This window comes from Callorhinus ursinus, unplaced genomic scaffold (assembly GCF_003265705.2).
Source record: "Callorhinus ursinus isolate GAN/ISIS: 27379988/994484 unplaced genomic scaffold, GSC_fseal_2.0 scaffold16, whole genome shotgun sequence".
Classification (NCBI taxonomy): Eukaryota; Metazoa; Chordata; class Mammalia; order Carnivora; family Otariidae; genus Callorhinus; species Callorhinus ursinus.
The window spans coordinates 4,236,535-4,308,623 of NW_027397078.1; the positions used below are offsets into that span (position 1 = coordinate 4,236,535).

Here is a 72,089-nt window from a genome sequence, read left to right on the forward strand (position 1 = left end):
CCAACTGAGGCACCCAGGTGTCCCTCCAGAGCTGCATGTAGAGTCTGGAAATCTGGAAAGAAACTGAGTCTCCACAAGGGGCCTGGGGGCTGCAGCAGAGGATGGGGGAGGGCTTCAACTTCGGACTGCCTTTCAGGTACAGCAATGGCTTTTATGACCCAGGACAGACACAGGGAGTGCCCTTCTCAAGATGCATGTCTAAGGAAGACTCTCATTCCCCAGGATAAGAGAGGGTGCAATTCTCCAGAGAGCATCACAGGAATGGGGCTAGCTCAGGATCAGAAACTTTCCAGGGAACTTTCCTGGGAGGTTTCTCCCGGATAAAATTCCCACAATAGTGCTTTCATGTTCCCTATTCTCCAGAGAGAAGGGCATGGGTGGAAGATGTTTGACACGCGTTTGAATTTTGTGTGTGTCACTGTTGAGTTCTATTGATGTGATAATAAATTTCCATTTAGCAATATTCTTGTTTAGCTTCGGTTCAAATCTACTGTGAATGATGATGAGTAATAACACTTCAAATTATATCAATTTTCTATACGAGGAAAATATGCCATTTTTGTGACATTTTTGTTTTTGAAAAGGGGAAATCAAAAGGTGATTCATGACTCCAGCTTTTAACTTATGTATGAGTCGAAAAATTTTCTAAAGAATGTTGTCATGATGATTTCATCCAGGATAAGCTGAAAATGTTTGAGTGAGGGTTTTGAGTTATTGAATTACAGATAAGTTTGTATGCAGGTGTCAATCGCAATGGTAAGAATCTTTTGGCTTTAGCGGTTCCCAGAGCTAAAGTGAGGTTTCATTTATTTTATTTTATTTTTTTAAGATTTTATTTATTTATTTGACAGACACATCGAGAGAGGGAACACAAGCAGGGGGAGTGGGAGAGGGAGAAGCAGGCTTCCCGCGGAGCAAGGAGCCCGATGCGGTGCTGGATCCCAGGACCCTGAGATCGTGACCTGAGCCGCAGGCAGGCGCTTAAGGACTGAGCCACCCAGGCGCCCCTAGAATGCGGGTTTATAATCCTAAATGCATATAACAAATATTTAGGGACTTTTTAAAAAAGATTTTATTTATTTATTTGACAGAGACACAGCGAGAGAGGAAACACAAGCCGAGGGAGCGGCAGACAGAGGCAGAGGGAGAAGCAGGCTCCCTGCTGAGCAGGGAGCCCGATGAGGGGCTCCATTCCAGAACCCTGGGACCATGACCTGAGCCAAAGGCGGAAGCTTCACCGACTGAGCCACCCAGGCGCCCCTCTGCCTATCATTCTTAAACATTCTACAAGGAAACATTTACGCTTAACGACTGAGACACCCAGGCGCCCCTTAGGGAGCTTTTAAATGCCCCAGGGCCTACACCCCACTCAAGAATGAAATCTGGATTTTGAGAGTGGAGTCCGGGCGGTGGGCTTCATGGGCCCGCGATGGGTGGCAGTTTCACGGGGCCCTACACGGACGAGGGCCCTGCGTTGGGTTTAATGCTCTGCCACCGTCTTGAAAACTCTTAAGTAATTTTTGAACGAGGGGCCCTGCAAATTATGTAGCAAGCCCTGGGTCCGGGCATTAGCATCTTTTTAAAAGCTTCCCAGGCGGTTTCAGCGTAGGAAGCACTGAATAAAGTGCACTAATAAAGAAGCCTTGGATCAGCTTGCCAGCAAACAGTGGACTCTCTGCTGATGAAAGAACCCGGAGCCAAAGCTTCTCAAAAAGACTGGCGGTTGCCCCGCCCCGGGGCTGCTGTGCTGGGCCCTTCCCGAGGCTTCTGACCCCGCCCACCTACCCTGGAGACTGAGCCAGGAGACTTGCTAGGGGCCAAGCGGTGTGAACCTTGTGGGAAGCGTCTACCACATCTCCTACATCCAGCCCGAGAACCTAGGGTGAGACAAACAAGGATGGGCGATGCCTTTCTCCTGGTCCACTCCTTTGGAAATGAACAGGCGGAGAGGGCTGGGTTTACCCTGTACCCTCTGCCAAGGTGAGGTGGGGAGAGCAACCCTTAGGTTTCCCTTTGAGCCAGGTACCCGGAGAGGTCTTGAAACCCTGTGAGAGACTTTGCGAGTCTTCTCCTGCTAGAAATCTCGGACCCCTCGGCACCAGAAGGAGTGACCTGACCGTTGGCAGGACAGAGACTAGAGAGAAAAGAAGGCAGAAAACCCCAAAGCCCTGAGTGCCTTTCCTTATTGTCCTAGCTCTCTGGAGGGGGACTGAACCTGAATCTTGTGTTCTTTGAGTGAGAGACACCCTTCGTCATCTCTGTGGTTGGAACACTTGGACTTCTGCACAGAAAGCAAGGCGAGACCAAATTATGCAAAAGAACGGTCTCGAATGGACAAGTCCTATGGTTCAAAAATTGTCAGGTAGATCTATGTTAATACATTCAGAAATAAAAATTGAGCTGATGAAGAGGAGGGACACAAAGTGCTCATCATGAATCTTGTTTACTTTGTACACTATCTCATTATTATCAAGTCTTTGCTACAACAAAATAAAATTAGACGAAAAAAATGAACTGGCTTATCCTCTTCAATAGGTAAGCACGTTGAACATTCTTCAGTCCTATTCCGGAAATATATGAAGTTTTAACACATATTTATCGAGCACCTACAATGTGGCAGATACTGTTGCAGGGGCTTGGGCCTCAACAGTTAACACAATAGACAAAAAAATAAAAAAATAAAAAATCCCAGCCCTCAGGGAACATGTTATTCTAGTGGGGAGAGTTGGACAATAAAAATAAATGAGTAAAATATAAAGGATGTTGATGGGAACAGATGCTACAGAGAAATAGAAAGCAGGAAATGGAGCTGCTGGAGGTTGGAGGTCCGTGGGGGTTGGGGATTCAGGGAATATTTAGATGATCACTTTGGCCTTGGGCAGTGGGGAAGTTTTGTCCTCACTTCTGGCTGGGATTGGCTACCGTTACCCTGCTACCCCCCCCCCCCCCCCCCCCCCCGCACCCCAGAAGGCTTAGTGCCCTGAGACCCACCTGCTGGGTAGCATCTCCAGACACGAAATCAGCCACCCTAATGAGACCATCGAGTAGGTCTAGCAGTTGATGGAGTTCATGTGCCTTGTAAAGAAGAGCGACCCTTTACTGCGAATATCCTAACAAAAATACCACGAGTAGACCACTAACATTTTGGGTTGTCAATTTTTCTTCAGGGGCCCGATTTCAGATTACAAAAAAAAAGATCGGATATAAAATTGGTTTGCATTCTACTGTGACACTTTGATTCAATCTGTGGGCTACCGTTGAGCTCCGCCCGCATATTTTCATGAGGGAATACATCTAGTGAGGTCTCAAAGCAACTCCTGACTGCTTCACACATTTTCAGAAGTTTTTAGAGTCTAGGTATCGAGATCCAACAAGAGACACACAGGGAGAATTATTCCAGTTTTCCTTTCTTCAGAGAATCGACGCTTTGCTTTTTTTTTTTTTTTAATATTTTATTTATTTATTTGACAGAGAGAGACACAGCGAGAGAGGTAACACAAGCAGGGGGAGTGGGAGAGGGAGAAGCAGGCTTCCCACGGAGCAGGGAGCCCGATGTGGGGCTCGATCCCAGGACCCTGGGATCATGACCTGAGCCGAAGGCAGATGCTTAACGACTGAGCCACCCAGGCGCCCCATGACGATGCTTTCCTTTTTATTTCTCCTGGCACTTCTGGCTAAAGCACCGCTCTATTTATGTTCAAGTTGGTGCGGACTTCTCTCAAAAGTATTTGGTTCTGATGGTGACCGTGGGTCTATCTCGGGGTCTGTCCCCGGCATACATCGCAAAATGAGTTCTTCTCTAGGCAGGGGCAGCTCCAGCATTTCCATTAAGGAAGGACACGGGGGCCCGCTTCTAATTGGAATTTGGAGGTGGGGGCGGGCATAGGGAGTCCTGCTGGGGCCTGCTTGAGGTTGCATTTGCATTGCAAATACATTATTTTTCTTCGGTTTAGGTATTTTAGGGGAAATGGCTGGAGAGGGGTTGAGAGCTGGTGGAGGGTGTTAGAGAGGCTCAAAGCCTCCCGCCCTGCCTCCACACTACCCTTTAGGGTCACAAATGCTTCCCGGTCTGGGAGGAGCAAAGAGAATAAAGCTCCTAGCTGACCTGTCACTCCTATGTTCCAGTCCCGTGTCACGATCGGAGTCAAGTCTAGGAGTTCTATATAGAGCTCTGAGATTAAGTTTGCCTTGGGCTCTCCTTCCTCTTCTCTGCTTTAACCTTCACCGAGCTCCTCCTAATCTCTGCTTCTCACTTCAGCTTGGCAAATATTTATGGAGGATACTCTATGAGCTCAGCATTCTACTAGGCATGGGGGGGGATAGAATGATGAACTGATAAACATACAAGTTGGGAACCGACATGAGTTCAGGCTGGGAAGTCTTCCAGACTCATTTACATTTTAATTTGGGATTACTGAAGACCAAACGCTCTAACACAAAGGGAGGAAGCTATTATAACCCAACAACTGGAGGTAGGATTGAATCAGTGGGGCCTGTGGGGTGTTGGGGGTGCAATGTGTGCAGAGGACCCCATCCTGCACATTTTTAAGTCATGCCACCTAGGTATCACGTAATCTCAGAGGAAGGAGAAAAATCTCCAAACGTCTTTAGACACGTTAAGATTCTGTGACTATGATTCTTATTTGTGGCCAAGTCCCATTTTGGGGGAGTCATGAGATTAGATAAATGCTCAAGATTCCTTCCAATTCCTGGATGATTCCACCCTGCTGTTGTCCTTCATGTACAGAGATGACTCCGCCTATCATTTTTTTTAAAAGATTTTATTTATTTGACCAAGAGACAGCCAGAGAGAGAACACAAGCAGGGGGAGGGGCAGAGGGAGAAGCAGGCTTCCCGCCGAGCAGGGAGCCCGATGTGGGCCTCGATCCCAGGACCCTGGGATCATGACCTGAGCCAAAGGTCAATGCTTCATCGACTGAGCCACCCGGGAGCCCCTCTGCCTATCATACTTAAACATTCTACAAATAAACATTTACTCTGTGCTGGATATGAGAGATTATGGGCTGGCATCTCCCGGAGTTGATGATTCCCTGGTATATTGGTTTCCTAGGGCTGTGGTAAAAAAGTACCACACAATGGATGGCTGAAACAGCCGAAATTTATTGTTTCATGGTCAAGGGGGGCTAAAAGTCCACAATCAAAGCATTGGCCGGGTCTCTAAGGAAGGATCCTTTCTCTTGTCTCTTTCCATTTTGGGTAGTCCCAGGTGTTGCTCGGCTTGTGTCTCTTCTCTTCCAGCAAAAACACCAGTCATATTAGAATAAGGGCGCACCCTACTTCAGTATGACTTCATCTCAATTTACATCTTAAATACATCTGTAAAGACCTTATTTTCAAATAAGGTCACATTCACGGGTATCATGGGTTAGGACTTCAACATATCTTTTTTGGGGACACAATTCCACCCACAACATCTAGTGGCCAACAATGTTTGTCTATGTCGAGGAATAAGGTTTCGATCGGCAGCCATGAAACAGACCAAAACAAAATGGTCCTCGGGGGAGGAAACCATGATCTGACTAATCTGATGTGCTTCTCAGTTGTGCTAATGAGTCATACATGTATTTACCAGATCTATCACACTGGCTTAACCCTTCCTTCCTTCCATCATGGAATGATATGGTTAAATATTTGGTGCTCGGAAATTTATGGGAAGATCTGGACAGAAAAAGTCACTCTAGGGGTAACCTGGTTGGCTCAGTCAGAAGTGCATGGGACTCTTGATCTTGGGGTCATGAGTTTGAGCCCCATGTTGGGTGTAGAGATTACTTAAAATAAATAAATAAAATTTCAAAAAAATGGTATTTTCCTGTGAGTAAGGGAAATATTGAAGTACTCCTTCGTTTATCACATACCCCAAAACCATAAGAGAGCTTACCAAGAGTTTCATAACTGAAGGATCTGTCGTAAGTATTCAGGTTTATATTTAGCTTTGAATTATACATATACACTCCCCCCCACACACACATTCTAAGTAATTTAGCTTAGAGCATCAACATTTCAATCTGAGCATTATATGGGTACTATTGTCTCTGTCATTGTCTTGTGTGATAACTGGTGACATAGTTTCCTAGCACTAGGAGACCAATTATAGTCTGGTATTCTGCAAATTCGCATCAATGATGTTGCTCACTAATCCCAATCAACCAAAGTGAAGAAACTCAGTTCATGCTTTTCCTAGAGCCAGAAAAGGAGGCTCTGGCAAAATGGCCATCCTATCATTTTACCCTTACCCCCATAAATGATCTCCAATCCTCAGTTATCACAGAAAAGAGAGGAGAGAAGACTATGCATAATATGTTCGGGCTCCCTGTGAGTTATAACACAGCCCAAAGAGTAAATGACCAAAAAAATTGTTAAAATAATTATCAGGAGAAAATTGCTCAAGAAGGGTAAGCTGGTGTGTTCCAGAACTCTGTGCCGGGGTGAGGATCAGAAAGGATTAAGCTGTTACAACAAACTCGTGTTTTGTTTCAAGCTCACTGTTTTGAATTTGGACTGGTCATCGGAACTCTCTCTCCATGGGTCCACATGGGATGTTCAGATCTGTCCCTATCAATGGCATGGACATTTCAAAAAAAACTTTTGAAAACAAATGGAGGGTGACACAGGATGCCTTGGAGACTGCAGGAGTGTCTGGTTGCACTTTCTTATTTAAAGATTAGTGAAAAATTCTCAATAGCACGGGAACTAAAAGGGAAACGTGAAATGTAATGGTATTTGGTCAGTGGAGCAAGGGATTTGCAGTGGTGAAAGAAAATACAGATGAAGTTATTTGGATTGTGCTTTTTATATATCTCTTAGCATAATTCAGGCTTAGAAAGGATCCGGAATGTGATTTTGTTGGCTTAGTTTTTGACCTGAACAAAACGGATTTGCCAGTTTTGTTTCTTCTTATTATTCAAATGGGACACACCCTCCTGGTTTTGAGAAATCTGATTGTCATCTCTTAGTCAGAACCGTGCTTGACGAAGTACTCTTTCCAATTTTGGATGGTTAATCATGCTGGATTTTTACCAAAGACCTCAAGGGAAACTTCACTTGAAGGACAAAGATGCTTGTCAAGTGAGCTATGGATTAGGATCTGATTCTTGGGTGGAAGTTCAATGAACATAGTTTAGGCCAAGGTAGATTCAGTAAGGCAGACACAAAGAAATAAAATACGCTTCTGGGGAATGGGCAAGGCAGAGCAAACACACTGGAACTCATTAAACAAGTAGCTGATGAGCAATTCATAACCAATATCTGATAAATCATTGAAGACCCAAAGGTCACGTAATATCAACTCTATTGCAACACACATGCACCAAAAGAGTCTGGCTGGCCATTGTTCTTGAGCTAGCCTTAGCTTTTTTTATTTAACAAAAAGTTTTTCGGAGGGAACAAAAAAAAAAAAAAAAAAAAAAAAAAAGATGTAAGAGTAAAATCGGATTTATCGGAGGCATTTACTTGGATTAATTAGGTAATAAAAGCATTTTCAAATTGCTAATTTACTAAGCAATGTCACCGGAATGCTGAATTACTTTACTTTTATTATGATGATCAAAAGAGATAAATGCAGGCCCAGCCACAAAACCAAAGCAGAGAGAAGAGAGGCAGCAGTCCTTCTTTGCATAATTACTGGTATTTGTTATCCTTGCCTTGAAAAGGGGATCATCAGTTTTTCTAAAGACTGTTTTCTTTGCTTCAGAGCCTCTTCTTCAGAATGCTGTTTATCATCCACGTTGTCCTCATTTACCCAGCAACAAATGCACTACGAATATGCTTTTCATTAGTCAATTTAATTTTGGTTCAGAATGTTAATTAAAAAGTGTGCATTTCATTCTTCTAGGGATGGAAATAAAAAAAAAACCACACTCTTGGTTCTCAAGTGTTAGGTTAAATTGCCAAGAGCAGAGTCGAAAACCAGGGTTAATCAGTGTGAAACTTAGTTATCAGGAGCCTGGAGTTGACTTTGATAATCGATTATAATTCATTTCCCTATCCCTTCAGGAAAACAAAGGCTCAAAAATCATGGAGTCTATAGCTTTATTTATATTTAGGGGAAAAATTTTGAACAAAACAAATATAAGAGGAAGCAGAAAGGAACTTTGCCTCAAAGAGAAAAACACTAAAGAAAAAGCTGCTAAACCAGACATCCCATCCCTAGAAAATGAATGAGAATTTTATCATTTCTTCGTTAAAAAAAAAAAAAATCCGTCCTTTGCCAAATCCAAGAATGTTGCCAACTCGGGAGAAAAAGAATCCATTTTTCTACATAACCACATTTAATAATTTCCATGAAATTGACATTTTAGAATAATGGCAAAAAGCCAAATTATAAATTATGGATTCCTAATCCCTAAATTCTGAGCTCATTTTCTTAAGAAATACCTAAAATACACTTTAAAACGAACCCAATTAATATAATTACAGAGGGCTTAAATAACACATACAAACTGGATCTGTTACTGTAAAACACAGCTGTTCTGTTATTTATATTTTGCTATTACTTAAATTAGAAATGTGGCCACATATATTAAGTAACTTTTTAAAAAGAGTGAATCGGTTGTCTTCTGCATCATTAAATTTTTAAAAAGCCCCTACAACCAATTAGCTTGGAAATCTGATATTCATGCCTCCTCTGAATATTGCTGCGGTCGTAACGAGGAAAACAGCACATCCAGGTATTTAATGTAACAGAAACAAGGCACAGGCAGCAACTTGTATCCCCTGGCAGTTGACATGCTAATTTCTTTGCCTTCTCTCTTTTGCTTACTCCACCCCGCTTCACCAACCCCCTTCCCCCCCAAGAAACGAGGCACCCTTCGGGCCCGTGGAAGGTGCCTTGCGGGGAGTGGAGCCGCCGGAAGAGCGAGGGCAGAGCGCGCGCGGTGCCCACACCCTTGACCGCGGGGTGAGCGCGGGTGGCCGCTGCTGGCGCGGGAGAGGGGAGCGGGTCAGGAGCGCGGGGTCTAGGCGGAACCCTTCCACCCCCCACCGCCCGGGTGTGGGGAGCTGCGACACGAGGCCCGGGGCCCGCAGCCCCCGGCTGGGCCCGGGCGGGGAGGGGCGGGCGGGGGGCGGAGCGCGGCGCTGCGCGGGGCGGCGGGAAAGGGGCGGGGAGCACAGTTCAGGCTCCGGCGAGCAGAGGGACGGTGGCAGAACCTGCGGGCTAAGGTGGGAGGCTCACCCTCAGGGAGGAAAGGAAGCGAGGACCGCACGGCTGGGCAGCGAGGAGACGCTTGGAGTCCGGGGCTCAGGCCGCCTACACCTCCTCCTGCAGCGGACACGGCGCAGCGGGCGGCGCACCGGCCGCCTCGGCTACCCTGCGCGCAGGTGGGCAGCCCCGAGCGCGGCGCTCTTGCTTCCTCCAGGGCCGCCGCAGGCCGGACGCCCTGGCGTCCAGGCCACCAAGCTCGGGGACGAGGACCGGGCAGGTCCGGGGGCAGCGGGAAGGTGCACGGCCCCTTGGTGTGCCCGCTTGTGCGCGCGCGCTGTGTTAGGTGGGGAGGAGGTGCGGAGAAGCTGCCTCCCTGGGGATTCTCCCCCTCGGGTCTCACAGTCCCCACCCCCACCCCCTCCTCAAGAGCCGAGCCCCGGAGTGGCTTCGGAGGACTGCGACCGCCCGCCCCCCCCCCATCTCGGTGGTGCGTGCAGGTCGCTCCTCTCTTCGCAGTCTACACCCAACAACCATCCGGAGGCCTCCTGCTCGGGGCTCTCGGGACTGTAGAAACCTGGGGAAACGAGAGAGTGGTGGCAGGACCAGCCGGTGCGTGTGCGGGGAAGGCAGGAGTTGCTGGAGTATTGTCTGCCGGGCGGGTGCCTGAGCCCGCGCGCTCGCTCGCGCTTTCGGGGGCCGGAGTGGGGTGGGGGGGAGGGTGGGATGGGGTTTGCCGAACTTATCTCCGAAGGCGGACGGTGCACATGCACTTGGCGCCTTGTGCACGTTTGGACGAGGGTTTAATGGAGGCACGTGGGAGCAGGACTGGTCGCTGGCGCGCCCCCAACGAGCCTCTTGGGATGGCCCAGCGCGTGTTCAGGGTCGGGAAGGAAGGGAGTGTAGTGTGTGTGAATGTCCGTCCTAGGGAGGAGGAGGAGAGTGGCTCCAGGAGACTTGATTTTCTTGGATTGGCTGCAGTTCTTTCAACCAAGCCAGACTTTCGGGGCGTTAGAGTAAATTGCAGGTAAGTGGGGAACGGATCTCTGATGGGGCCAAAAAAAAAAAAAAAAGCCCGCAGGGTTTGCGGGTTCGGCGGGCGGGCTGGCTGGGTGGCTCCTGGAGCTAGCTCGCCTAGCGGCTGGGGGGTGGGGCTGGGGGTGGGGGTGGTGCTTGCGTCTTTGGCTTAAGGTGCCGGTGCTGGGGCACTTGTTCTCGGTGGACTGTGGGACTCCGAGGAGGTAAAGAGCTGCGCGGCGCGGTGTGTTATTCTCATTTAACTCTAGAATCTGTATCTCTCTCTGTCTCTCTCTCTCTTACACACACACACACACACACACAGAGGTTTGGTCTGTTAGTCTCAATTAACCCGAGATAATCTTTGTCTCTCTGTTCTCTCTTACACAAAACACACCCTGGTTTGGTCTGTTATTCTCAATTAACTGTAGAATCCGTGTCTCTGTCTCTGCCTCTCTTCACAGGCGCGGGCACACACATATCCCTTACATCTCATGGCTCCTTTCACTAACTGATAGTTGTTTGTGGATTTTTATTTATTGCTTGTTCTACTCATAGATTTTGATTCATCTGACTTTTTTTTTCTTAAAGAAAAAAAGACGTACCTGTATGAAAATCTGTGGGGTGTCGGAAAGACCTTTCAGCACTCTACATTCACATTCAAAACGGGAGTAGGGCATTAGATGAAAATAACCCCACCTAACTGCTGTTTAGAATGGAAAAAGCACCAGTTCATTTTAGAATTGATATTATTATTCTAAAGAGACATTTTACATTTTATGACCGTGTGAGAAAGTACCCTTTGCCTGGATCTCTCCCTCATTTTTTTTCTTCTTTGTGGTAATTTACGGAATTCTTAATTACCCAATTAACAGAGTGATTAAGTTGTCTTCTGATTTGAAATGGCAGATCTTGAAATGGTTGTAGGTTGGCATGTGGATGAGTTCTGTGACTCCATCTCGTTCTTTAATGAACTGATCAGAGAGAGTGGTGTTGATCTGAGACTAATGCATGTTTCGATATCTGAGTAATTTACCAAACCATTGGGGGAGAGGGACTCCTTAGAAATTTTCCACAGAGGAGAAAGAACACTTTTATCTCTTGGAGCAAATATTTTGCTACTTGTTTCCCAATTGTCCCTGTTAGTTGCCTAGAAAAGATGCGTGGTTGATGAATAATACATAAAGCTTATTTCTTTTTTATGTCTACAGGTGGCAGTGTGGAAGCCCAAAACGGGAGCTTTCCAAAGTGGCTTCTGAAAAATAAGAGTGAATATACATGAGTAAGCTAGTACAGGAATCAGAAAAACCACAGGTATGTAGAACAATTAATACACCTAGCCGGCTTTATAATTATTGCATTCCAATATCTTGACATTTATATAGACTTTTATGAAGTGAAACCTATTTTGAGGTATTCTCCAAGGAGAAAACGGCTTATTCTATTCTAGACAATGTATTTAAATAAAATCCCGCATGTCGTTCTATTGCATTACTTTTTACTCTCCTAAAAAAAGCATTGCTTTTCTGTTGTAACCGTGTGGCTTTGCATTTAACCAGTTGTTGTTTGATACTTGCTTTGAAAAACACTTAATGAAACTGTATAAAATGGCCAGTTTGGGGGAATACTTTCATTTGGGACACTTTTAACAAGTCACCCTGTTGAGCTGACATAACTGCATCTGCTTTTTAGAAAAACTACCTCTCACTGTTGACTTGGCGTACCACGTATCAGAATATGGATGCATTAGGCTGCTTCTTTTAAATCAGCCTTTTTTTTTTTTTTTAACCATCTTCTCCGTTTTCTTCTACCAAGCTGAAAGCTGAACATACACGACGTACCTTCATAATTCACCCATTTCACTCAATTAACGGCAGGTTGCATATGGGATCAAAGACAATCATTGAGACCATTTTTCATTTTGACGCAGTTTAAAAGAATTTGCCTTTGAGGATCATTGAAATACAAAGTTTTGCGTATTAAGGCCGTTTTCCAATAGCTGGGTAGCACAGTGTTACGAATGGTAGAAGAAGGGGGGGGTTTCATCTCTGGATTTTTATCTTAGAATGGTGGGCCATGGCTCATGATACTCTCAGAAGGAAGCTAAAGTTATTACTATATTGGCTGTTAAGGGACAGGCATCAAAATGGCTGTTAAAGAGAATGAAGCCTTCTCTTTCCTAGGGGTGTATGCATTCATCACAATGCCGGAATGTGGTGATATCTTGTTTTTTTTGACATTCTGCCTTTATGGCTGAAGAGGGATTTAATTAGCCCCTGCCAGTGAGGGTGTAAAACAAAGTCAGATGCTGTTCCTGAAGCTTAAAAAGGCCAAATTGGACACTTACCAGTAGAAGGCAAATTGGGAGCTCTGACTCAGAAAGTATAGGCTACACTAAGGACTGAGTAGCTTCAGGAAAGCTCGTGGACATTTAGGAGCACGTAAGTTTGCACTGCGAGGGACTCCGCCGCCTGGAAAGTAACTAATCATCTCTCTAACGCTTCTAATAGGAATAGGGTCTAATCTTCTAGGGCAGAAAGGAAGAGAGCAACAAGTTGAGGTTTTATTCCGTTTTTGAATCCTACCAATCTCATTGTAGAGACATGAGGTGCTGTAGAGATACTTTGTTTTATGAGGTATGGCATCCATACAATAAAGTGTAAAATGCATTATTCCAACGTGTCCTGCTCAGTGAATTTTGACACGTGCGCACACCCATGTCAAGATAGAGAACACATCCACAACCCCCAATTTTCTCCTTTTTCCCCTTCTGGTCCGTTTTTACCCTGCTTCTAACCTGATTGAAGGTAGCCATATTAAGATTTTTTTTTTCACATTGTGATTTTAAAAAACTCCATCCATTAGTTTTGTCTCCTGTTAAGTTCCATATAAATAGTATGCTACAGAAGGGATCCTTGTGTATGTCTTTCACATTAACATATCTAGGAGATTCACCCATGTTGTTGTGTGTAGTAGTAATTCATTCTAGTTTATTGTTGATTTGCAGGTTCAGTGTATGGACATAGTACATTTGTTTATCCATTCTGTTGGAGTTTTGGGTTGTTTTCAGTGTGTGGCTAATATGAATAAAGCAGCTATGAACATTTTTTTTTATTTTTATAAAGATTTTATTTATTTGAGAGAGAGAGCATGCGGGGCGGGGGAGAGGAGCAGAGGGAGGGGAGGAGGAAGGGGGAAGGAATCTCCAGCCGCCGACTAGGAGGCTGAACAACAAGAGGACGACGCGGGGCTCGATCTCATGACCCTGAGATCAGACCTGAGCTGAAACCCAGGAGTCGGAGGCTCAACCGCCTGAGCCATGCAGGTGACCCTGAACATTCTTGCTACGAACATTCTTGCTATGAACATTCTTGCTTGCGTTTTTTGGTGCACATGCCCACTTATTTCTCTTGAGCACATAACCTAGGAATGGAGTTGCAGGGTAATAGAGGAGGCTTCTATTTAGCTTTAGTAGATAATTGGGCCAAATAGCCTGCCAAAGTGATTGTATCAATTTAAATTCCACAGTGGTGTAAGGAGTTCCATTTGATCTGTACTTTCGCTAACACTTGGTTTTGGGGCTCTTTTTAGCTTCAGCCGTTTGTGGTGGGGGGCAAATGGGTATCTCCCTGTGGGTTTTAAAATTTGAAAAAAATTTAGTTGTGGTAAAATACACATAACATAAGATTTACCACGGTAATCACTTTTGCATGTGCAGTTCGTCGCATTAAGCACATTCACCGTGTTGGGTAACCACCATTAGCACCATCCATCTCCAGAACGGTTTTCATCTTGCAGAACTGAAACTGTGCCCATGAAACAGTAAGTCCCTGGTCTCTCTTCCCCCAGTCCCTGGCAACCACCATTCTGTTTTCTGTCTCTGAATTTTTTTTTTTTTTAAGATTTTATTTATTTGACAGGGAGAGACACAACACAGCGAGAGAGGGAACACAAGCAGGGGGAGTGGGAGAGGGAGAAGCAGGCTTCCCGCCGAGCAGGGAGCCCAATGCGGAGCTCGATCCCAGGACCCTGGGACCATGACCTGGGCCGAAGGCAGACGCTTAACCACTGAGCCACCCGGGTGCCCCGTCTCTGAATTTGACCACTTTAAGTACCTCATATGGGTAGAATCCCAGAGTACTTGTTCCTTTGTAATCAGCTTATTGTACTTAGCACAATGTCCTTAAGATTCACTCGTGTTGTGTTACGTGTCAGAATTTTTTTCAGGCTGAATGATCTTACACTGTATGCATATACCAAATTTTGCATATCTTTCTCTCGGTGGACACTTAGGTTGCTGCCACCTTTTGCCTGTTGTGAATAGTGCTGCTCTGAACAGGGGTGTACAGATATTTCGAGACCCTGCTTTCAGTGTTCTGGGGCACATACCTGGAAGTGGAACTGCTGGGTCATACGGTAATTCTATTTAAATTTCTTGAGAAACCACCACACTGTTTTCCATAGCTACGGCACCCTGTTTCATTCTCAAAAGTGTGGAGGGGGTTCCGGTTTTTCCACATCCTTGCCAACACTTGTTCTGCTTTTCCCTTTTTTTTTTTTTTTAAGAGAAACTGCGTGTACATGCACGGGAGGGGGTTGGGGGGGGGGGGAGGGGGGGGAGAGAGAGAGAACCCCAGGCCCCAGGCAGCCTGCACCCCCAACCCAGCACAGAGTCGGGGCTCAATCCCACAACCCTGAGATCACGACCAAGGCTGAAATTGAGTCGGACATTCAACCAATTGAGTCACCGAGGCGCCCCTGTTCTGTTTTTTCTTTTTTTTCTCTTTTCTTTCCTTTTCGGTGTTCTCTCCACTCCCTTTTGATAGTAGTCATCCTAATGGGTGTGAGGTGGTCCTTATGGTTTTATGTTTCCTAGTGACTAATGTTAAATGCCATTTCATATACCTCCTGGCATTTCGATATCTTTTCGTGAAATTTTTGTTAAAATGTTTTGTCCGATTTTGAATTGGCTTTTTTTTCCTGTTCGAGTTCTTTTCTATTCTGTAGAGAAGTCCTTTGTCAGATACACGTATTATTACAAATATTTTCTCCCAGTGTGTGGCTTGCCTTTTCACTATCTTCGTGTAATCTTTTGATGATTTTTAATGAAGTCCAATGATGGATTTTCCTTTCCTTTTATGGCTCTTGCTTTTTGTGTTCTGTTTATAAAGCTTTTGCCTACTTCGGGGTTATTTTTTTAAAACCTCTCTTTTAGTTATTGAAAATATGTAAAGGCAATCTGTTTGGAAAATGCAGTATATTAATTATAAGCTCGTTTCAAATAAGTGCCCTAAGAATGAAAGTTGGGAGTGTTCTTTGCTGCAGCAGGTGCCAGAGAAGGGGTTTGAAAAAGCGTGTTTTTCAATATGATACGTGGGCACAGGTGCTGTTACTCAAAGTGGCCCCTGTTTTGGTCTCCCCCTAACACTGATAATGTCCTCAGGGCCCCTCTGGAGTGGGAAGAACCCTAGGGAAGAGCCTGGTGATGACTTGGCTAGAGGAAAGAATGTGGCAAAATGGATGAGTATCCATTTTTCCTTAATTCATAATCCATACTTGCTGAATGATCCTTCCCCTCTTCCGTTCCCAAGGAGGGTTGCCACTGGTCGATGCTCCTTCTTTCCTTTGCCTCTGAAATATCAATGCCCCTTGGTATTCTGCCATTTATTAGCCTTTTCTCTTCTCCACCTAATATTTTTTCCCCTCGGTGCCCTGCATTCATGTTCACTCTTGGGTCTTGAGTTGTCCCTCTCCCTCTGCCCTGTGTTCAAAAGGCTCCCCATGTCTTTATCTCCTGCTCTTACCATCTGTCTTTCAACAGAAGGAAGGTCTAGATCTGTATCCTTACCTGCCTCCTGGACATCGCCCACTGGATATCCCATAGGCGCCTTTATAAAACACACGTGTGTTGTTCCTTTTCAGTCTGCTCCTCTGCTTTCCTGCCTTAAGTAATGTATTTACCATTGATCCAGGATCCCAAAGTAGAAATCTTGGCACTGTCTCCATCCTCCCACACGGCCCCTGTTCCGCTCAGAAGCTATATTTAGTTTGGTTCAGGTCCCCTTTGGGATTTGTAGTAATAGCCTTCCAACCGATCTCCCTGAGTCTTCCCCTTGCCTCTAATCCCCCACTTGTCATCAGCTTGCCTTTCCTAAAACACAGATTTAATCATGTCATTTCCTACTCAAAAGTGATTTGTAGCTCTCTACAGCCTACAAGAGGCATTCAGATTCCTTAGCATGATTTACAGTGTGACATCCTTCGTTATTTGCCTTCAACCTGCTTTTCCTGTTCCGTCATCTGCCATGTCCTCCCCACACTCCATCTGTCCTAAACTATTTGCCATTCCTAGAACATTCCTTGAGTTCTTCCCTGCATCTGTGCTTTTTGCACATGGCTCTTTCTCGTCTGCTTCTGATGTCCATTCCTATCTACCGGTGACTTCCTATTTTTTCCTCTAAAAACCAACTCCATTGTGACCTCTTTGAGTGAGCCTTCCTATCCTCTGAGTAGATCTTGTTATTCACCCTTCTTTTAATGTCATTAAAGAAGATGCCTAAATGTCGGCATGATTGCATGTTAATCTCTGTGCTCCCAGTAATGACTGAGAGCACTACTTCACATATGAGGGCATTAACTACATGTTCACTGAGTGAATCCATTCCTTTTGTAGCAGTTAGCTTTTTGCTGCTTAACAAAACACCACAATATCATTTTATCAGTGGTTTATTTTTATTTATTATTTAGTTATTTGAGAGAGAGCGCAAGCAGCAGGGAGGGACAGAGGGAGAGGGAGAAACAGACTCCCTGCCAAGCAGGACCCCGGGATCATGACGTGAACTGAAGGCAATGCCACGCAGGCTCCCCTAGTCAGTGGTTTAAAACAACCAGCACTTAGTTTAGCTCTTGATTCTGTGAGTTGGCAATTTGGACAGCACTCAGCTGGGCAGTTCTTTAGATCTGGGCAGGTTGTCTGCTGGGTGGGTTGTGGGGGGTGGGGCTGGCTCTTCTGGGATGGCCTCAGCTCTTCTCCACATACAGTTTTTAAAAATTTTCTTTTTAAAAGTAATCCCTATGCCCAACGTGGGGCTCAAACTGAAAACCCTGAGATCCAAAAGTCACATGCTCTACCGACTGAGCCAGCCAGGTGCCCCAACATTTTTTTTTTTTTTTTTTTACTCTTTACCCAGGCTTGCCCTGGGTTCTTCACACTGTGGGTGGCAGGGTCCTAAGAGTGTGGGGCGCACACAAAGCCTCCTGAGGCCGTGGCTTGCAACTGCCACAAGGTTACTTCCTCTGAATTCTGTTAGCCCAAACAAGTCACAAAGCCAGCCCTGATCCAGGAGGTGGCAAAATAGATTTCCATCTCTTGAAGGGAGGGAGCTGTGTCAGGTTGGAAAGGAGCAGAGATAGGGGAGGATAATTGCAGCCATTTTTTTTTAAAGCAATATACTGCATTTACCTGGGAGCAGGGATATGTGATTAGTGACTTGGGTCACCAGCAGGGAGGGCAGTTTTGACCCCAGATGCATCTAACTGTATCTAAGATGAGTCCAGCTAAGATGGTCCCATGTTTCCTAGCATCCTCCTTTGATTCTCCTGCCGAGTCCTCTGTCTTGATCCTTTTATCCAAAGCATATTTAAGACAGCCCCAGTTTCTTTTTGGCCTTGATGAGATACCATTGATGCTGTAGGATGGGGAAGCTGCTCCAGTGTGCTGGAGAACGGGGAAACCTCTCTTTCCTTCTCATTCTGGAAACTGCCGTGGATACCCTTGAGCACTGGGGACCTTCTTGTTATGATGCACGCTTTAGTATTTGCCATTGATTTGTCCCTAGCATCCAATTTAAAAGGCATTTTGGGGGAAGGAGAATGTCAGGAAATGAAAAGAGATCCGATTGATGGGGGTTGTTCATCTGTGTTCTTCCTCGCCATGGGTGAAAATTGAAGATCTCGTACTGAGAAACAGTAGTAGTTTACCCAGTCTTAATGTGTGTGTGCTTTTGCAGCTGTTACAAACTGTTCAGAGTGGAAACCTGAATTTAAATATTGGGTTTTTTTAAAAGATTTTATTTATTTGACAGCGCACAAGCAGGGGGAGCGGCAGGCAGAGGGAGAAGCAGGCTCCCCACTGAGCAGGGAGCCCGATGTGGGCCTCGATCCCAGGACCCTGGGATCCTGACCTGAGCTGAAGGCAGACGCTCAACCGACTGAGCCACCCAGGAGCTTCTGAATTTAAATATTTCTGATGACTACCTATTCAAGGATTCTTTTTAAGGACTAGTGTACATTAAGAGGAAGTATGGTTACAATATATGTGCAGGAGCTTGGTTGAAATATACATGAAGTGTATACTGGTAAATATTCTTAGAAAAACATACACGAAGTGACCCTGACTTCCAGAGGTAGTAGAGTAACTTTGGATCAGTTTGAGTTTTTCCAGAACTTTTAGTACAAATTTATATGTGTTAATAGAGCTGTTGGAAGTAAAGAACACAGATCTAAATTTTTCCTGCTTCAAGCCCATTTCTACTGATCCTAGAAATAAAGGTGAACTGTGAAGTGACCAAAACGCATGAAATAGGAGGCACTTGAAGGGCCTAAAGACCCCTTATCACTCTCACATGTTTGCCTCCTGCCTTGTGCCATTCCTAGATTGGCCACTGACAGAGGCGTGAAACATCCACAACGCGACTAATCCTCTGTCAAAATAACAGATGTGTTACTATTTATGGGTGAAAAGAGAACTTTCACTTACGTTAACAAATATCTTAACATTTTTTCTTACGGCATGCTTTTATTTTGTAGAGAATGAACGATGTAGATCATATCTCACTGTATTCTATTTATAGATCAGTTTCTTACTGAATCTCTGTATTGTCTTTGCTGCTGGCTTTAAATAACGTAAATTCAAATGGCCGTAGTCCAGTATTTTTAGAAGGCCATGACTAGTTTGAGTTAGAAAAATCAATATTTTTGTATGGTGACTAACATACAATAAAATAAAATTAAAAGAAAGAAAAATCAATATTTTTAACTATTCCCAATTGAGCAAATCAAGGCATTTTAACAGATTGAAATAGGATACTAATTGAGATAATATTGGCAGGTATTCATGTTTTGTTTTTCCAAGAGCTAGTTTGATAGCCTAGACAATAGTGTAAAATGTTTTATATACTATATTCCTGGCATGTTGCATAATGTGAATTCTCACTGATGTATAAATACATAGCCTATACGTACTATAATATCTGGGGAAGGAGCGAGGGAGGGAGACGGAGAGAGACAGAGGGAGAGAGAACACACATCCTCCTGTGTAAGGTTAAAATACTAGCAAAAGCTGTACGGAAATCATGGGTAAGCATAGAGCTGAGTTATTGAAACAGCCACATAGAACAGTGATTTGGGTTTTACCAGGGCAGCCCAGCTGTATGTGTGTAGGGGGAGGGTCTTGGACTGTGTTTTGATAATGAAAATAAACAAAAACATGACATGTATTTGACCAGGAAAAGGTAATGGAGGAAAACAATGGAGTCTTAATGAATTTCCTGAAGAGGAAGAGGTATGGCTATTTTAGCTAATCACAATGTCTCAGATTTGACGGGTGATATTTTTCCCCAAAACATCTGTGGGAAATTAAAAGGCCACGTGTACTGAGGGGACACCAGGTGCTTTGGTGATAAAGAATCAATGCAGAGGGTCAGCCGTTGTCTTTTTCTTTACCTCTAGGGAGGGCACTGTGGGATATTTTCCTTTATTCACCATGCGTGTTCTTACCCATGTTACGGAGAAAGGCCTTTAGACACACAGAAATAGCCTGACTGCTGGGGTTTAAGTGATAGCCCCTGGCCATACCTTTCTCTACCTCTCTGACATGTTTTTCTGCTCTGCCTGTGAACATCAGGTTCACAGAGTGACCAGAGTCAGTGTGTGCGTGTGCGTGTGCGTGTGTGTAGGAGCTCTTCCCAGTGATGATGTTGGGTCTCCATATCTACGTGGTCAGTGAATGAGCACCTGGTGTGTGGTATTTTGCATCACCAGCAGTGATTTTCCATCACTATCAGTGAAAACATATATTCGTTAAAATCAAAGCATTACACCCAAGAGTTTTCACATTTTATTAGATTTGACCTTGGACTGGTCTGGTGTGAGCATCACAAGGCTGGACTAGAAGTTAGAAGGATGCTGTTCAGGTTTCTAGTCAGCTTCTAAATAGCTGTGGGTGCTGGGTACATCTTTCTTAATGCTATGGGCTTCAGTTTTGGCCTCTCTAATGGGAAGGTTGGACTGTTCACCTCTAGCGTCCCATCTTATTCGGCTACTCCATCAGTCTTAATGCCACGATTGTGGCTTTTCCCCCTGATTTCAGTAAACTCCACGATAAAACTATTACTGGTATTAAAAACATTTTTTTAAAAGATTTTATTTATTTTAGAGAGAGAGCACGAACAAGGGGGAGGAACAGAGGGAGAGGGAGATTCAGACTCCCTGCTGAGCAGGGAGCCGCATGCCAGGCTGCATCCCAGGACCCTGAGATCATGACCTGAGCCGACGGCGGACACTTAACTGACTGAACCACCCAGGGTTGATGTCTTTCATCAGTATTGGAAAATTTTCGGGGCACCTGGGTGGCTCAGTTGGTTAAGCAACGGACTCTTGATTTCGGCTCAGGTGATGATCGGAGGGTCATGAGACTGAGCCCTGAGTCAGGCTCCACGCTCAGTGGGGAGTCTGCTGGAGATTCTCCCTTTCCCTCTGCCCCTCTCCCCACTTGCATGCTCTCTCTCTCTAAAAATAAATAAATCTTTCTTAAAAATTCTGAGCCATTATCTCTTCAAATACTGCTATTGCCCTGTTCTGTTTCTTACTTTCTTCTGGCTCTCCAATTACATGGGCAGGACACCTCTTCATGTTCCTTATGATATGTTTTTTTTTTTTTCTTTCCTCTTTTTTAAAAAAATTTTTATTCTTCATTTATTTTTAAGTAATCTCTACACCCAACATGGGGCTCGAACTCACAACCCTGAGATGGAGTTGTTCACTCTATGGACTGAGCCAACCAGGTGCCCCTCCCCTTTTCTTTTTGGGCTTTACTAGGGGTGTTTTCCATTAACTTATATTCCAAGTTTACTATGTCTAGTCTGCTATAAAACCCAACCCTGCTAATTGACCCATCTGAGTTATTTCAGACCTATTTTTCTTAAATTAAGGTATTTTAGTTTTCTATGATGTCCATTTGATTTTTTTGCATAGATTCTGATTCCTTTTTGAAATTCTCCACCTTTCCTTCCGTTTCCTCTTTTCCTCTCATTTCCTTTGACCAATTAATCAATTATTTCAAAGGTTTTGTCTACTGAATCCCATTATCTGGATCATCTATGAGTCTGCATCTGTTGTCTTTGTTTTCTCTTGAATATTGGTTACATTTTCTTGCAATTTCTCTCATGCCATAACATTATCATAATATTTAATTTTATAACAAGCAATTTTGTGTGAAAGAATCTTACTAGTTCTACACCACATCTTCCTCCAGAGAGGATTTCCTCCTTTTCCTCTGTTAGGTAAATATAGTGAGGAGCTGATCACCTTCGCGCCATCCGGAGTTGAGCTAAGTCAAGGCCAGGTTGCAGTTTTAGGAAGACTCAGCCCAGCAATAGCTGCCTGTGCTCCTCAGGCCTGGTTCTTCCAGGCTTTTGATTGAAACCCTAAAGGATCTTTTGTCTTTTTGGCCCTGAAACACTGTGGGAGATTAAACTTTGCCCTTTGGGGGTCTTGACCTTAGCTTCGTGTCCCCTTGATTTTAAATTCGTGTGACTGTTTTGGGGCGCCTGGGTGGCTCAGTTGGTTAAGCGACTGCCTTCAGCTCAGGTCATGGTCCCAGGGTCCTGGGATCGAGCCCCGCATCGGGCTCCCTGCTCCGCGGGAGGCCTGCTTCTCCCTCTGACCCTCCCCCTGCTTGTGTTCCCTCTCTCACTGTGTCTCTCTCTCTGTCAATTAAATAAATAAATAAAATCTTTAAAAAAAAATGCTTAAATTCGTGTGACTGTTTTGAGAAGAAACCTGGCTATGTACTTGGGGGAGCATTCCTCTTTTAGTAAAAACTTCATCCCTGAAATGTTGTGAAACTGGAGACCTCACTCTGCCTTTTAATAAATAGCCTTTGGCCTTAATATCTCAGTCTTTATCTTAACAGCTCTAGAACTGGACAAATGTGGGTATTTCCCATTTGTCACATTAGCCTCCATTAACGTGTTCACCAAAAAGTTTTGCTCACTTATTTTCCTCAGTAGAAATCCTTTCTCTTGGCAAGTCTTACCATGATGCTCCCAAGGGCCCTGAAGGAAGGAAATATTTTCTGCTCACCTCAGAAGGACTCCCCTTCCTTTGACATACTTGTCCTTGAATCCTTTATCGTCTAACGGAAGCCTCCTACTGTTTTTTTCTGCATAAAACGTATAAGGTGGGATCTGCAGTTTCATAATATACATCATTTTCATGTCATCTATTCTCGTGGAGTCTTCGTTGAAACATTCAGTAGTTTTTTTTTTAAGATTTTATTTATTTATTAGAGAGAGGAAGAGAGAGCGAGAGAGAGCAAGAGAGGGAACACAAATAGGGAGAGTGGGAGAGGGAGAAGCAGGCTTCCCGCGGAGCAGGGAGCCCGATGCGGGGCTCGATCCCAGGACCCCGGGATCATGACCTGAGCCGAAGGCAGACGCTCAACGACTGAGCCACTCAGGCATCCCGAAACATTCAGTATTTTTCAGCTTTGTGATAAAAGTAATTTTGGTAGTGAAGCACCTGCTGACTCATTACAATATTGCCAAAGGAGGAAAATGGGACTTCTTAGACAATATGGTCCTCTTCAAAATATTTGCATTTCATTTTTTTTTTTTTTTTTTTTAGTTTTTCAATTTTAATTTGTCTAGAAAACACTTTTTAGGTAGAAGATGGTAATGGAGGCACTTTCAGTTGATTTAAAGTTCTCTCAGATGGGTTCCTTACTGGACACATTTACTTCTCTTTTGTACTAAAAGGAGGCACGACTCATTACAAACCCTCCCATTTGTGAGGAGAATTTGCTCCAGAGAAATCTAGGACATTAATAGGCAGCATCCATATGGTTTGCACGTGTAAAAAGGAGAGAATGAGCCCCTCGTATTATTTAAATTGGAACCATTTCAGTGTTAAGGAGCAGTTCTGTTGTTAACTTTTCTTAGAAGCTGCGTAAGACCTGGCCAGTGCCAAGAGCCCTAGGCCTGGTGGGAGCTCTGAGTTCTAGTGTTGGCTTGGCCTCTCACAAGCCCTTTGTCCCAGGGGAGGCCTCTGTTTTCTCATCCTGAGAATGTTAGGACATTGGAACAGTTGAATTCTAGTCCTTGACCATCTCTGCCCTTTGGATTCCTGTCATTTATCATGTGGAAATTAACGTTGTACTTGCATTTCAATGAACTATCGGCCAGGCTCAATTGAAAGAATAAATCCCTGCAAATTTCTTTTGACCCCTGCATTCTCTACGCTTGTGACACCAAGTGGGAAATCTTAGATCCTGTGTCTCAGCGTCTAAGAAGCAATTTTTGTTTTGTTAAATCGTGTGTCTTGAGTCCTGAGTCCCTGGATTCGAGTCCTGGGTTTGTTACTTGTCTGCTCTGGGGCCTTGGGCATTTCACCAACCTTGGGCATTTCCTTAACTGGAAAATGGATAGAAGAATACTACAGCCATGCCGGTTTCACCGAAGAACGCAAATGATTCATATGTGAAGGCGCTTTATAAACAGTCAAGAGCTGTAAAAACATCAGTTATCATTAGGACTGTAATGACACATCCCTTGTCAGCAGTAACCATCTGTTTGTTGTGGCTGTCACTATTAAAAGTGAGATGTGAAATCAGCCCAAGGGTATTTAAATTATATACACCTTGACTTTTGTTCCCACTTCGTTGTTTTTTTTTTCCTTTTTTTTTTTTTCTGGGGGCTGGGGTGGGTAAGCTGACACTGCAAAGGATAAACTCTCTGCTTGAAACCATTAAAATGTAGAGCTGGAAGGGACAGTGGGATTATTTTAGCAAATCCCCTTCTTTGAAAGATGCCGTTTTAAGAAGTTTAACTGACTTAGCAAAGGTAACAGAGCCGCTTCGAGATAAAACCGCAGCTAAGACAAACTGTTCTCTGTTTAAACCTTGACTTGTGCAATGACTTCTACTGTTTTGGTCAGGGACCCGGATAAAGAGATTTCTTTCGCTTTTAAACATTGGGGTTCTCCATTTCTCTTCTCCCTAACCTTCTGACATCCTTGACTTCTCTCCTGCCTCACAGCCAGCCCTCCCTTTCTAACCCTTTCTGGTGGTGGTGCCTCACCCCACCCACCCCACTCTGGAGAAGAGAGTCCCCCACCCCTTACCCAAAGCTGCTCCCCCCGCCCACGTGTTCTCTGGATTCTGACTCCGCTTGCCTCTTCTGGCATTTATTTATTCTAAAAGTTATACTGTCTCTGTCCCATGTTGTCTTTCTTTCCCTTACAGTTGGTTCTTCTTGGCCTACGAAGGTGCCCAAGCTTCCTGTAGGTTTTTTTTTTTTTTTTTTTTTTTTTTTTTTTTACTTACAACACCACTTCTCAATATTTGGCTACTAGAAGGAGAAATTGGTAAGCAGAGTCACTCCTTTCTCAAGTTCCATCCATTCCTTTTCTTTTTCTTCAATTTAAAAAAAATTGTGACACGCCCATAATGTAGAGTTGACCATGTTAACCATTTTTATGTATGTAATTCAGGAGTACTGAGTACCCTCACGTTGTTGGGCACGTTGTTGGTCCTCTCCAGGAGCCTTTTCGGCTTCCAAACTGGAACTCTGTCCCCATGAAGCACTGACTTCCCACAGCCCCCTCCTCCCAGCCCCTGGCAACCACCGTCATTCTTGGTCTTTATGGGTTTTCCATGCATTCCTTCTATAGTCTTGCACAGATGCAGTGACTGGCGCTTGGTGGTGGCCAGAAAAGTTCTCTGCCTCCTTCCCCTGCCTCTGTCTCATCCTCTGCTCCCCCGGGCCCCCATTTGTTGCAATGCGTTTTCTGGTTTCTCCTGGGAACGATTCGCTGCCCAGCTTCTGGGCACTTTTACTTCCTTCTTTGGCCTCGGATCCCTTGTCAGAATCTAGGCTGGCTTCCTCCTCTCCTGATTCTGTAAATGGTGCTCTTCTGCACTGCCCATCAGAAGCAGCTCATAGGCACCTGCCCGCTCTGCCCCTTTCTGTGCTCACCAGCCAAGGGGGGCTGTTTCCTTACACCCTTGGCACACCATGCTGAGCCTCCATGCCTTCAGCCCCTTGCTTCTCTTTTCTTCATACACATTTAACCCAAATGCCTTTTTCAGTAAAGCCTTCACCCACAACCTTAGCTTCTGCTCCACAGAACTTCAGAAGTCTGATTTCAGTGTTACTGGGATTTCACTTCGTCCCCCCTCTCCCTCGAGTTGGTGAGTGATTCATGGGTAGAGACTGTGGCTGATTCTCCATCAGACTTGGCCCTCACACTAGGCCCTTTGGCAGGGCTGAATAGATGGAGAGCATTCATTCATTCAAGGACACTTCTTATAGAAATGTGCTTTTCTGATTTAAGAGACTGAATGTTGATCAACCACAGGGAACATCAGAGTATAAGACCAGAAGAGAGCGACTCACCTTGTACTCTGTTGGGGGAATCTATGATATCAGCCAGTTGGTTAAATATGGAGTCATTGTACGTGAAATCCCACAGTGTGCTGGGTAAAATAATGGTCCTCCAAAGATGTCTATGTCCTAATTCCTGGAACCTGTGAACACGTTCGATAGGAAAGGGGAATTAAAGTTGCCCATGGAATTCGGTTGCTACTCAGGTGACTTTAAAATAGATCATCCTGGGGGCGCCTGGCTGGCTCAGTCTGTAGAGCATGTGATCTCAGGGCCGTGAGCTCATGAGTTCAAGCCCCATGTTGGGTGTGGAACCTACTTATTTAAAAAAAAAAAGAAGAAGAAGAAGAAAAGATTATCCTGGATTACCTGGGTGGGCTCAGTGTAATCAAGGGTCCCTAAAAGGGGTGTGTGCTGTAGAATCAGCTTGTAGCTAATAAGTTCCTGGACTGCTGAGGGTCTTAAATTGCCTTGAACATTATCTTTGGTTAATGCTTCATTGATAAATTCCTTTCTATAACAGATCTACTTAACATCCGTTTTCTGTGTTATTAGCTGTAGTGAAAGAAAGGTATTTCATTGAATGCTTGTATAAATCAGGTGCTTTATATATATATATATATATATTACCCTATTTAATGTGCTAAATAACCCAAGAAGTTGATATTATTAAGTCCATTTATGGATGAGGACACAGGCAGGGTGGTTAACTTACACAAGGTCACATTGCGAGTAACTTGGCGACCCTGAGTTTTTATTGCACATAAAAAGAAAAAATTCTTGAGGTGTGGCATTCTCACTTTTGCAAGGCATGCTCACGGCTTCTACAGTCTGATGGTATATTGTACAAAGTCTTGCCTTGAAATCGGAAAGGTGATTAAAAGTTAAGCAGGAGTCCAACAAAATCTGGATTATATTTTGATATATTTCCCTTTTGTCCTCGCCCCCCCCCGCCGTGCGTATGTATGTTGCAGTTTCCCAAAGCTGCAATCCTAGTTTTGTTTTTTTTTTAATTTTACATTGTCTGTTCTTCCATATCCTGTGTCTTTATAATTATTATCTTTAATAGACAATAGGTGGTGTCCAATTTTTTATTGTTAAAAGGAATGCTGAAGGAACAGTTTCCAGCTGGGACATGCTGTTCTCTGGAGAGCAGGAGCCCAATCCAAACCACGCAACGCAGTTAAAACCTCGGCTTGGAGGTGGTCGGCACCGTATCTGCTCACATTTCCATTAGTCAGTGTGTGTCCTAGGGCCAAACCCAAAGTCAAGTAAGTGGGGGCCATGTACTTCTCCCCCATGATGATCAAAAGGATGAGTAATCCTGTTACACAAAAGAAGAACTAGTTGGGGATAGCAATCCCATCTACCACCTGGAGGGGAATAAGATGATTAGAGCTAGAACATAAAAATAGAAATAAATAAAAGTAGCAGATAGAGACAGGCAGGTGGATTGTGATTCTGACCTTGAGCAGAGGCTCTGTCTTCAGGCGCCTCCTCTGTGATGTGGAAAAATGAAAAGAAATGATGTCTCCAAAGCATGCTGTGCTCGCCTGACAGGTGAAAGGCTGCCAGCAAATACGAATTCCCTTTGACGGTGTAATTTTGCCATGGTACTGGATGTGCTATTTTAGTGTCTGTTTGGATGGAACTTGACTTTCTTGGGTTTTAACTCAAATACACACGAGTGCTGTGGATTTTCTCGTCATTAAAGAAAAGATGGGCCTAATTTCTGGATAATTCTCCTTAAGTCCCTTTAAAAAGTACACAACCACCGGGAAGCTAATGTCAAATTCCTGACCCCATTTCCCAAGCAGCCAAAATCAACATTTCCAAGGTGGGAGCTTGTTAGAATTGCACATCTTGGGCCCCACCTCTGACTTAACTGAATTGGATTCTGTATTTCAACAACATCCCCAGGGGATTCATATCTACATTAAAATCTGAACAGCGCTGATCTAGATTGTCCTTAGAAATGCTGTTCTGTTTTTATTTATTTTTTTTAGAGAGGGATGGAGGAGGGGCAGAGGGAGAGGGAGAGAATCTTAAGCAGGCTCCGAGCCCCAGAGATGCTGTTTTATTTATTTATTTATTTTAAAGCTTTATGGCTCTTTTTTTTTTTTTTTAAAGATTTTATTTATTTATTTGACAGAGAGAGACACAGCGAGAGAGGGAACACAAGCAGGGGGAGTGGGAGAGGGAGAAGCAGGCTTCTGTGGAGCAGAGAGCCTGATGTGGGGCTTGATCCCAGGACCATGGGATCATGACCTGAGCCAAAGGCAGATGCTTAATGACTTGACCCACCCAGGTGCCCCAGAAATGCTGTTTTAAAAGAAAAGTTTTCTTGGGGCGCCTGGGTCGCCTCCCCTCCCTCTAAAAAAAAGAAAGAGAAAGAAAAGTTTTTGAATTATTATTTGCCTTTCAGTTTGATCATAATACAATCAAAAATATTTAGGTAAGATTTTTTAAAAGCCTTCTTTTAGGGTATCTAGTATTTAAAATGGGCGTAGTTAGAACAGTAAGAATTTAGAATTGTTTTTCTCTTTCCCATCTTCTAAGAAAAACATTTATTATTACCTAGAAGGTTTAATTTTGATTATGAGCTTTTGGCCCATGACCCTTTGTTTGGCTTATTTGAATTTTAGAAATCTTAGATTTTAAGGGATCAAATGCCCAACAGTATTAGAAATAATCTAACATGTAATGTTTAGAGTCTTTGGAAGAAAATGATAATTCTTAAATTAAAGAATCTTTTGTTATCTGGCGCCGTTATTTGATAGTAATCTTGTTCTTGAATTTTTTAAGTGTAGATTGTATGTCTAAGGAGTCTAACTCACTGGAGGGAGGGTGCAGACACTGAATGAAGTGGTGTTTGTTCGTTTAAAAATCCTTTACAAACTCTCAGATGCCCAACCAGTGTAAGGTGTTCACCTAGGTTTAGGGCAAACCACAGCCTGTGGGGCCATATCTGTACCTGTGTTTATAAATAAAGCTTTATTGGAACACAGCCATACCCATTAATTTACTTCATCGTCTATGGCTGACCTGACGAAACGACGACAGAGTCACAAGAGACCATGTATGGCCTGCAGAGCCTATAAACTATTTACTCTCTGGCCCTCTGCAGAAAGTTTGTTGACCTCTGGTATCAATTAGTGAAGGATAGCTTTTTGTATGTGTGTGAAATTCTTGTGTCTGAAGATTCTTGATTGTTTTTTTCTTTTTAAATAGAAAAAAAGGAGTCAGCCTAACATTTAATAGGGTTTTCTTTTTCTTCTTCCAAATTGTATGTTGTTTTTTTTTTTTTTTTAAAGATTTTATGTATTTATTTGACAGAGAGAGACACAGCGAGAGAGGGAACACAAGCAAGGGGAGTGGGTGAGGGAGAGGCAGGCTTCCTGCGGAGCAGGGAGCCTGATGTGTGGGGCTCGATCCCAGGACCCCGGGATCATGACCTGAGCCGAGGGCAGACGCTTAACCACTGAGCCACCCGGGCGCCCCCAAATTATGTTAATATTAGGGCCCTGACCACAGGTTAAATTGTGGGATTTAACCTGTGGTTAAATACAATCCTGTGATTGTACCCTGTTTCTTTTTTTAGGTCTTTCAACCAGTCCTTCGCAAAGTGCTGGAGATAATGCTTTTATCAGCTGATGACTACGCAGATGGCAATAGTTCATCAGTGAGCTGTGTTATTTTGTGTTTCGTGGCTCTGTGCTACTTCCCTCATGCAGCCCAAAGAATCTTTTTCTCTTGGAACCCACTAACCTTAGGCTCTTCCTTCCCTGGGGTGCCGCCTTGTGGTGACAAACTCACTGACAAACTCCCGCACTGGTTAGTCACGGAGGAAAGTGAGTCAGCCAGTGTGTGACTCATCGCAAACTCAGCTCAGAGTAACAAACCCCATCATACACCTCAGAGATCATGAGTCATTAGACTGAGACAACCTGCTGGTGGATACGATTTGGAAAAACTCCCCTATTGTGATCTTTCAACCCTTTCCCCTCCTACTATAAATGGGCTTAGAGTAAACATTAACAAAAGAAGAAAGACATTACTCATTAGTGTCTTTTGGGGATTCAGTCTTGATTTTAGCTAATTCAGTATTATTCACACTTTACTTTGTTCTGTATGGTTATGGGTATATATTTTAAAATTAAATATTTTAAAATTATATATATATATATATACACACATGCACACATTTATATCTATCAATCTGTTTATATCTCCATGTATTTTGAGTGTGTGTACATGTATATGTATAACTAATTCTCATTTCTGGTAAGCCTTGTTACCTAAAGTTAAGAGAAGAGGCTGTGATTGTACCCTGCACGGGCCCTTTTGGTATCTGGGCCCCCTCCTGTGAAAATTTTACTCAGGTAGGTGTTAATCCATCACTCATTTATGAGTCCACAAACAGGAGAACCTTTATGTAAAGAATCACATCCATTTTCTTTCCACTTAAGTTATTTCTAGGGAAAATATGTTGACAAAGCATAGCAGTCCACTAATATTCCATCAATTCAAATAGCTACCATAGTAACTGCTAAGTTCTTCTCTGAAGAGTAGGACCAATTTTTGAAATCTGCATAAAGATACCATTTATTTGCAACTATTGTCAGGGGAGAAAAATACGTGTGTCCTAAATAATCAATTGTTTAGCTATACATGCTGGGAGTTAATGTCTTCAACTCCAAACTACGTTGATAATGAGCAAACATATGAGCCAGCTTATTCTGCTGTAGCTTTTCACTCGTCCACCTGCATGAAGATAAAGAGAGATACGTTACAAGAATTGACAGATCTGGGGTGGATTCAGTGCAAATAGCACTTCAGAGACATTTGAAACTATGGTATTCAGCTAAGTGTTCCCATAGTTTAAAGCTATATTCGTTTCTGAGTGTTGCCAAGGATCCGAGTGCTATGAGCAGCTTGCAGCAGAGATTTGTGTGGTTGCTATGTGCAAAAGCCCTAGAATAAGCAAATGGGAACTGATACCAGGGTGGGTAAATATTACTATAGTAACGACTCATTTCTATAGGAGAAATTTGGAAAATAAACCTAGAATCCCTGGAACATGGGTAGAAATGCATGTTGCACAAAATGGACAGTACAGAAAAGCAAAAGTCAGGCTTCCACTTCCGTTAAGAATAAAGAAATTTAAAAAAAGTACAAAAAATATATAATTTAGTGGCCTCAAATAAAAATTTCAGCAATATATCAAAAAGATAATAAAAAAAAGAAAGACCTCAAATGAACAATTTTCTACTTTTTCTAGTTCTTTCAGGAGTGAGCCAATCCTAATGTTAGCAGAAGGAAGGAAATTATCAAATTAGAAATTAAAAAAAAAAGAATACTTTTCTTTTTGATATGGGCTAATTGAAAACATTATGTTTTGAGTGACTTTCTCATGCCCTGTTGAGCATGGATAAAATCACAAGAGAAAGGAGTAGTGTTCCATTTTTTTTTTTTTTTTAGCATCACACATTACCAAAATGTGCTTGTCGTATGAAATACAGTGTTGTAGAGAAGCTAATTGTATGTCTCCTTTAATTCCATCATATCAAATAACTCTTGATCATGAAATTCTTTTCTTTTTAAGATTGATTTATTTATTTGAGAGAAAAAGTTTGAGAGAACAAGAGCAGGAGGGGTGGAGGGAAAGGGAGAGAGAATCCCAAGCAGACTCTACGCTGAGCGCAGAGCCGGACGAGGGGCTTGATCTCAACAATCCTGAGATTGCGGCCTGAGCCAAAACCAAGAGTCAATGCTTAACTGGCTGCACTACCCAGGTGCCCTGATCATGAAATGTTTTAAATACAGGCTGGATCTCTTGGGTTGCCCTTTATCTGACTCTTTCATTTTTAGTAGGGTAGAAAAAGGGCCACATCATTATTTAAGCAAATTTTTTTTTACTATGAAGTATTGACAATTAGGTTTCTTTTTTTTTTTTTTTTTAAGATTTTATTTATTTGACAGAGAGAGAGAGACTGAGAGAGGGAACACAAGCAGGGGGAGTGGGAGAGGGAGAATCAGGCCTCCCCACTGAGCAGGGAGCCCGATGTGGGGCTCGATCCCAGGGCCCTGGGATCATGACCTGAGCCAAAGGCAGACGCTTAACGACTGAGCCACCCGGGAGCCCGACAGTTAGGTTTCTTTGCTGTCTTTTCTTCTGCTGTGGTGGTCTCAACCCTTGCTGCTCATTAGAATCACCAGGAGAAAGTTTTACAAAATATAGGTAACCTGGGTTCTACCTCAAATTTCTGGTTCAGTTCTGATTCAAGGTGGAACATGGGCACGTGTGTGTGCGCGCCCACGCACGTATGTGTATGTGTTTAACCGTGTGGTTCTAATGTTTGGCCAGGGTTGAGAATTACTGTTCTAGACCCATAACAAATCCTTAACAATTAACCACGTTGTACTGATAATCTGTAAAATGGTGTAAAAACTGTAAGCTTAGGTAGATGGCACCAGGTTATGTCTAGAGCGTCTGGGAGTCTCCTGCAGCTCTGAATTTCTGGGATTTTAGTCCCATGTCCTGTAGGTGATGTCTAATTATTAGCCAACTTACTTGAGACCCTTAGTAAGGAAATCCCTTTGTGAAAAAGGCCCAATCTGGTGGGGTGGGATACCTGACTTAAAGAGGTGGCTTCACTCAGAATGATGGTCCCCCAATTCTGCAGTGAGAGATTTCTGTAAAACAGTCCTGTGAGATTTGTTTTATTTCACTGGGACAACTCGGGACACCGAGGCTTAAAGAGACTATCTCATTAGGACGTGGCAGAGCTAGGATTTGCGAGCGGATTGGTTTGTCTCTTGGACACATGCTTTTTCCCTGTTAACACACTGTTTCTCACAGGTTGGGTGGATCTTCCATGGCCTCGGTTGCTTGTGCTATGGTGCATGCAGAAATAAGATGGACTGAGTGCTCGAGCAGCCCCTGTTGCCATGGCGAATACCCGTGTATTTGAACGCATTTGGACTAATGTGAACAAATGCTCATTAGTGATGGGTGACATGTATGTCCTTAATGTTTGCAGACTGTGAAGACTCTTATTATTTTTATGTAGAAGTTCTGCTGTGGTCGTCTAACATATATATGTAAAAGGGGTTCTTACAGTCCTTTTCAGAGAAGAACGGTTGGAGCAGCCTACTAAAACCATATTTATTGAACGTATTAAATGTAATTTATTGAGAGTTCTGTAAAACTTGTCATCTAACAATGTGAGGTAGTTCCTGATGATCGATTTTTAGTAACTGAATGACTGGTAGTGCCTTTGCTCACAACTTTACGTGTCAGGTCAAGAGTGTAAACTTATTAATAATAATGGGGAAGTACCCACCTTCTAGTTACGGCAGAGATAATTACAAAAGCAATTTTCATTTACTGACCTTCTGTTACGTGACAAGACACTGCAGATGTATTCTCTCTAATCCTTATGAGTTAAGTGGAATTTTTATTTCGCAGTACAGAAAACTGGACTTGGCTAAAAAAAAAAAAACCTTCCCAAGACTGCAGTGCTAGTGTGTGGTAGAGCTAAGATTGAAACTTAACTTTTCTGACTCTAAAACTTGGCTTAAAAGCTGTCGTGGTAGGAAGACTCTTCCTTCCTGTTAGTCCTCTGTTTTGTTTTGTTTTTTTAAATAAAGGCATTTCACTGAAAGTGTTTCTTCAAAGTGATTGTTCCAAATTAGTTTATCCTTATGTCTCAAAGAGCCATTTACCATATGGATCTCCCCTTTCCCCGTTTGGTAGCTGGTTCTTTGGGGATTTTTCACAACCTCTTATGTATGTATGCGTGTGTATGAAATACAATATACGTGCAGAAATGTGGTGGAAACAGTGTGCGGCTGAAAGAGATAGTGTAAACAAGCACCCATCTAACCACCACCAAGGCCAAGAAATGGAACCTGGAAGCCCTCTTCTTTCCCCTCCAGTCATTATCCCTTTCTTCCAGAGATGCCCTGACTTTATGAAAATCTCTTCCTTGTTTTGTTTTTTAATTTTACTACTTAGATATTTATCTCTAAATCATGTAGTTTTGCCTGTTTCTGAGCTTTATGTGAATAGGTTAATATAGCAGATACTTTTGCATCTGGCTTTACTTGCTCAGCAGATTCCGTAATACCATTTTCTGCATAAGGATCGTGCACATACTTTGTTAGACTTATTTCCATCTACTTGTTATATTTTTATGTGATCAAAAGGGCATATTTGTCAAAATTTTATTTTTAACAATTGCTCTTACAAAATTAGTAATTAATTTTTTTGAGCTTTGATGTTACGGTCAGTAATGTTGGTAATAAAAATCCTTTAAAATTGTAATAATAGGGGCGCCTGGGTGGCTCAGTCGGTTGGGCGTCTGCCTTTGGCTCTGGTCATGGTCCTGGGGTCCTGGGATCGAGTCCCGCATCAGGCTCCCTGCTTGGCGGGGAGTCTGCTTCCCCCCCTGCCCTGCCCCCCTGCTCGTGCTCTCCCTCTCTCTCTCTCTGTCTCTCTCAAAAATGAATGAATCTTTAAAAAAAATAGAATTGTAATAATAGTGAGGCCTTTGATTTTTGTTTTCCTATGAACATAGTCTTCTCATCTGTAAATAATACCCCTTTTTCCTTTTTTTTTTTTTTGACTCATATCTTTTTCTTGCCTTATTGTTATGGCCAAGACCTCTAGTACAATGTTGAGTAGAAGAAATGGTGGTAGACATCCTGTCTCATTCCCTTTAGGGGAGTGCTTTTGATATTTTACCAGTTAGTATTATGTTTATTATAGGTTTTTGGCACATATCTTCTTTTAGAGTAGGAATTTCCCTTCTTTTGCTCAAGTTATTTTTTTTAATCAATAGGTGTCACTTTTTCTTTTTTTTTTTTTAAGATTTTATTTTTCTTATTTGAGAGAGAGAGAATGAGAGATAGAAAGCATGAGAGGGAAGAGGGTCAGAGGGGAAGCAGACTCCCTGCTGACAGCAGGGAGCCCGATGTGGGACTCGATCCCAGGACTCCAGGATCATGACCTGAGCCGAAGGCAGTCGCTTAACCAACTGAGCCACCCAGGCGCCCTAGGTGTCACTTTTTCTATATTGAGATGAGAATGTGATTTTTTTCTCTTAATCTGTTAATATGGTCAATTATATTGACTGACTTTTATTTTTTTTTATTTAGATTCAATTAGCCACCATATAGTACATCATTAGTTTTTGTATATTGACCGGCTTAAAAAAAAATTAGGTTGGAGACCAGATTTAAATTCAGTTCGATCAGGGTGTTACGATCCTTTTGAAATACTGCGGATTTGATGTGCCTAATATTTTCTTTAAGGTTTTTGAACCTGTGATCAGGAATGAGACTGGCCTATGGTTTTCAGCTCTAATTGTGTTTTTGTGCTTGGCTCAATCTAAACTTCAGGCTGTGGAAAGTGCCCCTTGCCCCTGTTCTCCGGAAGGATTTATATAATTTAGCCTTAAATCTTGCATTAAGTGTTATTGCTTCCTTAAATTTTTTGGTAGAACATGATGGTGAAGCCATCTAGGTCTGCAGTTTATTATTATTATTATTTTTTTTACTGTGGGAAGGTTTTTAATTACTCATTCAGCTTCTTAATGGACTGTTCAGGTTTTACATTTCTTGGGACTGTTTTGGTAGGTTGGATTTTTTGACAGTTTTTCCAAGTTGTGCAAAGTGTTAAACTTTTTGGGATAAAGTTGATTGAAATATGCTCTTTAACTATCTTCACTATCTGCAGCTAATGTCTTTTTTCTCTGTTCTATTCCTCAGTCTTCATTCAAAGGTTTGGCATGCTTATTAATATTCTCCAATGGCCAGCTCATACCTTTGCTGATTGTCACCATTTTGTGCTTGTTTTCTATTGAATTTCTGCTCTTACTAGTACTTCCTTCTGTGTGCTTTCTTTGGCTTTATTTTGGCCTGGAGATACATACTTAGCTTTGTAATTTTTAGCGGCTCTTATTTTCTAACACATATTTCTTTTTTTAAGTAACCTGTACGCCCAATGTGGGGCTTGAAATCATGACCCCGAGATCAAGAGTGTTACATGCTCTACCAACTGAGCCAGCAAGGTACCCCTCTAACATATATATTTCTTGTTTTAAGTGGTTTTGGCTTCGTCACACAAGTTTTAAAATGTAATAAATTTGTTATACAGTTTAAAATATTTTCTAGTTTTTACTGTTTTTATCCTTGACCTAAGAGTTACTTAGATGTTATTTAATTTTCAAATAAATTGGGGTTGATTTAGTTCTGCTTGACAAAACATCATTTCTATTTCCTTTAGTGTAGTTTTGGTAGTGATGATTTTTTTCAGTTTTTGTTATTCTGAAAGTATTTTCCTCACCTTCATTCTTTCTTTCCCTCACCTTCATTCTTTTTTTTTTTAAGATTTTATTTATTTGACAGAGCGAGCACGAGCAGGGGGGAGGGGCAGAGGGAGAGGGAGACAAGCAGACTCTCTGCTGAGCAGGGAGCCCCACACAGGGTTCGATCTCAGGACCCCCGAGATTATGACCTGAGTGGAAGCAGACACTTAACCGACTGAGCCACCCAGGTGCCCCTAAAGATTTTACTTTTAAGTAAGCTCTGCATCCAATGTGGGGCTCAAACTCACAACCCCAAGATCAAAAGTTGAATGCTCCCCTGGCTAAGCCAGCCAGGCGCCCATCCCTAATTATTGCTGCTTTGAATGTAATCTTCCTCTTTTCTCTCGCTCCTTTTAAAATTTTATCTGCATCTTTAATTTTCTGCATTTTTACTATATTGTGCTGAAAGCATAGATTTCATTTACCCCTTTTGGGTTTATTAGGGTTTCTTGAATCTGAGAGTGGAATCCTCAGTGAATTTTGGAAAATTCTCAGTTGTTATCTTTCTATATTGTTACTAGCCCATATTCTCATTCCTCCATCTCCAATGAAATATGTGTTACTTATTTTAGTGTGTTCTCCATATGTCCTTCTGTTTCAGTTATCTGTTGTTGCACGTAAGTCACTAATAATTAGTGGCTTGGAACAGCAACCATTTCATTATTTAAATTTCTGTGGGTAGACTGGGCTCAGTTGGATGATTCTTCTGCTCTTGCTTAGGATCGGTCATGAGACTGCAGACAGAGGGCATCTGGGGCTTAAACCTTGAAAATGCCTCCACGGACATGTATGGTGGCCTTGATGGGGACAGCTGGAAGGCTGATCTCGACAGGGATGACAGGAAATCCTAGTGTCAGGACAGTTAGGCTTCTTACATGGTGACTCTGGGCTCCTAAAAGGGCTTTTAGAAAAATGGAAGTGGTCAGGCTTTCTTAAGATGTAAGCCCAGGGCACCTGGGTGGCTCAGTTGGTTAAGCGACTGCCTTCGGCTCAGGTCATGATCCTGGAGTCCCAGGATCGAGTCCTGCATCGGGCTCCCTGCTCACCGGGGAGTCTGCTTCTCCCTCTGACCTTCCCCCGTCTCCTGCTCTCTCTCTCTCTCTCAAATAAATAAATAAAAATCTTAAAAAAAAAAAAAGACATAAGCCCAGAACTGGTACCGTACCACTTTGACGCCCGCCATTCCTTTAGTTAAAGCTAACCAAAACTTCAGAGCTAACTCAGATTTAATGTGGGAGGGGATGACACAAGTTCATGAATACTGGGAAGCATGGTTCACTCTGCCCTGTCTTTAGAAACTAGCTACCACACCTCTTATCCCTGCAGTTTTGCCCATCCTTATGCCTTTCTGTAATTTATTTTGAATACTCCCCCCCAACTTAACCTTTCAGCTTTCTTCATCTGTTGAGTTTCTTTAAAAAAGATTGATTTTTCACATGGAGAACTGATATTTTCTTCTTTTCCAAACCCGTGTCATTGAAAAAAAAAAAGTTTCCAGTTCCCTACTGAATTTTTTTTTAAAGATTTTATTTTTAAGTACTCTCTCTACCCCGCGTGGGGCTTGAACTCACAACCCTGAATCAAGAGTCGCATGCTCTTCCGACTGAGCCAGCCAGGCATCCCAACCCGACTGACATTTTTAAGTTTGGCTTTTAGCTCCTTGAATATGTTAAGCATAGGTATTTTACAGTCCCAATTCAGACAGTTCTAGTATTCGGAGTCTTGTTTGTTTGTTTTTGTTTTTTTCTGTTGTGTCTTGTGTTTCTGCTTTTTCTTGCTCATGATTGCTTTTCTTCATGCATAAACGGTTATGTTTGATTATGTTTGGATATTGTGCTTGAAAAGCTAAGATGCCTTATGCCTCTAGAGAATGTTTTTGTTTTCTGCTGTCAGATGCCTGAAGATACTAGCTTTCTGGAATCCTCTTATTAATCTAAGTCATCTGAGCCACCCAGATGACTCGAAGCCTGGCTGTAAGTCCATATGAGGGTTGGTGACTTTCTGTTCACTGTGTTTTTTTTTTTTGTTTGTTTTAATCCCCAAATGAGGTGGTCTACTCATTGGGCCCCAACTTCTGTTTTTTTCTCCCCCAGAGGCCATCAGAAATAACCTTCATCCTCTCATTTTCCTAGGGTATCAGCAAATACAGCCATATTTTCACTTCTGTTTCATCTTTTTTACTTCCCAGCAACATGACAAGGTTAGTTTCAAGGCAAGAAAGCTCATCTCTCAAATACAGACAGACAACTTATTAAGAATTTGAAAGCCCGTGGTGACAAAAAAGTAAAAGCTCAGTTAACATTCCTCAGCAAAGGTCACCTGGAGTGCTATCACACATAACTCAGATCATTTTTTTTTAGAGATTTTATTTATTTAATTTGACAGAGACACAGCGAGAGAGGGAACACAAGCAGGGGGAGTGGGAGAAACAGGCTTCCCGCCGAGCAGGGAGCCCGATGCGGGGCTCGATCCCAGGACCCCGGGATCCTGACCTGAGCCGAAGGCAGACACTTAATGACTGAGCCACCTAGGCGCCGTGCCCCTCAGATCATTTTTTTTAAGGGGCAAGTCCCCAGGTCCACACAAGTTACAATACTGTAGCGTAGACAGATATCTATATAGGCGTTTATACATTTCATCGTGCCCAATGTAACTCTCTGAGCAAAACAGCCCCATCTTTGTCGTCCCACCCACCTTGAGACTTGGTACTCAGTGGTTTTTCACAGTTTTAACAGCTCTTTGGTACCTTTTAAGCTATTTGTATTTTCTTGTACTTTGCTCAGCTGTTACCTTCAGTGGGTATATTGGCCACGATTATCTGGTTCAGTAAAAGTTGATACAATTTTTAGGATTGGTTTGCTTTTTAGCCTTTATTCCTTAGGTTTTATGTGCATTCTTTATACATCGAGGTAATACATATTAATGGTGATCTTGGAGGACCAGTAACTTGTCATACCCCTAGTTTAATATTTGTTCTGGTCAGGGTTGGCTTCCTGTGTTTTGCCTCCTCTATAAACTCCTTTATAACCCTAGACCATTAGAAGCGCATCCTAGGCACTGTCTGAGCCATTGCTTTTCAATATGGCTTATGTTCTTCCTGCATAAGAACTATCAGGGAGGAAGTTATTAAAAATGATCTCGTCCAATGACTGCAGATTTCATACAAGGAAACACAACAAGAACAGTTAAGTACGTTGAATTTATTTATTTTTTAAAAGATTTTATTTATTTGAGAGAGAGAGCACAGGGGAGGGGCAGAAGGAGAGGGAGAAGCAGACTCCGTGCTGTGCGGAGAGCCCGATACAGGACTTGATCCCAGGACCCCGGGATCATGACCTGAGCTGAAGACAGTTGCTTAACCGACTGAGTCCTCCAGGCATCACTAGTACATTGAATTTGAAGTTATGACTTAATTTGTTCAGATACAGTTACATTTGGCACGATGAAATGCGTATGTAGAGGTCTGTCTAAGAGATGCGCTTCTTGGCCATGAAACTAACCTTGTCATGTTGCTGGGAAGTAAAACAGGTGAAGCCAAAGCGAAACCATCCATCTCAGGAGGGAGGTGATCATTTGGCAGCCCTCCTCCTAGGAAAGCTGCAAGCATTCTCTCTCAAGCCTTCTTACCAATTGGCCAGCTCCGGAGACCAAAACACCTGTTCTGTCGACACCCTTTCCTGGTATTCAGGCTGTGGATGGAATGTCTTTTGAGAGTGAAGTTGACTCCATCTTAGAGTTACCTGAGATCTCCACAAACTGGTGGGTCAAGTTAAGAGTCTGTTAAGGTTTTGGGGATTGCTCCTTTGTTACTCTAGTTGTTTTCCATTTTTGTCCTTACTAGAAACTTGCTTAAGCTTGTTACTGTTTTATTTTTTGGTTGCTGTTTTGATTTACTGTTTGTTATCCTTCCCTCCTCTTTATCTTTACCATTATGATGCCCATCCAAGAGTATTCCTTTAGCGGAGGTGGAATGGTGGCTAGAAAAGCATCAGGTGACCAGAGTTCTTTCCTCTTTCTGACCTTTGGGGACTTAGTTTATTTCTGGGAGCCTTGGGGTCTTCACATCCAAAATGACAGGTTAGATGATGTTTATATTTGGGCTATCCATTTCTTAACAAAATTCTTAAAATTTAGGCATCTGCTATAGACAATGCTTTTTTCACCCCCCCATTCATATGTTAAAGTCCTTTTTTTAAAAAAATTTTATTTATAAGCAAACTCCATACCCAGTGTGGGGCTCAAACTCACAACCTCAAATCAAGAGTCGCATGCTCTACTGACCAAGCCGGCCAGGTGCCCCATATGTTAAAATCCTAACCCCTGAAGTGATCCTATCAGGAGGTGGAACCTTTGGGAGGTGATTAGGTTATGAAGGCTGTGCCCTCATGAATGCGAGAGACTCCAGAGAGATCCATTGCCCGCCTTCCACCATGTGAGGTTGCAGCGAAAAGAGGGCTGTCAGGAAGCAGGCCCACGCCAGACACCGAATCTGCCAGCACCATGACCTTGGACTTCTTAGCCTCCAGATCTGTGAGAAGTAAATGTTTGTGTTTATAAGCCATCCAGTTTAGGGTGTTTGTGCACCACAGCAAGCCTGAACGGACTAAGAGAGCATCCGAGTAACAGTGTTGCCTACTCACTTGGATAGCTGAGTATCTCTGAGTTTAGAAGCATCCAGGCAGAAGCTAGACATTTGGGAGCCATCAGTTATAAATGGCATTCAAAGTTATGAGCTCACATGAGGCCACCAAGGGAGGGAGCTGTAGAAGAGAAGAGGGGCCACCTGAGCACTGAGCCCTGGGACGCCCTACTATTGATGGTAAAGGCACACAGAAGGAACCAGTAAAGACCACATAGCTGTGGCCCGCCAAGTAGGAGAACCGAGAATACGGAGTGTCTTGGGAGTCAGATGAGAAAAGTGTTTCAAGAAGAGGGTTGTGTTAAATGCAGCAGCTAGTTTCGGTAAGGTAAGGACCGAAAGTTTACCGTTGGCTGTAGCGATGTGAGGTCATGGTGGATCTTGATGGGCACCCTTTTGGTGAAGGGATGGCATGGAGGGTGTACACTTTAAGAGGGGGAGGGGAATCAGCAAGTTTGAGAACAGAGAAGTGGGGCTGTCACTGAAAGGGAGGGGGCATGAGGTCAAGGTTTTTATTTTTGTTTTTGAGTTGGGAGAACCCAGGTAATTGTAATGTTCACGTGCTGTTAAGGATGATCCAGTAAAGGGAAAAACATTTATGAAACAAGAGAAACTGGGGACAGTTACAGAACTATTGTCTTGGATGAGGCAAGAAGGATCTAGTACACGAGGGGGTTGGCCTTACTTAGGAGTTTAGTGTATTCATGGGAGAGAAGGTAGAGTATGTAGGCGTGTTGGAAGTCATTAGCACCAATGTCAAATATGGTCCACTCTCTACCTTCTGGACACATGGTAGGATTGTGGTGGCCCGCCTCTTATGACACGGTGGGGTCATGGAACTGACTGCTTGTGACCGGTGAGTTGTTGTAAGCGACACACGTCATATCTTTGCTTTAGCATTTGACTGTCAGTGCAAACATCCTCAAAAGTTATTTTCCCCTGTGCCGTGGCCACCAGCAATGTTCCAAAAACTGGTTGCTCATCAACCTACATCCCTGAGTAGGGACAACATAGAGCAGAGCCCCTAGCTGACCATGACAGACATTAGTGTCCTCTGTTGGTTTAAGTAGTTGTTCTTGGAGCATAAGCTTAGCCTATCCCGAGTGATGTAGGCACAGATGTAGATGGGAGGGTGTACGTGATGGTGGGGGCTTGTGGAAAGTCTGTTATGATCGTATCTGGTGTTGCAGTGAAGGAGGACAGTAAGCCATCAAGCTGAGATTGAGGATGGGGGAGAGGCATTGGAGATTTGAGGAGAGAGCAAAGGGGATGAAATAGTCACGAGGGAGAATCTTCGAGTAATCGGACCAGCAAAATGTGTCATGATTATCGATCAGGCAGCACTCAGGGCCCACTTGAGGTTGGTGGCCATGATGAAAATGAATAGTTGGTGTGGGTGTGTTTTTTGTTACTGCTGTTGACTGAGTGGGCACAGGCAGGGTGTAGGCAAAGAACTGGATTGAAGGAGGAATTGGATTTTGCCAAGCAAATAAGATAGAGGGCGGACCGGGAGTTGGAGATACATACAAGAGTGATCGTGTAGCATATTCTTTTAGGACTTTTAATCAGCCTCAGATATATTCTTAGGGTAGTTGACACTGAGGACTGAGAGACATAGTAAAAGTCAAAGTCAGGTCATGTAGACCTTGGTTTATAATTTACAAAGCACTTTTGCACATGGCAGAAGATGAGAAAGGGCAGATGGTACCTGGGTTGGCCATAAAACAGTGCAGCTCTTTTCTTGTGGGTTGATGAGAAGGCCCCTGGTGTGCCCATGTCTATGCTCTGTGCCTTGTGAAGTCTCTGCCATAGTGGGCCTTCTTCCTGTTCTTTTGTTCCCTCCTTCCTTTCTCTTTTCCCCTCTGTATTCCTCTTCAAAATACCTGTACTCCCCTGTGTGTGCCTTGAGCTTGACCATGATCCTCCTTGGCCTTCTTTTGTCTCTGCTTCTCTTCCCGTTGTTTCATTGTAGGATTTGGCTCTCTTTTGGGCAGGTGAGGAGGGAAGAGAAGATAGATGTGGTGGGTTCCCACAATTCAGAATTAGGCCTGGGGGTTGGATCTGTAAGCCCTGAGTCACCCACATGAGAAGCGTAAGTCATCCCTCTAGATCACCTGTGGATTCTCCAAATTACAAGTGAGAAAACTGAAGCCTGAGGTTACTTGTGTTATTTATGCAATAAGGGACAATTGTTTTTGCCTCACGACTCCCCCCACAACATAGGGAATGTGGCCTATTAATGGCAGGAATTGTCCCTAAATCTCCCAGTTGGTTTTATGTGCGCAGTGTGCCTCTTTCAGACCACGTAGATTGAAATAACATCCCAAAGGGCACTCAGTCAAAGCTTCTGTTCTCTCTTTGCAGCTTCTAGGTACAGATGCTGGTTCTAATTCTGGAACTGTTTATAGGGATGCCCCGTGTTGGTGTTGGGTCACTAGAAAGCCAGAGGGGCCAGCTACTTCTAAGAGTTGTTAAATGTGTCTCTTGTGTTTCTTTCTTTAGATAGGGACAGGGGAGGGCTGGTTTGAGGAGGCTCTGCCGTCTACTTTTGTACTGAGCTTGAACCCTGGGCTGAGGATCCCAGGTGCCCATTCTCATGACCTTGCATGCAGCCCACCCTGCCTGATTTGAGAGGCGGATGATGCTCACGTGGGGCCTCTGTGCTGTATCAGAGAGAAGCAGTTCATTCGTGGTGTGTTGGGGTTGATGTTGGGAGCCTGGTGCTGCCCACGTGGAGGGAAGAGACAGCCTTTGGCCATTGGGAGACGTCCTCTCTCGCTTCTGGGAATCCCCAGTGCTCTCAGTAGGGCTTGCTTTTTGGTTATCTCCAAGCTCTTGAGTGCTTCCTATTAAAACATGAACCTCTTTGAGAGGAAGGGAACTTAACAAACTCCCTTGAACGCATACCGTGTACAGTCATTAATTAGCATTTCCTGTGACTAGATCTGGGCACGATGGCTGTTGAGGGGTGAGAAGGATAGCATCGGGCCTTGCCTACATCACAGTTTAAGCCTCCCCTTGGCTTCTCCACAGCACGTGAGTTGGGGGACTTGGTAGGGTTTGCCGATTTCAGCTCGGGGCCACAGATGATTGCTTGCCCTGTGACTCTTCGCACTGGCATCTCTGCTTTGTTCCTCAGCCCCTCACCAGGATGTACGCGCCTACTTCTGGCCTTTCCTAGCCCAGTATGCTGAGGTTGGTGGCAGTGAATTCGCTGAGATGGGGCGGGCGGAAGAAAAACGGTGGCGCCCAAATGGGTTTCCAAAACGAGCTTTCCCTTTTTAACGAAATAGACTGCAGTTTTGTGGAGGAGCATGCAAATCACCTAGAAGCGGTGCGAATATCTCGTTCTCATCTCGTTTGTGATTTCGTGTGCCTGAATAATGCCTGCGGTGAAATTCAAAGGAGGCTGTGTTCAGAATCCTAGGTCCCAACAGCCAGGGAGTTCTGAGTGACTGGGAAATGCGGTTACTTAGTACCTGCTTAACGCGTAGGGCCAAGATCCAGAGCTGTTCATTACATTTCTTTACAGGAGAAATAGCCCTGGATGTCCGAGGCCATTCCATCTTCTGTCTGCTTTCTAACCAGCAGAACGTGGAAATCGGGAGCTTTCGAAAATGGGCAGTTTCCTTCGAGGTTAGCCCTTTCTGAAAGGAAGGCTGGCGCAGTAAGAGTTCACCCTGCCTTTTTGCTCTGGCAACTTAAGGGTTGTTATTGTTCTTACAAGTGTTGTCTCCGTAGAGTAACTTTTCCGTTTCGGGGGGGAATGCATGCCGGATTGGGGTTTTCGAGTAATGAGAAAGTAAAGAGAGTTTTGGAAGAGAGGGAGCCGGTGCAGGAACCTTTTCACGAAGTCACAGTTCGGACCAAACACTTGGACCCTCCGGCTCCGCGTGAATTATTCATTTTGCTGCCATCATGATAATAGCCACAGTGTTCGGGCTCTAAGACTGTCTTGTGATAATATCCTTCTTTTGCTAAAAGGCTACAGATCAGCAGCAGCCTCATTTGATTTCGAAGCCAATTCAGCATACCACGCATACCATTTGAGAAGAATGTGGGGATCCTGCCTGCTGTGAAAATGTCATGCATGCTTAAAATGACAAAGTTTGTCACAAGCAATGGCTGCCAGTACTTTTTAATTCTTCTTCTTGAATCTTCCAAGCGAGTTCACTGGAAGGGTTTTCATTTTCAGTAAGAAAACTCACTGAATTATTTGTTTTGTTTTCTAGCATCAAAATTGTTGAATTGGAAACGCAGAATATCCAAAACGTAGAGCGGAGGCAGTGTGTGTGTGTGCGTTTTAATTGTGGTAAAAACAAAACACCGCATAACAAAGAATTTGCCATTTCAGCCATTTTTAAGGGTCTACGGTACAGTAGTGTTAACTGTATTCACATGGTTGTGCCACAGACCTGTAGAACGCTTCCATCTTGTAGAACTTTTCCATCTTGTAAAACTCTTAAGTCTGTACCCATTAAACAACGTCTCCCTTCTCCCTCTCCCCCCCCCCCCCCCCCCCCCCCTTCCCCCTCCCCACCCCCAGCCCCTGGCAACCACCGTTCAGCTTTCTGTTTCTAGGATTCTGGCTGCTTGAGATACCTTGTATAAATGCAACCAGGCTAGTATTTGCCTCTTTGTGACTGGCTTATCTCACAGCCTGATGCCCTCACGGTTCACCCGTGTTGTAGCCTGTGACAGGATTTCCTTCTTTTTTTAAGGCTGAGTAATATTCCATTGCATGCGTATTCCACATTTTATTTATCCGTTCATCTGTGAAGGTCGTGTGTCCTTTCCTAAGGTGTTCTTACGGAAGCTTTTCTCGGGAGTTAAAGCTACCGAACCACAGAGAACATAGAAAAATCCAATTTGAGTCCCTCATGCCGAGCCATAGAACTTCTGTGGTACTTAATACCAGACTTTTATACTGGCAAAGCTTGTCGGTTTCCTCAACCGAAATTCTAGTATAAGGGGTTTAGGTTCACCCTGCCCCCATCCCCCCGCCCTCCTGTCCCCACACACCTCCCTCTTAGAATTAGAGGCCCTCAGACTGGCCTGAGGGAATGATGTGCCTGGGAGGGCGCCCCTAGAGCCGGGGTCCCGCCTACACAGACTGAAGCATGTGCTCGAGAGCTGGCCTCAGGAGAGGGTGATAAGCGGTGGCGTTTTCTCCTCAAGTTGTGCTTCACTGACCCTCTAGAGGAAAGAGATAAGGGGAAAGGGGCGGGGTGGGAAAGCAGCTGTTGTAGCCCTGAAAGGATGGATGACCTATGAGCTCATTAGGGTTAGTAATGGGCTCTCTCACTGGACTCTGGATCTTTCTCACACATCAGCTTCTCTGTGGATTCCAGCCCCGACTCAAAGCTGGAGCAGCTCTGGCTAGAGCAAAACCACACAAGCAATCTGCTCTGCCGTCTGGGTTTAGTCTAAACGTTGCCAGAGCAGAGGACAAAGGTTTGACTTGAAAGAACGAAACACACGGTTCGGGAGACTGAATCATGCCGTGTTACTTTCACTTTTTCTTGACTTTGGTTCTTCCTCTGAGGGAAAGGAGGAGGCAGATGGGGAGGCCTGATTTGGGTAGTGGCTGGGCTCCCTGTCCTCACAGATGCTGTAGCGGCAGTAATTTCCTGTCTTAACGCAGGTACGAGCTGTGAGGCTGAGCCTTTCCCCACTCCTTGTCCCTTTATTATTTTTGGATAAGGCTGAGGAGCAACGGAGGGTGGGAGCCCCTCTTTTCCTTTTCCCTGCAGGTTGCCAGCCACACACAACACAGCGAGTGCTCTCCATTCTGTCCCTGAAAATGCGCCCCTGCCCACACTACGGGGACTGGGAGCGCCTTGCCTGTCTCTGGAACTTCTTTGCCCTCCTCCTAAGGAACGCCCAGCAGGGTGCTGTCGGGTAGGTGAGAGCAGGAGAAAAGCTTCTGGAAATGCCCGGCAGCTTTAAGGAGAGACCTAAGGTGTCTGGGAGAAACGCTTGTGTGCTTGGAATGTGGCTCCCTGGAGACCCCCAACCCTTGGGCACGCCAGCCATTGGCGGCCAGGTATGGGGGGGAACACGGAGGCCTAAGGGCCAGGCATGCAGCTCTGTAGCAGTGACAGCCGGCTCTGGCCTGCCTCCCGAGATGGAATGCTGAGGAGGGAGGTATACATGCAGGTACTGCCAAGGGGCAGGGCAGTCAGCTGATGGATTTTCAGGTGTGAGTCAGGTGAGGGCCCTGACGATCTGTCCCCCACGGCGCAGGATCGCTTTAGGAGGCAGATGGAAGTCAAGGACTTTGTTTTGTGGATGACAATTTGGAGATGTGAAGAAATATTTTAATAAGATGTTGAGCGAGTCGTGCGTATGGCCTGTGAAAATAAGTGTACACTGTTGATGCCGCCTCCTCACATTTTTTTATGAAAATCTCCCAGGTCTACCACAAAGTTGAAAGCATTTTGTCATGAACACACATATGCCTACCACCTGGATTAGGAGTAGCATTTTTAAGATCCTTGCTCTGTCACATATCTAACCATCTAGTTGTTCATCTAGCCATCCATTAGCCCATCTTGTTTCCTGATGTGCTAAAAAAAAATATTTACCCCTAAATGCTTCTGCATTATAAGTTCAGTATTTGTTTTTAACTGTTTTTTAGATAAAGTTTGCATACAATGAAATGCACAAATCTTAAGTTGTAGAGTGCAGTGTTTTCTGTCATTTTGTCGTATTTTATAAAACTAACCTTCTGGTTCTAGTCACAGAATTTCTGTAAATTATTTAAGAAGTACAGGTTTTTGTATAGATTTTATTTACTTATTGACAGAGCACAAGCCGGGGGGCGGGTGGCAGGCAGAGGGAGAGGGAGAAGCAGGCTCCCTACTGAGCAGGGAGCCCCACATGGGGCTTGATCCCAGGACCCCATGACCATGACCCAAGCCAAAGGCAGACACTTAACCGACTGGGTCACCCGGGTGTCCCCATGCAGGTTTTTTTTTTTTTTTTTTTTTTAAGATTTATTCATTCTAGAGAGAAAAAGAGAGAGCGCATGCACACGTGTAAACACGCGCGCGCACATGAGTGGAGGGAGAGAATCTCAAGCAGACTCCCCACCGAGCGCAGAGCCTGATGCGGGGCTCAGTCCCACAACCTTGAGATCATGATCTGAGCCTAAACCAAGAGTCAAACCAAGAGTCAGACCCTTAACCGACCGTGCCACCCAGGCGCCCCAAGAAGTACAGTTTTGAAAGTAGTTGGGAATGAGAGCATATGAGGAGTGTATCGTAAAGATTATGTTCACTGTAACATGAAGTTCGTTCCTTTACCGCCCCTGGCCCTTCTTTTGAGTTCTTTTCCCCTCCCACCCCCCTTCCCCCGCCACACACACTGGACAGAGAAGAAAGTAAAGCAATTGATCGGTGCAGATTATGGTTTTTTTAGGTCCAAAGGTGAAGGGCTAGCTACGAAGTGACTTCTGGCTTTTGCCATTTGCCTGTTGGCAACCACTTCGACCTTTCCTTTTCTTAAGAAATTCCAGGAGAAACTGTCTAGTCCACACAGTTCACAACAGACAAAAACTCTCCCTCCGTTCGGTGTAGGCATTCTACGAGGCCCCAGTAGTGGACTGTTCGGGTTACTTGGGGAGAGAAGATGTAGGTATGTGATGGGTCACGAAGGATCAGTGTGTAGTAGGGGGTCACTGGCAGCTGGTGGATAGCGAAGGGTTCTGGGGGAGCACCTGCTTTGACGTGGTTCCGTGTGGATGGAGAGAAGAAGGGGAGAGGGCTTTCAAGGTCCCCGTGCAATGCTCCCAGCGGGAATGCTTTTTCCTTCAATCCCGTAGAACTGATGGCAGGTTTGAGGCGGTCTTGACCGATAATGTTGAAAAGGTAAATTGTCACGATTATGTCGGGCCGTAATTGATCCTTTTAAGAGGCCAGGACAGTTTATAGTTCCCTGGATTAGTTCCCATTTCTCACTTGGGGTTAACAGAAATCATACTGTACTAGGGCTTTCCCCCCCCCCTTTGGTCAAGAATGGTTATGCATTTCCCTATCGATTGTTTGAATAAATAAAGAATTTGTGTGAGCTGTTTCCAAATAAGATTATGAGACACGATGATCCCAGCAACTTACGTGGCATAAAGTTTCAATCTGAAGGTTTTGAAGCAAGTGTCCTGGTTTCACGAGAAGACAAAGTCGTGCTCCTTTTATTAATGGGGCTCTGGTCACTGTTGAAACCACAAACCAACCAAAAAGGCCCAGCAGCATTTCTTGAGTATAGTTACTCATCTCCTTAAATGTTGCAAAAAAAACCAAAAAAACAAAAAACCCCGAAGGGATAGGAAAACCAGAAAAGGGGAGGGGGGGGTAGTTGGTGATTTCGGAAATACAGTGACTAATTGCTTGTGCTGACTAATACCAGTGGACTCATAATGAGTAACAATAGTGAATTTAGAAGGGATATAAGTAGAAGGAGAGCTATTTAAAGGTTGCTTTAATACCAAAGACGGCTGAGTTGGTCCCACAGGTTAAGGATTCCCTTTGGGAAATTTGGAAGTAGTTCATTCGGTTCACCCCTACAAAGTTCTGTCTCTCCTTTATCTCGAGTCATCTTGAGGAAGTTGGATACCGGTTCTTCTAAGTATGGCTCCTTTACCACTTGGCTTCCTGGGGGGAATTTTGGGGACATGAGCTTGCTTGTGGTTTGAAGCGTTGAAGAAATGCTGGAGGTGTCCATTGAGAAGCAAGAACAACCAACTGATTAAAAAAAGAAGGTTGGTGGTGGGACCTGTGGACTAGAAACAAGAGGTTTGCTGGAATTTATGTTCTCAGTTTTCGTTTCTAATCGTGCTATAAAAATATAAGAACTGACCAACCCATCCTTTTCATAACTATACATTCTTTTTTAAAGATTTTATTTATTTGAGAGAGAGAATGAGAGAGAGAGAGAGAGAGAGCAGGGGAGGGGGGAGGGTCAGAGGGAGAAGCAGACTCCCCGCTGAGCAGGGAGCCCAATGCGGGACTCGATCCCGGGACTCCATCCCGGGACTCCAGGATCATGACCTGAGCCGAAGGCAGTCGCTTAACCAACTGAGCCACCCAGGCGCCTCAGTTGTTTTTTTTTTTTTTTTTTTAACATAACTATACATTTTTTAAATCGCAATTTTTAAAGTTGAAAATTACAGCATGTAAATAGAGCAGTAATACAACTGACCCAAAGGTGCAAAGATGGGAAAGTCCATTGTGGGATTTCCAGTTATCTGAGTGTTAACCAGAAAATGGGTTTTTTTTTTTCATCCTTGTTGAAAATGTTTTTAAATGTTCATTTTCCTTGAAACTCCTTTTTCCCAATTCCACTTGACCCTGAGACAGATAAGGGGACTGGCTGTCATTTCCTGTCACGTAGGTATGTGATAGGTTGTATTTTTATTATTTTTTCTTTTTTTGAAAGATTTTATTTATTTGAGAGAGTGAGAGAGGAGAGAGCACGAGCAGGTGGAGGGGCAGAGGCAGGGGGAGAGGGAGAAGCAGGCTCCCCGCTGAGCGGGGACTCACTCTGGGATCTTGACCTGAGCCCAAGGCAAATGTGACTGAGCCACCCAGGCGCCCCCCCCCAGTCTTATTTTTACTGGTACTGATTATTGACTGGTCTCTTGTCCCCATTAGACTTAAAATCCCTGAGGCCAAGACGACCATGTGGGTTATTATTAGAATACCAACACCCACCTAACGCAGTGCCTAGCACATAGTAGTAGGCACTTACTAGTTGATCAAAGAAATAAAATCATGAATCATATATTAAAAATGGATTTATCTAGGTAGTGTCTTGGGGATTATGATGTTGTATAGGATTTTTTCTTGAAGAAGATCTCAAACTCCCCTAAACCTAGGACATGACTGCATATTTCAATTTTTAGCTAAAATCTTTAAATGAGTTTATTTTCCCATTGTTTTTTCTTTTTTAAAAAAGTTTAATTTATCATTAGTAATCTCTACCCCCAGTGTGGGGCTCGAACTCATGACCTGGAGATCAAGAGTCTCATGCTCTACTCACTGAGCCAACCCAGGTGCCCCTCCCATTGTTTTTTGTTCTATTTTGTTTCTCTCAGTATTTGGGACTTCCAGGCACTTAGGTCACTCATAAATTTTAGATGTGTATATATAGATAATATATAATTTATAAGATATATTTTAAATTATATAACATATAAACATGTATTATAAATTATATATGGATAAGTATTTTCCTCTTTTAGTATGATAAATAAGAAAATTATCTCAAAATGCATGAATTTGAACAGCATGAATAGGGAAGACAAAACTTCAAGTTTCCTTGGTGAAGGTATTATCTGAAGGTCTTTGAGAATTTATCAAATGGGCTATTCATTTAAATAAATTGAAGTCCATAGGTAACTAAATGAGTTTTGCTTTTTTAAAGAAATCTAATGGTTTAGAAATAATGAACTGAAATTCTTATTAAAGCATATGAGTTTCTTTCAGTTTAATTTCTTCAACATGAAAAAGCATATCCTTGCACGTAAAGCTGGAGATAATTTAAGTAATTTTGTCTTAAATTTAGCAGGCTTATTTTTCAGTTAGAGGTGCTGAGAGCAGACTCACGAAGTATTATTCCCTCCAAAGCGGTGGTTAATTTAGATGAAGTTTTAGAGCACCAGAAGAAACATACTATAGAGCTTGGTGTTGTCTTTAAGGAAAATTTCATCTAAAAATTTTGTTTTCACAATTAGAGCGAATTGTTTCTACAAGGAAATAGTTTGTAAGATCCAATTTGGTTATCGTATTTTATCCTTTATAGATTTTGTTGGTTACATGAGAATGAGAAATGAATAGAGAGAGGCATTTATATGGACTTTTGATTGAAGAGTTGCCTCAGGCTTTTGCATGCCACTTTAAACTGAGAGCGTCTCCTGTTTTTATGTCCTCTGGTTTGGGCTGGGGCTAGGTGTTAGAAAGTATTGTCTCTTTTTTGAAGAATCACCATTTCCAGTTCATTCTGAAGTACTATAAATGTTTATTCTGTAACATTCAGAGATCGAATGCTTTCCAATCTTATCTAAGTTCAGAACTTTGGAAATAAGTTAGTGAACAGCATGACTCTCTTTTCATTTTGACATATAAGCACCCCCAAAGGGGTTTAATCCTTTTTAGAAAAATTCACATTAGCGATGCTTGAAATATTTTTCCTAAAATCAAACTTCAGAATGGAATGGAACTCTGCTTCTCTGCAGAGAGCAATGGTAAGGAACACGGGTGACAGAAATGTTTTGCAAGGAAGTTATTGAATGGACCAGGAAATGCTGCAGATAAATAAGATTGAAATGCAAAAGCCAAACCATACCGGAACTGGTAGACGCCTAGTTATTTGCAGGAGGATGGGAAGTGTGTGTGTGTGTGTGTGTGTGTGTGTGTGTGTGTGTGTGTGTGTGTTTTAAGAGAAAAAGTGGGGAAGGGGCAGAGGGAGAAGGAGAGAGCGAACCCCAAGCTGGCTCCACACCTAGCACATGAGCCCTGTGCAGGGCTTGATCCCACATCCCTAAGATCCTGACCTCAGCCGAAATCAGGATGCTTAATTGACTAAGCCACCTAGGCGCCCCAAGGATGGGAAGTCTTTAATATTGGTCACCACTAAAAGAGCATGGATTGCTTCAGACTGTAGAGAGCGTGTGGCACAAAGTAAGGGCTCAAGAAATGTGTTGAATGACCGAATTCATGATCTTAAAATTCTGGAATGCTGATGAAGCTTGAATCCTGAAAGAAGACATTTTAAGAAAATAAAGCAAACATTGTTTTATGTAGTGAGAGTCAAGTCATAGAGTCCGTTGTACAAAGATGGTGCCCACTGACACGTTAAAATAAGCTCAAGAAAAATTGCTATCAGGTGATGATGGAGGGTAGGTAAGAGGTGTCTCTGGTCACTGAAAAAAATAGGGCGCCATCTAGTGGAACCATTTCACTAGTGGCGTGTTTTGCATTAAACACTTAGAAGATTCAGGTTCTTCATAAAACCTATAACAATTGATTTTCTTTCTCAGTTATTTTTTAAGATTTTATTTATTTGAGAGAGAGCATGAGCAGGGGAAGGGGCATTTCACTCCCCCCAATCTTTTTTTTTTTAAAGATTTATTTTTAAAGTAATCTCTACATCCAATCTAGGGCTCAAACTCATGACCCTGAGATCAAGAGTCGCATGCTGGGGTGCCTGGGTGGCTCAGTCGTTAAGGTCTGCCTTCGGCTCAGGTCATGATCCCAGGGTCCTGGGATTGAGCCCCGCATCGGGCTCTCAGCTTGCTGTGAAGCCTGCTTCTCCCTCTCCCACTCCCCCTCATGTGTTCCTTCTCTCGCTGTCTCTCTCTCTCTGTCAAATAAATAAATAAATCTTAAAAAAAAAAAGAGTCGCATGCTGTACCAGCTGAGCCAGCCAGACATCCTTTTTTTTTTTTTAAGACCCCTCCAGATCTTTTAAAATCACTTTTTATATTTGCCAAGTGCTTTAGAAAGTTTTACTTGTTCTGAAAATTAGTGAGAGGCAGGAGTGAATCTTTGACAATTTTCTCATTTTACTTAAAAGAAAATGGTGCCATAGGGGAGTTTTATATTTTGCCTTCACTTGAACAGCAGTTTCATGCGCATTGGAAGGTAGAAAAAAGGACGACAGATTACACAGCAATTGAAAAGTAAACCTCATTTCACCAATATTTTTTATTATGACAGTAACTGAAATTTAAAAAGAAAGACAACTCTTCTAAAATTTTATACTGTTGAATAAATCAAATGTTTTATTCCTCAAAAGTTGGTATCTTCAGTGCTTTCAAATGCTCACAATATTTGTCTGATATATATTTATCTTGTTTTTTGAAGCAATAACTTGTAACTATCAATTTCAAGAGTTTTAAAGTAACTTTTTGCTGTTTTGTATATAGAAACAAATACTTGCATTACAAGTTACTTTAGAAATATAGGTGATTTTTTTTGGTCCTTAAACATCAGTTATTTTGCTCTCAATATAATGGTTTGAGGAACCATGATTAAGTTAGAAGATGCTGTGTAGGAAAGATGAGAATGACAAGTTGAGGGACACAGTGTGAAGCTTATTTTATTGGTTTGTGGCTTCATTACCCAGAATACTGCCTTTTGCACTGCGTGAGTATCCCCTGAATCTAATGACCTTGCTCGAATGTTCGAGGCCTAGACTTTCCACAGAGGATATAACATTTTCCTTTAGTGCTGCCCCACACCCACCTGTCTCGGATCAACTCTGGGTGTAGAGGTGCCATTTGAAATGGAACTGCCTTCTAAACAAGAGGAATGACACAGGAAGGCCTCCCTTGGCCAACAGAAGACTAGCTTATTCAGAAAACTCATCATCAGGTTGATGTTGGCATGAGGGAAGGATGGGTTATTCCAAGACGCCAACGGTCTTCTGCGCTGTGGTCTGCCCATAAAGCAGTCAAGCTTGCAGAGGTTGTAGGACTTTGGGAAGCCAGAGTGTCTCCTTTCCCAGAATGCCTCACTAGACTGGGAAAGACAAAGGTGTTGCTTTTCCATGAACTGTGTAACTGGACCTTCTGCATTTTCTTGCTCAGTACATTTTAATTCCTGTCTTTCCATATGTGCACAGGTCAAGTTCTTTGAGAGTTAAACACAAAACAGAATTGCCTGCTGTTAAGGCAACCTAGAGAAGCAGAGAAATCAGTGTTACAGGTTTCTTACCTACCATTAGGAACCCTCCTCTCATTTCCTTGACCCCAGGCAACCCATCGGGGGTGGGGGTGGGAGGCACTTTCAGTTTCTTCTCACCTGGTGACCTCTTGGCTGACAAATAAATTAGTATGCAGTATTTATTCATATATGTAGCTGTTAGCTATTACTCCTTTCAGATAAAGTAGTTGAAACTTAACCAAAGCCTTGAGGAGGTAATAACTGAAGGCCAAGGACTAGCCATTTTAGGATTGCGAACATTCGAGCAAGTGAGCATTTTGCTGTTGCTCGGTTGCTACCCACACGGGGGCCAGCCCTGCCAGTGTCTAATCACATGAGAAGCACGCAAAGTAAATCTTACAAAAACTACTTATTATAAATATGGTTTCCTCTGGAACACAGGAAGCAAGCATTTGTCAGGCCTGTGAATGAAAGAAGGCTTTTCCGAATGAAGCCGTTTACACAGCGTACTAGATCGATTGTATTCTGTCTTGTGAACTGAACTTAAGAGCCACGTGTCCACATTCTGAAGGATATGGGAGAGATCAAGAACTTGCCTATTTGGCTGTGTGCTTCTAGAAATTTGTAGATCTATATGTTCATTCTAGACTGGAGCCTTAAATAGTTTTTACATTAAAAATAATTTTTGTGTTAATGTTTAGCAAGATTATGATTATTTTTTATGTTCCTCCATATTTTATTTTGACAGCTTGAGTTTATCATTCAGCATTTTCCTTAAAGTGCACACGGTTTTTATTTTTATTTTCTTAAGTAAGCTCTGTGCCCAATGTGGGGCTTAAACTCACGACCCCAAGATCAAGGGTCACGTGCTTTATCGACTGAGCCAGCCAGGCACCCTGTCATTAAGCATTTTTAATAACATTTTGGTTCCCTTTCCATATTTTTTTCTGTTAGAGTCAGTGTGAAAAATTGTATTGGTTCTGCTTGCAGTTGTTCATAAGTAAACATTTCTTTGTACTTTTTTTTTTTTTTAAGTAGGCTCCACGCTGGAGCCCTATGCGGGGCTTGAACTCACGACCCTGAGATCAGGGTCTGGGCTGAAATCAAGAGTTGGACGCTTTACCGACTAGGCCACCCAGGCCGCCCCTCTTTGTGCTTTTTAAGGAGAACTTCCTAAAATGCTGGAAGTCAGACATTTTCTACATAGTGTTAAGGTCTGAGGAGGCTAGTTGGAGTGACAAAGGAGGGTTCATGCTCCCCTTAGAAATACTGAGAGATCAAGTGTCACTTGGCAGACACTTTGTACAGTAGTTAGTATAAACCCACTTATTCCAAATGAATTTTCTTTAATTGACTCCCAATGTAGGTGCTTTGTTAACTTTTGACTACAGTAATAGTTACTCGGTTTTTAAAAATGGACTTTTATCACTGCAAATCAAGAATACTTCAAGCAGTTATAGAATAAGGCTGTTGGCAACAAACAGGCTGTTACACTGTCCCCTAGGTTGGTCACTGTTACATGCTTGAGTCCTTATATTCTGTGGGTGAGTGGTCTCTCTGCTCTGTACGGTTCTTAGTACATAATCAGTGTTGGATGTTCTATAGCTATATTGGATTCGCAGAGCATGTAATACCAAGTCGAAGGCCTATGAAAGAGTCTGTACAGTGTTTAGTGAATGCTAAGGTTTTCGCTGTATAGGAATTTATTAAAAATACATTTTTCTTCATGTACTCTAAATCTTGTATGCTTTTAAAATAGGCCTGGTTTGGGCTCCATTTGTTTTCATGACTTTTCCTTCATTATTATTTGACAGGGTTACAAAATGAGGCCTTTGCTGGTATGTTAACTTGATTGTCATTTGTATGTATCACAGAAGGACATGCTGTTCTTTCATCATCAATACTAAATCAGAGCACTCTTTAAACCTTGGATTTTCTTTTGTCAACACCTCGCACTCCTAGCTGTGGGCTAAGCGAGGGTGTTGAGATTAGCATGCAGCCCTGGGTGCTTGGTAAGCTATTGACTTGATACTGTGCTCATTTTATGAGTCTGTAACAACTCCATACTTGGCAAAAGAGTTTCCAGCCTGTAAGAAGATGTATTCTGTCTTAAGACAGGCCTTGGCTAATAGGAGAGAGGTTTATGGCATCTGGGGAACAGAGTTAGGGAAGTTTGATTCAAAGAAAGGGGAGGGAGGGATGTGGTCTGTCCTGTTTTGGGGTGAACCAGGTGTCTAGGAAGTTTTCCTTTAAGCCTGCATTTACTCATTTGTGTCATTTTTAAAAACCCTGGTCCCTTTTCCCCATCTCAGGAGCCACATATTAAAAGATAGGCATATTTGGTAATTTAAATACTTGGCATAGACAGAAGTAACAACGATTGCTGTTTATAGAAGAGAAGCATAGTGTTTTAGAGTTTGCTAGATCCATCCCTCCTTTATTTAAACAGATGGAGAAACTGAGTCCTGGAAGGTCGTGACATCCTTGAAGTTACACAGAGAACTGAAGTAGCATATGGCTCACCTACAAGGTAAAGGTGAGAACAGCTTCTACTTGATGGGTACCCTCTTGAAGAGAAATACTTTTGCTCAGCTTGGTGAGTCTTGCCCTTCTGATTACATCACTTACGATTTTTAAAAATATGTTAAACTTACATTGAAAAAATACATATGTTGCTTTTAAAATGGAGGCTTTCGGTAGCATTTAAAAGATCTATCCATATGTTATGGTTTAGGCCAGATTAACCAGCCAATTTCAGATCTGTTTTTTTGGAAAGCTTAGATGTATATTCACTCGAAGTTTCTGTCAAATCACAGCTTGTAGAAGCTATTTCCAAACGGCCTTTCATTTACTGGTTAAATTAAGGATGCTCCTCGGGGCGCCTGGCTGGCTCAGTCAGAGGAGCACACGACTCTTGATCTTGGGGTCGTGAGTTCGGGCCCCACGCTGGGTGTAGAGATTACTTTAAAAAAATGTAAAAAAATGTACCAGGAGCCCAGGTACAGCACGACACCTGCCTGGCCAGCCTTCCCATGTACATGGGGACAGAGGGACAGCAAAGCACAGGGAGGCCCAGGGAAGGCTGGAAAGCTCCCAGGGGTTCTGATCTGCCACCAGGTTAGAGAATTCTTGTTGTAATGAGCAAAGGACTCCTTTCTTTGGGAAGAAGCTCAGAAAGTGACATGAATAATACAATCATCTAGTTGGAATCCATGTTTGAGGTCAAAGGAGAATATGGGAGTTTTTCCTCCTACACTCTCACGGGTCTTCATTTGCTGAACACCTGTTGTGTGCCAGGCTCTAAAAAGTCTGACCATATTTAAGTCTGTAGTGCAACACTGTGAGGAGGAGATTATTGGCCTTATTTAGATATGAGGTCATAGATACTTAAGAGAGGCGTTCAAGTCACATGCCCAAGATCACACAGTTAGTAAACTGTGGAGGGTATTTGTTGGTTCTGTTTGTCTGTTTTCACCAAACCATTCTAAGAAAAATAACGAAATAGGGGCGCCTGGGTGGCTCAGATGGTTAAGCGTCTGCCTTCGGCTCAGGTCATGGTCCCAGGGTCCTGGGATCAAGCCCCACATCAGGCTCCTGGCTCAGCAGGGCGCCTGCTTCTCCCTCTCCCTCTGCCTCTCCCCCTGCTCCTGCGCACGCTCTCTCTCTCTCTCTCTCTCTCTCTCTCTCTCTCTCTCTGTATCTCTGTGTCTCAAATGAATAAATAAAATCTTTAAAAAAGAGAAGAAAAATAACGAAATAAATGCAAACATTTATTTGCATTTTGTTTGATACTCCCTTTCTCACTTGTATATCAGTGTGAATGATAAGATAGTAATCTTTCAAGGCATATATTTCTGGTTTTGCAGAATTTTTAACTGATAATTAAACTGTGTGTTTATTTAAGAAAAAGTTTTTTTGAAGTTGCACTATATGTCAGACTCTATGCTAGGTGCTCCGGATACAGCAGGGGATGTATGTAAAAATAAGTATTATTCTTAACCAAATCCTGAGATAAAACTAGAAGCTTTATCTGTGCATACGTCATCGTGTTCTTTCTTGACTCTCAAGGTGTTGAAACAAAGAGCCCAAGATTAATTGTTGTCATTTCCCATTGACTCAACAGAATTACTGAACTAATTGGGTACTTCTTGAGGTTACTTAGCGAGCTCCTGAGGGTCTGGGGGAAATGCAGGCTAAATCATTCTCTTATTAATAATTTTTAAGGAGGGAGATTCCATTAAGCTTTTAAGATAGCTGTTGCTTTAGACTCAGACAGCCTGCTGTGATCATGATAAATGATTTCTGCCCCATCAGAGTTGGCTGGTATAAATGTGCATTCTGAATACGTTTTAAAACCTTAAATTCTATACCTTTGACCAAAATAACCACCTTCAGAGGTTTTGAATTGACAAGAGAGCCCCGGCAGGTGGCCAGACACCTGTTTGGTGCTGGTGTGCTCTGAATCCACCTACACACTGTGGTGACAGTCTCTGACGTTACTCCTGTTTTTCTGTCCCAAACTGTGTGGTCAGTTAGCCCAACTTTGCAATGTGGTTTCGAAGCTTCTAGGAACGTCTCTTCTCGTAGTTATCTCAGCCACCTCATAGGTGACTTGACTTTTGTTTTTTCTTCCAGAACATTCTATGCTTCATATAGAATTACATGCCTACTTTTTTTGTTCTTCTGTTGATTGCTGTGGTGAAAAGAGCCTGACCTCCTGTTACAATTGAATTATCAGACTTCAGTCTGTTTTATCAAGCTCTCCCACATGGGAATTTACCATCTGTAAAGCTACTTTAACCTCAGGTCCTCGGCTTTGGGATTGCATTTATGCCTTGAAAAGTATAGGGGGAAATTAGAGACCCTTTAAAATGCTTCCATCAGGAGAGGGCCAGTTGTAGGGGAAACGTCTCCCAAAAGAATAACTTGATCAAATGTTTATAGAAGTTTCCCATTAAAAGTGTTAATATTTATCAAGTTCTGAGATAAGCTAGAAGCTCTATCTGTGCATGTTTCTTTCTGTTTCTTTCAGGCCTGTTTCAGGGCCTTCGTGGCTCCAGGGCTGTTTCCCCTGCAGTATCTGGGTCATGCTTGGCTTGAGTCACCACACAATGGCTCCTTCATCTTGGTTCAACAAAATGCCCAGGGCTAGAATCATTATTTCTTTTAATGTCTGCCTTTTTGTCTTAACTCCTTAGTCTGCTACTAATATGGCGTTCTCCATGTGCCTGTCTGAGATCGTGCTTCAGATATAGGACTAAAGCACTTTCTAGGTTGTAGACTTCACCAACAGGAAATTTTACTTAACCACCAAAAGATCACATATAACCATTCCTCAATTTACCAAGGTGAAATTTTTCCACTGGGACCACTATGACTCTAGTGCTGGCGGTGGAGGGTTGTGTCTTGAGAAGCCTTTTGAAGGCCATGTATTTACACTCACTCCCTGCATTTCTCCTTAGTAGCTTCACACTCATTTCTATTTATCTGGGTAATTGTTTAATGTCTGTATTCCCTACCGAAGGTCAGATTCTATGATAACAGGAACTGTCATCATAATTGCCTCACATACCCAGTAGCTGTCCAGTCAGCATTTGTTTTTATGTGTAGTGTAAAGAGCACTGAGCTGGGACCCTTGGAACGTGGGCTCCAGTCCCATTTTTGCCTCAACAAGTCTGCGACCTTGAGCCAGTCTCTTCCCATGTCTAGAACAGAGTCTCCTCATCTTGTGAAATAAGGCCATGGGCAGGGAGATTCATGAGGTCGCCTTCAGCTTTATGAGTCTCAGTTTGTGTCTGACTAAATGGAGGAAGAATTGAAGCCAGTCAGTTGAATGCCACGACTTTGTTTCCATACCCAGGCTGAGTCCATAGAAGTGCCCTGCCTTGGGCTGGGAATGGCTGGCCCACTGCCTTCTCAAGAAGCCCGTGCCAGAACCCGAGTCACCTCCTTTGGGACATCTGAGGGCAGAGTTTTCCAAACTTGTTCTGTAGCAGCTGCCTTCTCTTCACAATAATAAAAGAATTAAAAAGACTGCGCATTATATGTGGGGTAGAAGCCATGTTGGTGCTCAACCTGTCCCTGGGCATATGCTGTATGTAAGATGGAAGAATCTCAGAAGGTGGTTCAGAGAGTACTTGTTCTGGTGGAGAGGGTGGGGAGACCCCGTGGCCTTCCCTGGCCAGCTTTACACTTAGACCTGACCCCACCTCCCATACCTGCCTGCCACCCCTGTGGTTCCCAGCTCTCGTCATGGAACAACATTCCAGCCTGGCCAGATGATAGGCATTTGGGTGACTGCAGTTAACTGTACTGGCCTCGCGCTGTGGGACAGGCCAGTCTCAGAAACAAGGAGTCTGCAATTTACCCCCTCAGCACCCTTCCCTGAGCCTCCCTATAACCTCCCCCTACCGCTGTCTGATTACTGCCAAGAAGATTGGAAACCTCTCTGCGACAGTCTGAAAGATCCTGGATCAAATTGTCTCTTTTCTCATCCAGGAAGAGTCAGACAATCCAGTAAGACTCTCTTGTACCCATTCCTGAAAAAACTGCAACCTATCCAAACACACCTGAGTTGAAATCCATAACCTCAGTAGTCCTATAATTAATAAAACCGGATTCATGGTTAAAAAAGAAAATTCTGAAAAAGACATTTCCAGTCCCAGTAGGTTTCGCCAGTAAATTCTAACAAGTATTTAAGGAAGACATAACACCAGTTTTAGACCATGTCTTTCAGAACAAGAGGGTAAACTTGCCAGTTTATTTCACAAGGCCAGCATTAATGATACCAAAGGTGGTAAAAAGCAAATTACAACAGTGACAAACCCACAGACCAATATCCTCATGAACATGGACCAAAAAAATTCTTCAAAGGATGGAAGCAATATTAGTTGTTGAATTTATGTGTGTAGAGTTGTTCTATTTCCCTATCCTTTTAATGTCAGTGGGACCCCCTCTTTCATTAGTAAGAAATGAGTTTTTTGTCAGTCTTGCTAGAGACTTAATAATTTTGATATTGTCAGAGAACCAGCCTTTGTTTTCATTGATTTTTTTTTTTCCTATTTTTTTAACTTTCAATTTCATTTATTTCTGCCTTTATCCTTAATATTTCCCCTACCTTCTTGCTTTGGATGTATTTTGCTCCTTATTTTCGAGTTTATGCAGATGGAAACTTAGATTATTGATTAGAGACCCTTCTTTTTTTCTAATATAAACATTTAATATATGTTTCCCTGGAAGCACCATTTTTAACCGCATCACACACATTTTGTTATTTTGCATTTTTATTTTGTTCAATACAAAAATATTTTTTCACTTGAGACTTTTTGACGCATACGTTATTTAGAAGTATGTTGTATAATTTCTAAGTATTTAGAAATTTCCCTTTTCTCTGTTTTTTGTTTCTCTTTTTGTTCTCTTTTGATTTCTAGCTTAATTTCATTATGATCAGAAGACATACTTTGTATTATTTCAATTCTTTTAAATTTGTTTAAGTTTTATACTTCAGGGTACAGTTAGTCTTGGTGGATGTCTTATGAGTACTTTGAAAGAATACATACTCTGTTTTTGTTACTGTTTTGTAAATACTCGATTTAATTGGTTGGTGGTATTTTCTGTTTGTTATTGCTATATATTACTGAGAGCAGAATGTCAAAGCTTTCAACTATGACTTTAGATTTATCTCTTTCTCCTTTGAATTCTGTCAGTTTTGGCTTCCTTTATTTTGAAGGTTTGTTGTTGGGTACAAAGGTATTCAGGATTGTCATGTCTTGTCAAATTGACCCTTTTATCATTATGTAATATCTTTCTTTGTCCCTGGCAATGCAGTTGTCTTTGTTTTGAAGTCAACTTTATTTTATATATGTATGTATATATAATTTTTATGTTTTTTTTTCAAGATTTTATTTATTTATTTGACAGAGAGAGAGAGACAGCGAGAGAGGGAACACAAGCAGTGGGAGTGGGAGAGGGAGAAGCAGGCTCCCCGTGGAGCAGGGAGCACACTGCGGGGCTCGATCCCAGGGCCCTGGGATCAAGACCTGAGCCGGAGGCAGACGCTTAACGACTGAGCCACCCAGGCCCCCCGGGAGATTTTTATGTTTTTTAAGTAATCTCTACCTGGGGCTCAAACCCACAACCCCAAGTTGCACGCCCCACTGACTGAACCAGCCAGTCGCCGCCCCCCCCCCCCACTCCAGCTTTCTTTGGAATGGTTGTTTGCATGTTATACCTTTCCCCTTCTTTTACTTTTAACCTACCTACTGATACCATATTTCAAGTGAGTTTTTTTCAAAGATTTTATTTATCTGAGGGAGAGAGCTCGAGAGTGCAAGCATGGGGGAGGGGTAGAGGGAGAGGGAGAAGCAGAATCCCTGCTGAGCAAGGAGCCTGATGACCTGAACAGAAGGCAGATGCTTAACTGACTGAGCCACCCAGGCGCCCCTCAAGTGAGTTTTTGTTAAGATCTAGTTGGTTCCTATTTTTTTATTCATTCTCACAGTCTCTGTCCTGTTCAGACCATTTTAGTTGACTGTAATTATTGATATGCTTGGATTTATGCCTGCCATTTTATTAGTGATTTTCATTCCTGTTTTCTGTGTTCTGCCTTTTGAATTATGTGAATATTTCCTAGTGTTTGATTTTTAATTGATCTGCGTGTCTCCTTGGATCTTTTATTGTGTATGTGTGCCTGCTCTAAGGATTACAACGTACATACTTTACAGGGAATTTGGAATCAGCATTTTACCACTTTAAGTGAACTGTGGAGACCTTACCACTGTTGTTTTGTTACACTTATCTTATGGTTACAGTGACATACACTGAAAACCCCATAGACAAATGTTCTAATTTTTGCTTTCAACTAAGAGCTCAAGAGGAGAAGTATAGTGTTTTATATTTACCCAGATGTTTCCCATTTCTGCTGCTCTTTCTTAATTCCTGATGTTCCGTGTTTCCTTGTGGTATCATTTCCCTTTTGTCTTAAAGAGCTTTCTTTAGCTATTATCTTAGAGGAAGTCAGCTGCTAGTAAGTGATCTTAGTTTTCCTTCATCTGAGAATGTCAGTATTTTGCCTTCATTCCTGAAAGATCTATTCGCTGGATATAGAATTCTGTGTTGGCAGTTCTTTCCTGAGGAGGGCTTAAAATATATCAGGCCACTTCTCTCTCTCTTCCATGGTTTCTAGTAAGGAATCCATGGCCATTTGAGTTTTTGTGCTTAGAGGTAATATGTCATTTTTTTCTCTCCCTGCTTTCAGGATTGTTTTGTGTCTAGTTTTCAGCACATTTTTTTGGGGGGGGTTATCCTAGGGGAGGGTCGCTCTGCTTTTTGAATTTGTAGATTTGTGTCCCTTGGGAAATTTAGCAAGTCTTCAGCCACTGGTTTGTTACATTTTGTTTCTGCAATGCACTCTTGTTCTCTTTTTGGGACTTCCGTGACACAAATGGCAGACCTTCTGTTATTGTGCCCCAAACCCCTGGGGGCTCTGTTGTTTTGTTTTAAATCTTTTTTTCTCTTCGTTGTTCACATTGGCTAACTTCTATGGCTCTGTCTTCAAGTTCGCGGACTCTTCTTTCCATGCTGTGTTGAGCCCATCCAGGAAGATTTTATTTCAGTTATTTTATTTTTCAGTTCTAGAGTTTCCAGCAGTTCTTTATAGCTTCTGTATCTCTGCTCAGACTTCTGTTCTTCCATTGCTTTCACGATGGCTTATGATTGGTTGCTGGAACAGTTCTATAATAGCTGCTTTAAAGTCTTTGTCAGATAGTTCAAGCATCTGTGTCATCTCAGCATTGGCATCTGTTGATTGTCTTTTCCCATGCTGAGTAATTCTGGATTTTATCCAGGCCATTTTGAATGTTATGTTCTGAGGCTCTGGATCTTGTTTAAATCCCATGGAGAATGTTGATGTTTTTGTTGTCGCAGGCAGTCGATTTGGTTATGTTCAGAGATCGAGTTCTAACCCCACCTTCTGTGAGCTGTGGTCCCAATGTCAGTTCCGTTGGCTACGCCTTGGCAGCGCCATTTTGACGTGTCGGGTGGGTACGCCCCGCGGTGACCCGTCTGGGGCATAGGCCATTCTAGAATGTTCTCATAGTCTCAGGTAGGCTATTGAGGATGAGATCCATGTGTGCCAAGCTTATGGGTGAGCCCGGGAGTTTATAAACAATTGATACGGTGCCTTTTCTGAGCTTCTGCCTCTACATGATTTCTTCAGTACTTTCCAGTTCCATGGGGCTTCCTTTGGTCATTTAGCATGGGATTTCATTACTCTGCTCTGCCACGTACTTCCACAGCTGTGGAAGTGTCCCTGGCACCAAGTGACAGGAGGACAGAGAATAAAAATTGGCATGGTTTTACCCCATCTTCTTGTAGCCACCGCTCTGCTGAACCCAGAGGAAGACTCTCGTCCCTCAGAGTTCTGGTCCTTCAAGGCTCCTGCTGCTGCAGGCTGCCATTGCCACTTGGGGGTTGTGACCTGAGAGAACAGAGTGAAGGAAAAGAAGTGGGGGACTTACCCCACTCTCTGAGCATCATGAATTCTTTCCTGCTCCCTGAGCCAGAGCTACAGGGCATCTCCAGGATTGCTCTCTGTCAGCTCTCTCAGGCTTGGGGCATATTGGAGGAGAAAGTCATGGTAAACTCACTGGCAGGTTGGTGGTATTTTGAATTCCTGTCTTTCCTAATCTGCCTGCTACTATTTACTTTTCAGAATCCTCAAATCGCTGCTCTGTGCAGTCTCTCCAGGTTTTATAGTCTTGTTCGCTGGGAAAAACAGGGTGGAGGGTGCTCACTCTATTTTATGTAGAACCTGAACCTCTGTGTCCATTTTTGAATGTGTAGAATAGTATGAGTCTAAACAATGAATGCATTAACTGCCTTTTTTTTTTAAAAGATTTCATTCATTTATTTATTTGCACAACAGCGGGGAGGGGCAGAGGGAGAGGAAGGAGCAGATGCAGACGCCCCGCTGAGCAGGGAGCCCGATGCGGGGCTTGATCCCAGGACCCTGGGATCATGACCTGAGCCGAAGGCAGACGCTTATCGGACTGAGCCACCCAGGCGCCCCCATTAACTGCCTTCTTAATGTCACTCTACCCAGCTTGACATCTTTGCTTGAGAAACCATCCTTAGGACCCCCCATGCATCTTTTAGGAGGAAGGCAGGATCAATACTGCCAGTTATCTGATGAAACAAAAAAATTGCTTCTTTCTTGACTCTACGACTAAAAGTAAATGGGGAGTATTTTTCTCATTACTCTGTTTATTTAAATGCAAGCTCTTTTTCAAAGACAAGCGTTAACACATCCAACTCAAAAGATTTCTGAAACCCTTCTGGTCCAACTAGAAAAGGACCCTGAAGAGAAGGCTTATGGAAATCCGAATCCCAACAGGCACCCTCTCTAGTAAAGGAAGAAGTATTTCTTCAACGACGATGGCTTTGTTGTGCACATTTTTCCGTGCCCTGTGTTAGATTCTACAGGTTGTATGTGCTTATAATTCCTGGAGGAGGGATTATCTGGACAAGACTAAAAGAGTTTCGTTAGAATGAGAGAGCCAGCTTCCATGAAAATCCACATACCTCCCCTTTAGCTAAATGGTTAAAGGTGTCACCAGGGTGGTGAATGGTATTCAAAGACCTGTTGTTCAGGAGGGGCGGGGGGTGGGGGGCGGCAGGAAGCTCTGTTGGTGTGAGAGGAGAATGGAATGTTTTAGGGAGGGGGGGTTGTAATTTCCAGGAGCAGGGCGGGCAGCACGGTGGGAAGGTCTGGCTCCAGCTTGAGCCCACTCACAGGATGTCAGGGGGAAGTGTGACTAAGGTCACGGCCACGCTGCGTGGTGGGCCAGCTGGAGCCAGAGCAGGGGCCGCTGTGGCCACACATCCTGAGTTTCCATGGTCTAATGCAGTGGGTTTGAAAGAAAGGGTGGATGCAGGATGCTGGCTGGGCGTGCGGAGTGCGTGGGCTGTTAGCTCTTAAGTGACAGTGGGCGGAGATTACAGCATTTCATCTGCTTTTCCTTTGACACCTTTTAAAGATACAACCCACGGTTTTCAAGGGCTTACGCCTGTGTCTGCTGGAGGGATCTTAGACCCCTTCCGATCCTTAGGAGCCCAAGGAAAAATTTCATTTGAGTACCCTTTGCAACAAACACGGAGATTGAGAATTAGATGGAGAGTCTGAAATGCTGTTCCTGTTCAGCAGTTTGCGAGGGAGTCATTTTGACGTCCTTCTCAGGGAATTTTAAGACGTGTCCATATCTGAGAAGTCTGCATACGTTTCTCGTAACTTTCCTTTGGAGAAGGGGCTCTTCAGGATGTGTAGCAGGTTGGGTTTCAGAATTTCAGCAGCTTTATGCTGTTGTCATCCAGTTTGACAGATTGAATGTGCACTTAGAGGAAGTGGAATGTATTTTTAATCGCTGGAATGTATTGTACCTAAGGAACTCGGGAGAGTGTATGTCAGGTTTCAGCTGTGATTAATATTTTGCTGATGAGTTTTCAACTCTGTGGCATGCTTAAGCTCTGCCTGTACTTGAACAATGCTTAGTATTTCTTGACTGGAAAATGATAAACAAGTCTCAGAAAATCGGTCCGGGATTTCTATCCTCTGTTCGCGTGAAGATTTGAGAAGGGCTCACGTGCACATTTTTAATTTCTTAATTTTGAACAAAAAATTTATTACTAAAAAGTATGAAGTGTTGATCTTTCCTCCCTCCCCACCCCCCCTCCAGCAAATGATAAAATATGCTTTATGGAATGAGGAAAGGGCTTTTCTTTTAGATTACTCGGTAGTTTGAATTCAAACCATTCGAGTTCAAGTATCACCATAGAAACATGGGTAGGAGGCTGTAAGTACTGTAGGCTGTTATTGTCAGACATCTCTGTTGAAAGTGCTGTGTTTTTAAGACCATGCCTCCTGGCAAGAATTCATTGAAGTGTATAAAGCATTTCCTTTAAAGTGCTAAGTATTTATTTAGTTCCTGGGTTCTTCCTAAAAAATTAAAGACTTGCATTCCTCCTACAGAAAGAAAAGATAGAAGAAATCACGATCTTCAGTTCTAGTATTTTGAACGTAATTGCCATATTCAAAATATGTGCGTTTACCTTCAAAATAAGATTCCTGGAAGAGACAGGTATCTGCTTGAGGAGCTGTGACTTCTTCAGCAGAGAGAAAAAGTGGGAACCCACCCACATTTTTTTTTTTAATTCTGACTTCCATTACATATTCTTTTCTTTAAGATTTTATTTATTTGAGAGAGAGAGAGAGAGAGAGAGAGAAGGAGGGAGGGAACACAAGCAGGGGGAGGGGCAGAGGGAGAGGAAGAAGCAGATGCAGACGCCCCGCTGAGCAGGGAGCCCGATGCGGGGGCTCGATCCCAGGACCCCGGGATCATCATGACCTGAGCCGAAGGCAGACACTCAACCGACTGAGCCACCCAAGCGCCCCCCACCCACATTTCTTGAGTGCCTCTCCTTTGCACTCCCAGAAGCAGGTCATCCCTTCTCCTTATGGTTTCTTGAAGTCAATTTACAGATTGGAAAGAAAATTCATAAATGGGTTGATCAGTGTGGCTTTGGTTGGGTGGGAGGATGATGAGGAGGAGAGGCAGCAGAGATGGGTGTGTTTGGGGAGCTTAAAACCAATGGTTCTCAACTGGAGATGACTTTGCCCCCAGTGGACATTTGGTAGTATATGGAGCTGTGGCTGGGGGGGTTGTGGAGATGCTGTTGGCATCTAATGGGTGGTGGAGACCAGGAATGCTGCTAAACATCCTATGATGCACAGGACAGCCCCCCCCCCCAACCAACAACAAATGATCTGGTCCCGAATGTCAGCAGTGTAGATGTTGAGCAACCATGACTTAAAATTAACACAGAATAGCAGTGAAAGCCAATGTCCTCCCTTCCTCAGTGGAGATGTATGGAAGACGTTTTAGCTGGATTCCTCCATCTTAGCAAATAGCTGTAAGGATTATTTCTAGACCTCATGGAGTGGAAACTCTAGCTTACTAACAAAAGGATTCGCTTGTGATTTCTGGGCTCTATTATTCTCTAGGTTTTCATTTTCAGGATACACTTCTTTTCTCCAGCCACCATTTCCCATAGTATAATTACGGTTTGTACTTCTACTTGCTCGCTCCACCATAGAGGTAATCATTAGCTGGTGGCCATTCAGTGTGAAGTATTCTTTTGTCCTGGGTATTTGGAGCCTGCTATTACATTGCCCCTGAGACTTAGATACCATCAACCAGTCAGGAGTGCTGGAGGGTGTTAGCATTGCTTAGGTCAGTACTAAGCATAAGAAATAGTAGGGTCACAAAGTCAGAATACAATGCATTGTAAGAATCTGGCTTTGTTAGCATCAAATGGCATCAATATGTGGTTCTTGTTAAGAAAACCACTTAAGTTCTATTTAAAAGAATTTTTTTGAGGTTTGTTTGTTGACTTATTTTTAGTAATCTCTACACCCAATTTGGGGCTCGAACTCACGGCCCGAGATCAGGAGTCGCCTGCTCTTCAGACTGAGCCAGCCAGGTGCCCCAAAGTTCTTTTTTTAAATGTTTAGCTTGTGCCTGGAGACTCAGAGATTGAGTTGCAAGACCTCAGCAGTTTAGAGGTCCCGGGCTCCCATCTGCCATCCAAACAGGTTCCTTTCTTCAGCATTCCAAGTGGTCATAGATTTGTAAGAGGTAATGTACCCGTAGTATCTGGTGCAATCCATCATTCTTAGACATTTTGGAACACTTAACCGCTGTTTTAAATGTCAGAATGCTAAAATCAATGAAGAGACAGAATGGAACTGAGAGGCAAGAGAAGAAAGCTGGAAGGCTGAGGAAAGGAGTTTGTGAAGAATGGGAAGTGTCAAATAGACCGTCCCCCCCCCCCCCCGGGGGTGCATTGTGAGTGTCAGGAAATCTTTCTGAGCACCTAGCAAGTGGGAGTTCTTTAGGCACTGGGGATGCAGTAGAGAGAGGGGAGGGAGAGGATTTAGCCCAAACTGAAAGGGCAGATGGAGGGAACAGCAAATAGAACATTCTAGTCTGTTGCTTTTATAAAATAAACCTTTTATTGTGTCCTGGGAGAAGAGCACATGTCTGCTTCTTAGTTTTATTTAGGAAGTGTGCTTAATTACTTGAAATGATCTCTACCCTCTTAAAATTCTATTGTAAAAAGATTCCCCTGCTCTCTCTGCCCAAACAGAGGTGTATATGGGTATAAAATAACACACAAATAAAATGGTCTTCTCTGTTCTAGACATTAACTGTCCATTTGAAAAAAAATAGAGATCCCCCCCCCCCCCGTATTACCTTTTTAAAAAACATCACTGAACATGGACACACAGGCTTTTGTCGTGGTTCAATGAATATTAACCTTTCACCTGCTAGCAATTTAAATTCCACAGAAAAATACAAGGCAACCTCATTATTTAAAACAATATTTAGGGGCGCCTGGGTGGCTCAGTCGGTTGAATGTCTGACTCTTGATTTCAGCTCAGGTCATGCTCTCAGGGTGGTGAGATCCAGCCCTGGGTCTAAGCCTTGGGTCTGGCTCCTCGCTCAGCAGGGAGTCTGCTTGAGATTCTCTCTCTCCCTCTTCCTCGCCCCACCACCACTCTCAGTCTCTCTCTTTCAAATAAATAAATCAATCTTAAAAAATACCCACAGTATTTAAAAAAATATATTCCTTGGCCTGAAAAGACTTATATATTGTGTAAGTTTATATATATATATATATATATATATATATGTAATATAACTTCTCTAAGTTTTCCTACTGATTTTTTTTTTTTTAAGTTCCTGAGGGAGACAGAATCTACTTAAAAGGATCGTAAGTGATTTTTGCTCAGGGTCTATTCTTTTCTTTGTTTCTCCTCGGTTTTAATCTCTCAAAGAACCTTTTACCGTTTTTTAGAAACTTGGCCTGAGTTCTAACCTTTTATCTGCTTCTAACAGGGTGGCTCTGAGTGGGGCCCTTGCCCTCTAATACCGATTTTGTTAACTATTAGAATGAGGGAGGGAAATCAGTGGTGGCCAAACAAGATCGGCAAAGATAATCCTTGAAGCCAGTTCTCTCAACTTTTGTATGTGCTTTTAAGGATTTCCATAATAAAAGTACTTTTTTTTTTAAAAGGTCAGCAGAAATAGATAAAAGTGTTTCTTGTTCCAGCACTACCTTTGGTGTTCTTCAAAGGTCAGGGGGGAAGGTCTGACTATACTTCGAGGCCAAGTGCAAAAGCAGGCATGGTCTGGGATCAGGACCTGTCTTTGGTGAGTCGAAAATGAAGAGAGTAGCTGTGTGTGTTTGAGGTGGGGCCACATCGAAGTTCCTAGTTGTGACTAGTGAGTCCTGACCCACCTAGACCAGGCTTTCTTTCTTTTATTGGGGGGGAGGGGATATTTTCAAAAGCGACTTTTTTTAAAAGTTTATTTATTAAATTAGTCTCTACATCCAGTGTGGGACTTGAACTCCCAACCCTGAGATCAAAAGCCACGTGCTCTACGAACTTTTCCAATGAAGCCCATCCTCTGCCCATCCTCTGCTCATCCTCTTCAGCCTCAGGTTTTTTCCTTTCCCCTGAACCCTGGCCCAGACTTTGTTGCTCTGAGCAGTGGTACATGTTCCTAGGCTGGATGTGGTGCCATCGCCAAAGTCTTGCATGCTCTTAGCAAGATGATCAGGAATTTCTTCAGTCCTGGCAATCCTAGGATCTGCTCATTTCTGGGACCCTTTGGTCTTTGCCCTGAAGCCCTGATTAAGTGTCTCACTTCAGTGCTTAGGTTTCTGGAGCCATCTCCTCATTATCTTGTAATACGAGTTGTTTCATTCTGATGAGCGTGATATGCCTTAGGTAAAACATTCCCCGGTACCTCGTGGAACTCACTGATGCCTCAAACCTCACACTTGACTTTCTGTAAAGTCCAGCCAGAGCTACTGAGAACAGAGACTTGGGGATCCATCCTAAAAACCCCAGAAATACATTTTGATACAAGAGCTTGGGAGATGTTCCTAGCAACCCCATGAGTCTGCATATATCCCTCCCAGTTTTCCGGGCAAGGACGGGGCTCCTGAAGGGTGGAGACTCAAAAGAGCCCTGGTCCTCACTACTTTGAGGGTGGAGATAGATGTAGCGCCACCTGCCACCCTGATAGGGAATTGCAAGGCACTCCCCATTGACTTAGTGATGATGATTTTGTTTTTCTTGGTAAAACTCGAAATCTTTGAAGAGGGTGAGAAGGGAAAAGAGGAAGGAAAGGATTAGATTGAGATTGTGCATAACTGCATAATAAGTGAATTTGAAGAATTGAGGTGTGGAGAGCAAATACAGTCACCCTGACACTGTTAATAGCGACTTTGTGGGTAACTTCTACATAGATTGCCCTTTACTTAGAACCTGCTACCCCATCTACTTCTCCAAACCTCAGTGTTTCTCTAAAGGAGGGGAGACAAAGAAGTTGGCTTACAATTTGCTGCCTAGTCTGATAATTGGTTCTCACATACTCACTTAAGCGATAGGTATTGGGCACATCGTGTACTGGCGTTAGACCCTGGGCAAGATGCTGGGGCCGGCCTAGT

At 43.2% G+C, this 72,089-nt stretch overlaps 1 long non-coding RNA gene across 2 annotated transcripts; it reads left to right on the forward strand.

The window, feature by feature from the left end:
• The first annotated feature begins 9,159 nt into the window (after positions 1-9,159).
• Positions 9,160-57,041, forward strand: LOC141374270 (uncharacterized). Of its 2 annotated transcripts, XR_012381023.1 has the most exons (4): positions 9,160-9,339; positions 11,389-11,491; positions 35,834-35,915; positions 56,965-57,030. It is a non-coding gene; the product is annotated as an uncharacterized lncRNA (long non-coding RNA). The 2 variants fall into 2 exon arrangements; XR_012381022.1 differs by lacking the exon at positions 35,834-35,915 and having other exon boundaries at positions 56,965-57,041.
• Positions 57,042-72,089: the final 15,048 nt, after the last annotated feature.